Source organism: Staurois parvus, unplaced genomic scaffold (genome assembly GCF_062004578.1).
Source record: "Staurois parvus isolate SC_StPar_1 unplaced genomic scaffold, SC_StPar_1.0 ptg000883l, whole genome shotgun sequence".
In the NCBI taxonomy this organism is placed as follows: domain Eukaryota; kingdom Metazoa; phylum Chordata; class Amphibia; order Anura; family Ranidae; genus Staurois; species Staurois parvus.
Window position 1 is genome coordinate 269,013 of NW_028318679.1, and position 72,089 is coordinate 341,101.

Consider the following 72,089-nt stretch of genomic DNA (forward strand, 5'->3'; position numbering starts at 1 on the left):
ATGGAGATATTGAGACACAGTTGGTCACATTGTAAATGGCCACTGTTTAGCCTTTTACTATGATGTGATCAGCTGTAAATATCCATGTTTGGCCTTTTACTGTGATGTGATCAGGTGTGTCCAATCACAGCTGCTCACAATGTAAACACACCAATCAGCAGTACTTTCCTCACACTGAGTACTGCCAATTATTGGCAAATGTGAAGGAGACATTTACACTGGCATTGTCAGCACTGATTATCAATCAGTGCCACCTACCAGTGCCCAACAGTACAGCCTCACCCACACACATCAGTGAAGGCGTAAATTTACCTGTTAGTTCCCATTATAAAATTTTGCAAAGAAAAGCTTTTCAAATATTTCAGTCTTGTCCAGCAAAAATAAAACCCAGAGGTGATTAAATACCACAAAGTAAGGTCTATTTGTGTGACAAAATGCTAAAAATTGCATATAGGTACAGTGTTGCCTGACTGCGCAATTGCCAAAGTGCCACAGCGCTGAAAGCTAAAAAATTGGACTGGGCAGGAAGGGGGTAAAAGTGCACAGTAGGCAATTAGTTAAACCTAAGGTTACTGCATGAGGCTTAATTATTGATGCATGATATACAGGCGTACGTTTGATGATTTATGTGGCGTAAGCGGTAGTCAAGTAGTGGTTGCACTGATCAATTAGGTTTGGTTTATACCCCTTCTATTGGGTTATACCTTTACATTAGCTTAACTGCTTCCCGACCACCCTATAGCAGATATACGCCTACAGGGCAGCACGGGTGCACAAAATCATATATACATATGCGATTCTGCATTTCCAGGTAGGGGGTGCACACCGTTCGCAGCCACAGCTGTCAAGCACCAGGTCCCAGCCCGTGATTACTCGCCAGCACCCAGTGATTGTTGCGCATCTTCTACAGGGAGAACTGTGCACAGCCATGCAAAGCAGTGCTTAGTGTAAAGCGCACACACACACAGACAAGTAAAACACACACGTAAAACACACAGCAGTTAACCCTTTAATTGTCCCTCATGTTAATCCCTTCCTGGAATTCTGCCCTCTACAGAACCAATCGGAAACAGCCCTGGAACCAGTGCTATTATAGCCCTAATGGTGCAAAACCTGGCACCTGCAGCTGGGAGAGGAGTGAGCAGCAGACAAAAAGGAATTTCCTTTCAATCTGTGGCTATGTTCCTCCATCTAGTTGCCTGGCAGAAACAGGCCAGGGCCCCATTGTCAGAAGACGAAAAAAACCATGGTCCACAAACCAGCCAAGGCAACCACTCCACCCTGAAAATGGAAGAGGGCAAACCCACATGCTGAAGGAGGAATAGTACATGAGCTGAGCAGGCTCCAAGACCAGGAGAGCCTGTACCATTCACAAGAGCTTTGAGGGACTAGGATCCCCTCAAACCCTGCATACACAATGTAGCCCTTTCCTGGTCCTGGGGAGTGGAAGAGAGGAAACTCCTCCTACCCATAAGATCCTCAAGGATCTTGGCCAGGTAGGCAATAAGAGGCCACTAACACTGCAAGAGTACACAGCAAGGGCCTTCTTTGATGTTTAGTCCAAAGACCAACACAGAAGCCAGAAAACCCACCAAGGCACCACAGATGAGACAGATGCTGCTCTGTTGTTCCTAGGCCCTCAAATAAGGATGCTGCACACCTGCACTGGAGGTCCTGGACCAGATGGTCTGTCAATTCCACAATACCTGGACAGACCTAGATCTCAGGCAAAGTCAATTCAGCAACAATAAACTGAATGGGCAACCAGTTTGCCTTCTTTTGCCATGAAGGAAGGAGACTCCTCCACTGATATCTGAAGGGTATAACTCTGAATAGATTCTATCTGAAGGAGATATTTGGTCTGATAGGTTTTTTTCTCAGTTGGTTAGGGAGGTTGTTTGTAGAGTAAATTGTAAGTTTATGAGATATGCATAAAAGGTGGATATACTTTTGCCTGGGTATTGAGGTTTGGTGAAGAATATGAAGGCTTTAATTGGTATAATGGTATGGGGTAAGAGGTTTGTAGACAGTGAGCAATTCTTAGGTATGTAAAGTTTTCAGTAGTAGGGAGATTATATTTGGGTTGGAGAATTCGGAAAGGGCAAATAGATTGATATAGAGGTCTGTTATATTAGTTATCCCTGGTTTTGTCCATTGCAATAAGTCTAGCGAGGGAATGAGGTGTATATTGGTTGGAGTAGGTATATGTTTGACTTCTTTAAATTTAGTGGAAAGGAGGTCCCGCCAAGCTTGTAGGGAGGCTTGAATGCAGGAGTGTTTTAGTTGGGGTTCTATTCGTTTTGTCAGAGTCATCAGGATTATATTTTGGGGCTTAAGTGGCTGAAAAGGGAGGGTTTCCATTATTTTTTCTTTCAATGGGTTCCACCAGAAATATATAATTGGTCTAAAAGAGTGGCTGTGTAATATGACGAGGTGTGAGAGTCCTGCTCCTCCTTTAGCTGTAGGGCGTATTAAGAGGTTGGTGGTACATCTTGGTTTTTTCGAGTTCCATAGGAACTTTGTGAGGATTGTTTGTAGGCTAGAAAAGAATGAATTAGGGATTGGTATGGGGAGTGTGCAGAATATGTATAAGATTTTGGTTAAGATGTACATTTTCAGAGTTGCCACTCAGCCAAGTTTGGAGAGTTCTGAAGTGCGTAAAATGTTTAGTTCTTAGGGGATAGTTTCAAGCAAAATTTTATGATTTGCTGTATATAGTTGGTCTGTCGGTGCGAGACTGATTCCTAATGCTTTTCCTGCGTATAAAGATGGGAATAAGGAGGGGCTCTTGGTACTTTCTAGGTTGTGTAGGAGGGAGATAATTCTTCTTGTAGCATCAGGTGCTTGGCGACCTGGGATGAAACTTGCTTGGTCTGAATGAATAAGGGTGGGGAGGTAGGGGAGAATTCTTCAGAATATTATTTTCATGTATAGTTATGTCGGTATTGAGTAACAAAGTTGGCCTGTAGTTTTGGACAAGTTTGGGGTCTTTGCCAGGTTGGTATAGTCATTAAGGATTGCAACATGTCTGGGGGCAGCGTGATTGAAGGGTTTGGTGATAAGTCTGTGGAAAGGGGTTTATAGTATTAGTGTATCCATAGTTTCCTGGTGATATGGTAATTGGGAGTGTTTTAATGGTCATTTCTATTTCTTTGGGTGATATTGAGGTAGAAATGGTGTCAAGTTGGTCTGAGGATAGTTGAGGGAGATTGGGCGTTTGGAGAAATTGTTGTATGGAGGTGGTTGTTGGTTGAATGGTGTCAGGGTTGTTTTTAAGGTTATATAGTTTTTGGTAATATTCTGCGAAGGCGTTAGCTATGTCTTGTGGATTTGTGTTTCAATTTCAAGATAGCCAATTTTCCAAGCTGCTTGCCAAGACTTAGACTGGGAGGGAATATTGGCATCAATGAACACAGAAATGGGAATATATTTTGCAGCGTGTTCACATAAGTCTTTTTGAAGAACTCCCATGGACAACAAGTTTAAAAGGCTAAAAATCAAACCTATGTGGTTTAAGACCAAAGTTAAAAAAAAATATATAGATAAGAAAAAGCTTTTATTAAACATAAAAATGAAGGAACGCTATCATCTTTTAAACATTACAAAGAACAGAATAAGCAAAAAGGAAATAAAGGCCGAAAAAATTAAAAACAAATCCAGATTGCAAAAGATAGCAGGACCAACCCCCCAAAAAAACCTTCAAATATATTAATAGTAAAAAGGTTCAGTCCGAGCCTGTAGGCCCTTTACAAAATTATCTAGAGTGGGTGACTGGGGACAAAGGCAAATTAATTAAATACATTCTTCAGTTTTCTGTATACAAAAAGGAGTATGGGGGAGCTCTTGTCCATAATGGGCATGGTACTGACAGCTCCAGATGATCCACATTACCTCACAATTGATATGATCCAAAAATATTTAGACAGAATAAAGGTGAATAAAAGCACCTAGACTGGATGGCATACACCCACGGGTCCTTAAAGAATTGAGCTCTGTCATTTCAAAGCCATGGTTTCTAATTTTTGGTGACTCAATGACTGGCATAGTGCCTCTGGACTGGCGAAAGGCCAATGTGGTGACTATTTTAAAAAAAAGGGTCAAAATCTTTACCAAGTAATTATAGACCTGTTAGTTTAACTTCTATAGTTGGGAAGATACTGGAGAGTTTAATAAAAGACCACATAGATTAATTTGTGCTGGAAAAAAATATTTTCAGCAACAACCAGCATGGATTTATGAATGATAGAAGTTGTCAAACAAATCTGATTTCTTGTTATGAGGGGGTAAGCAAAACCTTGGACAGGAGGGGTGGCGGTGGTATACTTTGATTTTGCAAAAGAGTTTGACAGTTCCCCACACGTGGCTAATGTGTAGGGTAAAGTCTACAGGCTTGGAAAAATCCATACGTTAAATGGATAGAAAAACTAGCTAAAAGATTGTATTCAACAATTGTTAATGATTCATACGCTGAACCTTGGGGTACACCACTGACAACCCTAGACCATTCAGTGTTGGGACCCTTACTTTTTAAGGTATTTACAAATATAGGGTCTGGGATCAAAAATCCCATTTCAGTCTTTGCAGATGATACCAAGCTGTGCAGTGGAATAACGTCCTTACAGGATGTCTTCAACTTACAAGCCGACCTCAATGCACTGTTTAATTGGGCAATTATGTGGCAAATGAAGTTTAATGTTGATAAATGTAAGGTTATGCACTTGGGGGCTGATAAATGTAAGGTTATGCACTTGGGGGCTAAGAATATGCATGCATCATACATACTAGGGGGAGTACAACTGGGGGAATCAATGTGGAGAAGGATCTGGGAGTTCTGGTAGATCACAAGCTTAATGGCATGCAATGCCAAGCTGCGGTTTCTAAAGCAAGCAAAATCCTCTTGTATTAAAAAGGTACAAAATCCAGAGAGATACCATTTTACCTCTGTACAAATAATTAGTAAAACCTCAGCTGGAATATGCAGTTCAGTTTTGGGCACCAATTCACAAAAAACATTGCAGAACTGGAGAAAGTACAGAGAAGGGCAGCCAAACTGATACGAGGCATGGAGGAGATCAGCTAGGAGGAAAGATTAGAGGAACTGAATTTATTCTCTCGAGAAGAGAAGATTAAGGGGGGATATGATCAACATGTATAAATACATCAGTGATTCATATAGTGAACTCTGTAGAGCTATTCACCCTGAGGTCAGTGGACAAGGGGGCACTCTTTACATCTGGAGGAAAAGAAATTTAATCTCCAAACATGGAAAGCTTTGAAAATGTGGAATAGACTCCCTCAAGAGTTGGTGCTGTCCAGCTCAGTGGATTGCTTTAAAAAAAAAAAAAAAAAAGGCCTGGATTCTCTTAAACAGAAAATAACTTGATACAAACATTCATAGGTAAAGTTGATCCAGGGAATATCCAGTTGCCTCTCGGGGGATCAGGAAGTAATTTTTTTCCCCTGCAGGAGCAAATTGGACCGTGCTTTGCTTGGGATTTTTGCCTTCCTCTGGATCAACTGTGGGTATAGGATGTCTTTTTTCAGCCAACCATTAAAAAAAAGTTAAGTCCATCCAGTTCAGACATGTAACCATGTAACTTCCCAAATCAAGGAGGGGGTGGGAAGGCATTATTATCTAACATTTTGCCTGCATTTAGCACACATTTCACCACTTGTGGTTACCATATTAAAGTGTTATTAACCCAGGACCCTGCATTCACTATATCTGGTCTCCCACAGTGCACAAATGCAATTTTAGTAAATATAAACTGCTAAATACCTTTACTCAGCAGTTAGAGCAGGGACATCTATCAGTGTCCAGCCAAGCACTAGTTAAATCTTGTAGGAGTTCTGCTTTGAGGATGCAGAACCGCTGACCTCTGGACAGCGCTGATCACATGAACTCCAAAGAAAAAAAAGCTCTATCAGTACACACTTAACTGAGCATGCGCAGAGTGTGCACACACAATGTGTTTTACCAGGAGATAAGAGGGGAGCACTGGAAGGGGAGGATCAGAAGTCAGGATCAAACCACATTTTTACACAATGCAGAGGATTAACACTGTTCCACAGTGAGTATAACAAGCATGCTATACAGTATATACAGTGATTTTACACAAGGCCCCCAAAAGAAGTAAAAAATACAGATTTATTTAAACATGTATGCTTGAACTTCAGATCTGCCAGAACAGCTCATCATACTTTTCACAAATGTTTGTGTACAAAATATGCAGTTTCAGGCATTTGACATTCTTGGCAACAGACCAATGCATTCTCTTCTACTTACAAAAAAAAAAAAAAAAATTTATATAAAACAAGATGTGACACTAAAGAGAACAGCAAGAGAAACAGGCAGGTTATTTATCTTTAAGCGACTGTCTCCACTTCCAGAGATCTAGTATTATCTGAAAAAAAAAAAAAAAAAAAATTGAACACTACACGAAGAAACATCAGTTTTCTTACACATTAAATAATTCATATACCTTTAGTTTACAGTGACCAAAGGTACAGTAAATCTTTAATGCTAGTACAGCCATGTGAACTAGCAGCCAATGGAAATATTCTGCTTGCAGTTACCACTTAACAATTCTAATTGCAGCACTACAAGCCACAAAAGGTTAATTATTTTGTTTAGCTAAAAAAAAAAAAAAAAATCTTATCCCCATCCATCCACTGTTACACTATACACATTTTATAATGTTAGAAAACACTGAATAAGGAATGCTGTCCGATCTGGAGAAACTACCCATTACCAGTGGAGAGTGACTACTAGGACTGCGTTGCGGGAAAACTGGCACTGCTGACAATGAGCCCCCTTTGATATGCATAGATTTAAAAAGGTTAACCCTATTCACACATGTAGCACACAATCATATCTTACCTTCTGGTTATCCATTCTGAAACAGTTCTTTACATAGTTTGTAAACTTTGCTTCAATTTTTGGAAGCACACCACCCTGAAAAGAGATTACACTAATGATTTGAATCTTTATAAACTATACACTGCAGAATGCACAAAATAAAGTCACAGCAACCAACTTTCATTTCTTGTTTGAAGTTTTATTTTGAGACTAGTGTGCGTTCATAGGTACACAAAGACCAGCAGGGTATAAGGCGCTACAAACTACTCAGACAAAAATTCTGTTGCAAGTCCCATGCAGTAGAAGTCAGGAAAAACCACCACACAAAACATGCTAAAGTGAAGGAAAATCTGAAAGATGCCGGGGGGAAAAAAAAAAAAAAAAAAAAAAAACTGTATAAATCCTCCCCCTCACCAAAAGTACTGCTGGTTGTAACTAGTTACTTGGAGGTTTAAGGAGACCAATTGCTGAATGTGAAATTGAATTCGACAAGGTGCTCTTGCTGGGCCTAGCTGTAACCAATTCAAGATCCTTATTGGAGCCAGAGATTAGTGGAGGGCAGAGGGTTATTTGGGTAGGGGTTGCTACATAGGCACTGTAAGTTCTGCTGGACAAGTTTTATGTTAAGATTTTGAACCTGTGGAGTAGCAAAACATACATACTGCTTGGACACTAGTGGGAAAAAAAAAAAAAAAAAGTCATCCAAGCACTGGTGGTTAAAGCCATTAGAGGATGCTGGCACCTTCATTTAATTTTATTGCCTAGTGTCTTCCAGTAAGTCACACAGGGCAAGTAAAAAAAAAGTAGTCCAGGTTCAGAACATGTTGCAGTTGCAGGGCCAGGGTACCAATATACTGTGCAAGGCCACCTCTGGTAAGTGAAATATTGGAGACAAAATGGTGGTTGCAGCTGCATAGAATGCAGACTAACTTTACATCTTCGCCTGGCGCAGTGAATCCATCAGCCACTTAAGGTGGCTATAGATGGATCAAATCTCAGCCGGTTCAGCAAGAGCCAGCCGAGATTCGATTTGTGTTGACAAGTTGACTGTACCCATGTGGATCCATCAATTAACTTTAGTACAACCAGCATGTTGGGTTTTTAGCATGCAATTGCTAGCAGTAATAGTGTTCTAGCAGAGACCTCTCCCTCAACCCCCCACCGGGAAACCACACTAGCTCTGCAGGAAGGATTCCTCCCTCTCCCCATCTGATGGTGAATACACCATTTTAATGTAGAATTCACCTCACCACTTTGTAGAAGTGGTGGGGACACCTAGACAAAAAAAAAAAAAAAAAAAACGCACACATCCATAAAATGAGCAAGCCTGCCATCAGATTAGCTTGCTTACATTCAAGCGCCCTACCATAATACTTTTGGCACTGCAGTAAAACTATTGGTAATGGCATGCTTGCTTCTATGCTTAAAATAAGAGCAATTTGCTGAAGATAATGTACGGTTTAAATAACCTTACCTTGTCTAAAGTCACCTGCATTTTTGCCTTAATCTCATCAAACGTAAAGGGTGTTTTTGGAGTTTTTGGGGTCTGTTGCTTTGCCTCTTGTTTCCCTTTCTGTTCAGGTGTCTGTTAGATATACAAATACAGGATAAATTACACGATATATACGAGCAGTACACCCAACCTCTTGGTTAATTCTATGCTTTAAGTATTCTGTCAGAGTAGAATGAGGATCAAAGCAAGATTTTGTAGGCAGTATAAAATTTTCTTGACTTCCACTGGGGCAACAGGTCATGCTCTGTCCTGGGGGGTTGACTTTAGTCCCACTGTAAGCAGCAGCACACACTTTCCCATCATGCCACAATAGCGCAATTCAGTAACATAAGTTAAATAGTCGAACCCTGCAAAATCACTGTTCAGAGTTCGTGTCCTCAGTCGTTCACAGACACTTCCTCTAGCAGATCGGCCCAGCATTCCTGCACCATAACAGTTAACCGCGTGTAGCCATCTCTAGTGTATTATGTTGTTCTTCTGAAAGCACTAGGATGCTGCCGAAACGCCCTGCACCTGCTAAGGCTTCTGTCAATGAACCTGAGTGCCAGAAGTTTAAGACACTCCAGGAGAAGGTTGAACTACTGGATTTGCTCCGCAACTAAAAAGTTATGCTGCAGTAGTGCGCCATTATGGCATAGAGTACCGTATGCTACATGAAGAATGAGGCCACGATCAGGAGTACCGTATCAGTAAGTTTCTGTGATAGTGCCAAAAAGTTTATGTAAGAAATAAAAATATCAGGATGGAATCTGCCTTTGCATTGTGGATCACCGACTGCAGGAAGATCACCTTGGACGGTAACATCCGTGAGAAAGCACAGAAATTGTACCAGCAGTTCGCTACAGGAGACAATGCAGAAGGTACAGAAGAACTGCAACCAGGACCATCAACAGCACAGGAGCCTGAAGATTTTTAAGCCAGTAAGGGATGGTTTGATAGTTTTCAGAAACTATTCAATTTGAAGTGTTTCTCTACATGGAGAAGCAGCATCTGCCAACAAAAGCCACAGAGAAGTACCCTGAGACCTTCAGGCACATCAGCCTGAACAAGTTTTCAAAATGGATGAGACTGGCTTGAGATGCTGTCCAGAACTTATATCATGAAGGATGAAGCCGAAGCTCCATAGTTTAAGGCATTCTGGCAGCTGCACTGCCACCCAATTGCTACCAGATTCAGTTAGATGCCACAGAAGTGGGGCGCACGTGGAGTCAGGAAAAGTCTATCCTTTTCTGGGCGGCGTTTTGTTTAATAATCTCTGCTGAAAAAAGTCTTGGGGTGAACTGGCAGGCATATTCTCTGCAGATCTCTGGACCCAGGTAAAGGGTCTCATCAGAAGTGTTCTGGGACATGTGTGCATAAGTTACATAGCAAGTCTGGCTGAAAAAGACAAGTCCATCCCAGTTAAACCATAAAAAAAAAAAAAAAAAAAAAAAGGAAGAAATTAAAATCCTATACCCAGTTAATCCAGAGGAAGGCACAAATGCCAGCAAATCATTGGGGTATACCAGTTGTGGATATGCTAGTTTCTCAGAAGAAACTGGATTTCAGGGCATGTTACTGGATTGCAGATGGTGTTGCTCTGTTCTCAATATGCCTTTATCTGCGCCTTCACTAAATTTTTCATCTAGTTCTTTATTCCCATTTGAGTGTGGTACACAGACCATGTTTGTTAGCCAACAGCTTGTAGTCTCTACTTCATCTTTTATTTCAGAGATCAACCAACCTACTTTTCTGTTGCTAGCTTTGTTATCGAACTGTCAAAACCCAGGTTCATTTCAGATTCTGTAATCCAGATTTAAATTGCCTTCATGTAAGATTCATCGAACGTGGAAGACTTGTTCTCACTGGTGTGAGTCCTTGAGGGTTTCCCCGCACACCTATTTGGTGCTAAAGGCCAAAGGTTGTTCTACCCATAACTGGAGGAAAGAACATGGCCCACCAAAGGTCAAATATCTGCATAGTGCTCCCCCATTGGGCTGGTTGACCTGTGTTTTTCTGTACCCACCCAATATTTTGACGCCCCTTGGTTGCTTAATTCCTTAGACATAGGAAAATAGGATGATTTTCATACTCGCCATAAAATTCAGTCTGTTGAACACTGCTCACTCCCTTCAAATAACATTCATTTTGGACTGCTTGCTACAGCTGAGTGGGTGAGGTATTATAGACACATGGAAGCTGACCTTTGGTTTATGAACCCAGTGTCCATTTCTCTTATATGCTACAGTATAACCCCAAGTTACTTAACCTCCTCCGCGGTATGATTCTTTCCGATTTTTTGTGCTGAAAGCGGTACCAATTTTTTTGCATGGAAATATGTAGTTTTTTATTGTAGGCTGTAATTTTTAGGAATAACTCACTGAAATCTGTACGAACAAGAGTCTAGTAAACATTCCGGATATGAGAAAACTTGAAACACGAAATCATAAATTATAATTTAATAATCATAAAAAATATAAATTTAATTCAATATAATCAAACCAAAAACACTGAAATTTGAAAACAGAGGCAAATTCGCACATCGCTGAGCAAAGTCGCAAAATCGTTTTCAGTGTCTGACGAATTTCCCCACGAATTATTATCACTCAATTCTGCAAGTGGTTCTGATTTACGATCGCTGTTCTAAAACAGCTTTTGACGTAAAGGGATGCTTTTTGGACGCCATGGACTTTTCTAAGTTTCCAGGCAGAAAGAACAGTCAAAATGCAGGCAGGGCACAGGACAAAGCAGTAGGGACAAAATATAATGTGAAATGCATTGAAACAGCAATGACAGCAAAAATGAATTTTAAAAGATACAAATTTCCCGCCAATTCCGGCAAATACGTCCCGATGTCACAGGGACCGGAACACGGATACCGGCATCGGCTGGAGGAGATGGCCAGGGACGCTGCAGGGGACACATCGTGGGCGCGAAGGACAAGGTAAGTGCTGCAGGGACCCCCTGAGCAACGCCGCATGGTAAGCCCGAGTGTAGCTCGGGGTTACCGCTCTTGGCACTCAAATTTTACCCCGAGCTACACTCGGGAAAACCGCTAAGGAGGTTAAGCCATGTTTTTCAAGGAATGCACCAAAAAAAAAAAAATTTAAAGGAATATTGTAGCCAATACTCACTTTAGCAGGTTTAGGAGGTGTGGACGGTTCAGATAGCTTTCCGTTGTGGTTGGATTTCTGGGCAGATTTAGGTTTTGCAGCTTGAGTAGGCTGAAGGAAGAAATAAACTGGTTAAGCAGAAATATGCAGAATGTTGTTATCACCTGCAAAAAATTGTTAAATAAAAATAAAAAAAAGTGGAATAACCATGACACCAGACAACCATCTTAAAAAACCGCATGCATCACCATCAATAGCCTCCAAAAGTTGGACTAAAAGTTCTTGGGTGTAATGTATGCAATCCATTCCCACAGAGGGGGGTATTCAGAGGAATGCCTATATTAAGAATTTAATTCAGTGGTAATGACTTAAACTGCTCTAATTCTGAAGGGCTCCTTTTGACCATTTGCCGCCTGGCCTATAGCCGTTTGGCGGCCGCAAAAATGCATTACCTTTCCGGGGTGTACGCCATTTGGCGTCCTCCCGCACATGCGCGGTTGCAGAGCCGCGATCTGTCACCGGCCGTGTACCTCGGACACTGCCGATGACAGATCTGAGTACGGGCCCCTGTTGCCGGTACCATGTGACCTGCTGTGACCAATCACAGCAGGTCACATGACAGTTGTATACAATGGATGGCTTCATTCATGCCATCCATTGTATACTGTCTAGCTGTGAATGGTCACATGCATATGTCATGTGATTAGCTGTGGCCAAATCACCGCTAAGCACGAAAAAAAAATAACCCTGAATGAATCGATGTCATTCAAGTAAATGCTTGCTTATAGCCAAGTAATTCTTTGCTATAAGCAAATTGTGTAAAAAAAAAAAAAAAATACTGATCACTTCCTTAAAGTAGTACAATGTTACTAAGGTAACAGTGTACTACTTTGGTCATAGTAAAATATGAAAAAAAAAAAAAAAAAAAAAAAAAAAAACTTTAAAAAAAATATTTTTTTTTTTTCCCCCATACGGTCACCAGTCAGTGTCCCTGTTCACCGCCATGCCAGTTATATGATGCTGTACTGCACTGGTGACAGTATGTAAAAAAAAGTGAAAATATTTTTTATTTAATTTTCCGAAAAATTGACAAAAAATACAACTGCAAAAAACTCGCCATGCCTCTTATGAAGTACGTCGGACTGTCTACTTTACAAAAAGGGGTCATTTAGGGGATATCTGTACTGTTCTGACATTCTTGGACCTCAAGAAATTAGATTGGCTGTCAGTACTTCAGGATTGATCAATTTTCAGATCTATACCATAGTTTGTGAACTCTAACTTTCCTACAAACTGAAAATAACCCAAATTAGGATGTATTATTTAAAGACATGAAGCAGAATACATCTTGGCCTAAATTTATGATTTATTTGTAAACTTTTATAGCAAAGAAACATGTTTTTCAAAATGTGGTATTTTTTGTTAATTTAGCAAAAAATAAAAACCCCGGCAGTGATTAAATACCACCAAAAGAAAGCTCTAATTGTGTGAAGAAAATTATAAAATTTTAGTTTGGGTACAATGTTGTATGACCGCGCAATTGTCATTCAAAGTGTGAGCGCTGAAACCAGAAAAATGGCCTGGGCAGGAAGGTGTAAAATTGCCCGGTATTGAATTGGTTAATATACACAGACTTTAATAACGGGTCTTTGAAGACACTGCAAGAGGAATGTTCAATGTATGACAGCAATTAGGAGTGGAGGAGAGTATGTGGACAATCAGTGTAAGAGCCTGGGTGACAAAGGGGAGCGTGCGCAACCAGAGGCAAGCAGAGATGCAGCAGTCAAATGTAAAGTCTTGTGTGCTGGTATTTAATTTTGCTTAGGAGGGGCCCCACCCTCCCACTACCATCCCCCAGGCTCGGCTGTTCTACCGGGGAACCCAGAACATATGTACATCTATCCATCCCCTTATCTGATGTTCATCCTTTTGATAGCAATAAATTTGAATCAAAAATTAAATCTGCGCTGGGTTAAAAAAAAAAATATATACTAGCAGCCGCTATATCATTGCGATTAAAAAAAAAAAACAAAACCACAACTGTCTCCTCTGTGTGATGTGGGGCAAAGACCATCACACAGAAGAGACAGTCATCACCCAATTCCCTTGCTCCATGTGACCGATCTACCGCAACCTCCTCTGTAAGATGCTACTTGCTGTGGCTGCACTCCTGCCTCCATCAGGTACAAAGCAAGGAAGAGCCCCTCTGAGACACTGGCAGTGGAGGTGCACTGGCTTATCCTATATTGCGAATAGTGGAAGGAGCATATCACTTAAGTGATTTTGACCATTTATAATCTTCTGGTCCAACAGATGTGGCAAGTGGTCTCCGGCATTGGTGATTGACGATGATGGAGCTTTTCAAGCACAAAGCGTGCACTAACAGATGAGTTACGTACATTTTTCTTGCACAAATTATTCCTTGTGAAGCGATTAAAACTACATACATGTGGGACTTTACTGCTCATTCATTAATTATACCAGACTGTTTATGGACTTTTCACAATTGATTCGCTTGTTTATAAAAAGGTATATGGTTGAGTTTTTATTTTTTTTACAATAAACGATTAAAAAGCACCCTGTGCAAATTTAACCACAGTTCACACACAAGGTATTGCTGCGAAAATCTGAGTGAACAATAATTCTAGATCCTGAGAGCACATATACAGTTGTGTTCAAAATAATAGTGTCTTGAAAAAAGTAAATAAAGCTCAAAATCTTTCTAATAGCTTTTATTTCCATACACACAAATGCATTGGGAACACTAAACATTCTAGTCCAAATCAAAACAAGAAAACTATATCAAATTTGTGTTCCTCTAATATTCAATTTTTTTCAATATATTTAGACTGTTCAAAAAAATAGTGTTTGTATTCTTTACAAACTCAAACATTCACTAAATAAACTGAAAAATGTTTGAAGATTTTGCTTTCCTTTGAATCACTTAATATTTAGTTGTATAAGCACTGTTTCTGAGAACTGCTGTACATCTGTGTTGCATGGAGTCAACCAACTTCTGGCACTTGTGAACAGATTCCAGCCCAGGATGATTGGACTACATTCCACAGTTCTCCATTTCTTGGTTTTGCCTCAAACTGCATTTTTGATGTCACCCCACAAGTTTACTATTGGATTAAGATCCGGGGATTGGGCTGGCCACTCCATAATGTCAATCTTGTTGCATGTTTACTGGTGTGTTTGGGGTCGTTGTCTTGTTGGAACACCCATTTCAAGGGCATTTCCTCTTCAGCATAAGGCAACATGACCTCAAGTATTCTGATGTATTCAAACTGATCCATGATCCCTGGTATGCGATAAATAGGCCCAACACCGTAGTATGAGAAACATCCCCATATCATGATGCTTGCGCAACCATGCTTCACAGTGTACTGTGGCTTGAATTCAGTGTTTGAGGGTTGTCTGACAAACTGTCTCCGGCCACTAGACCCAAAAAGAACAATCTTACTTTCATCAGTCCACAAAATGTTGCGCCATTTCTCTTTAGGCCAGTCAATGTGCTCTTTGGCAAATTGTAACCTCTTCAGCACATCTTTAGCAGTGGGACTTTGCGGGGGCTTCTTGCAGATAGCTTGGCTTCACATAGGCATCTAATTGTCCTTGCCATTTTGGCTATTATAGAATAGCCATTCGAATTGTAGTTTGCTTTCTTCCATGTCTTTCAGGTTTTGGTTGCCATTTTAAAGCATTTGCAATCATTTTAGCTGAGCAGCCTATCATTTTCTGCACTTCTTTATATGTTTTCCCTTCTCCAATCAACTTTTTAATCAAGGTACACTGTTCTTCTGAACAATGTCTGGAACGACCCATTTTCCTCAGAATTTCAGAGAAATGCACTAACCAGCATGTACAAAATTTTCTGCCTTCCTTAAATAAAGGCAATAATTGCCACCTGTTTTTCAAATAAAAAATGACCTCACTAATAGAACTCCACACTGCTATTATTTTGAACATGCCCCTTTCAATTAGTGATTCAATTACACAGAATCAGCAGCATGCATGTCATGATTGTTGGATTTCTATTACTCTACTACACCTGCTAGTAAATTATTTGCCATGTAGAAATATCATTTCTACCAAAAACAGTGATTGCTCAGGTTAGTGATGTCAGATTGCTATTTTGAACACAACTGTACCTCTCAACTGGTAGCCTGTAACAGCTTTTAAAGTGTCGCCTATGGAAAAATGTTCAGTTTGAGCTATAAACTGGTTTCCTTAACCACTTGTGCATACCTGTGAAATGGTGACAAACTTTTAGGCTGGGTTCACACTGATGCGGTGCAGAATTTGCAGCGTTTTCTGCGAATTCCACACCGCATCAGAATCGCACCCAGTTCACGCAAACTGTTGCGGGTGTGTATGTAAAGTTAACAAAAACACCCCAAAAATCAGTCTACAAAACGAGATGTGATGTACAGAATCTGATCACATAGGTGTGAATACCCATGCGATCGATTCTATTGCAGAACAAAGAGGGTCCTGCACCTTTTTAGAGCGGGTGCAATTTGAGCCATACAAAAAATGTATGGCTTGAATCGCACACAAATTGCATGCGATTTGCCCAGGAATGTGGTGCGGTTTTTGTGTGAATCACATGCGATATACCACACCGCATATATGTGATATGAACCCAGCTGCAAGTTTAATCCAGCCATAAAATTGGTTTTGGATAGCACATAACGTTGGTTGAATATTTACTACCGTCTGGGGCTCAGTTAAAGAGACCTCCCCTCTCACTGTCATGACAAGCTTTTCAAACAGGATGGAAGGTCAAATCTACAACAGCATCATTATTTTAGTAGAGTAAGGTGACACTAAGAACTTATCTGCATTTCCATCTGTCCCTATTGTAGATTCTCATTTCCTGTGAAACTTGGGGGTTTTCTTACCCTTGTGAACATTTTGCTGATGCAAAAACCTACTGGCCAAAAGCTTGCATCTGCTGAACATTGGATGGTCACCTGGACAAACTGAGAAAATAACCTATCTGTAAGGCTGCCACCTGGTGTTTTGTTCAGAGGTTTGGTGCCAAAAAGCTTAGGAAATACCTACAAATCTGGTGGCGTATGCCCGCAAGAGGCTTTACTTAAGAATGCAAGATCTTGCAAGTTACTAACAGTCTTTGAAGTAGGATGTTCCTTGCAAGGTAATGAGAGAACAGGATTTTTTGTTTCTGATGAAAGTGCTTTATATACATTAAATGACTGACTGCATCCACATAATTAAGAGAATTCCTTTGGGTGTTTAGGAGGATGGCAGAACAATGAACACGGACAACACCAAAACAACTTTTGGAAGGATGGTCTTGGGTATAAGACAACAACTTTACATTTGTGAAGTATGAGAAAATACTAGGAAGGGGTCACTAGTTCAGAATTCAGGCATGTAAAGCCAGGAGGCCTTTGGGGGAGGGGAAGAAAAAAAAAAAAAAAAAAAAAAAAGAAGAAGATTGGTTAAGACCTCCACCTGCTCTTTAAATAGGTGCCGAGACCCATGTTCTCTTCAAGACCTGCTTGCATGAAAGCCAGAATGCAAGGCACAGTCTCTGGCATTGAACTGCTTTCACACCAGGAAAAATAAAACTGGCCATACATGGATTGAAATTCAACCGGTACAGCAGGAAGGATTCCCCTATTCCCCTAGGATGTGTGGATGGGGGAGTCAGTTTTTTTCATTGAATCAGATTTTTTTTTTTTATAACCACTGACAGATGTATTAACAGCTTAAGGTTTCCTGGTGATAATTGATCTTTTTGAAGTGGCTTCTTTCAAGGTAGTAAAACTCAGAAACCCCACTATCCTTTGGTTTCAACAGCCATGCCATTAAAGCCAGAGACAGAGACTGAAGCGGCATGGAATAGCAGACCTTGAGATAGCAGATCTGGACTGTTAGGAAGGGGCTGTCCAAAGTCATGTCTGTGTACCATATTCTTCTGGGTCAATGTGAGCCAACTGGATTACCCCTTTCCTCTTCTGCTCTACAATGTGGAGCTCAATAGGCAGAACCTGCAATGGAGTAAAGGCATTTTCGAAAGGAGCGGCAAAGTGCATGTTTTCTGTACAGGTTACCACACAGTCGCAGGTGTGAATGCGGCCTAAAGGGTAACGGAAACGTGACGCACATTGTCATGAATTTTTAAAATTCATAGCAAACCTTGCTGTTTCTTGTGGGTTGCCATACGTTCAGAAATGTGCAGATGCGAACAAATGGTAATGCAATCACAATGTGCATATTCCAAATGAATGTTAAAGCGTGCGCTCTCTATGCAGGTTCCTGCATGTTCAGGAACACAGATGAGAACGCAGCTTCAAGGGAATGGGCTGCCCTATACACAATGCATGTTTTCACATAAAAATGCAAAACATGAGTGGGAACATGCATGAATGTGATGCGCAAGGGAGGACGTTTTTAGGCTAGAATGACCAGAAGTAGCAGCAAAGTTGCTGCAATTAAGCCAAATGTATGACTTGCTGGAGATTTTACAAGAAAGTCTAAGGGAGCCATGCAGCACAAAAATCACCTTAAAGTAGTTCAGGTAGTATTTTTTTGTCAATTGCACCAAGATAGCACCTATTAAAATCTGTGTTTTCACTTGACCTGTGATTTTACATGTCACCAGAATGTTATAAGTCACTGGAGAGAAAAAAAAAAAAAAAAAGTGTGAACCAGGGCTCAGGGATGGCAGACTCTGCAGGGGGCAGAATTCCCAGCTTTCAGTTTCAGGCATCTCAGAGTTGAATGCCAAGCCCACCTAAAAAAAAAAAAAAAAAAAAAAAAAAAAAAAAAAGATTTTAAATTTGAGAGCAGTTTAGGGGGAGAACCCTCATACGCTGTCAGAGGAAGGGGGCTCTGGGGGTGGGAAGCAGGCAATTAGGAATGTTACACCCTAAATGTGTAGAGTTCCCAAATTTAAACCTAGCCTTTAAAGGAGTTCACTTAAATTTTTTTATTTTTTTATTTATTTATTTTTTAAGTGCATTTTTTATTAGCAGCATGTAAATCATTGCACCCATGTTCAGCAGATCCAGTTCAATGCATGACTCCATCAGACTGTCAGTGTAAGCTGTCTGCTTCTACCTTGTACAGGCAGCCAACCAATTACCTATAACAGTCACCGGTGCTCTTGTAATTGAAAACTACATGCCGTCAGCCGCAAAGGCTGACCTTATCCTTCACCACTGCATGCAGCACTAAAACAGGTACTGGGGTGTGAGCTGGAGGCACCCAGTAAAGAGTGACCGTTTTAGCCTTATCTAGAAGATCATAACGTGTTGCACTGCTAGGTAATGTGCATCATAATACATGCTCACAAGACCAGCTGCTTGAAGTGAAACTTTAGTTAAATTAAAAGCAGGAATTTTAATGCAGATAGGACATACTTGGTCTCTTCTGCATTAAAATTACTTAACTCTCCATCTGCCCCTGTACAGTGAGCCACGCAATGTGGAATCTGACTGAACTCCTGTGCATGCACCGGGTGAAGTCATTGCCTGCCCAGCCAGCAGTTGAGACCTGAAAGCCGGTTGCCCGAAAAGGTCAGTGGCTGTATAGTTCCACTTTAACCTCTTGCCGACCGCGCATAGCCGAATGACGGCTTCATCGCGGCCGGCCAGTTCTGAGTGGACGTCCTATGACGTCCTCCCAGAACGCGCTCTCCTGCGCGCCCCCACCGGCGATCTCCGTGATCGCTGTGTCCTACGGACACAGCTGATCACGTGATGTGGTGAAAGGCCGATCCCACCGGCCTTTTACCACGTGATCAGCGGTGTCCAATGACACGCTGATCACAGGGAAATGCAAGTGCCGGTTCTCGGCTGCACTTTCCTCACGCTGTCAGATCGTGAGGAAAGTACTGCCGAGAACCGGCAGTTGTCAGAGCGGGGATCGGCACCGATCATCAGTGCCCTGATGATCGGTGCCCAGCAGTGCGTTCACTAGCGCCGCCCACCTGTGCCGCCCACCCGTGCCGCCTCATCAACGCAAATCAGTGAAGGAGAAAAAATACCTGTTTGAAAAATTTTATAAAAGAAACAAATAAACTTTTTTTTTCAAATTTTTTGCACTTTTTTTAATTTATAGCGCAAAAAGTAAAGCGCCCAGTGGCGATTAAATACCACCAAAAGAAAGCTCTATTTGTGAGAAAAAAAAATGATCAAAATTTCATATGGGTACAATGTTGCATGACTGCGCAATTGTCAATCAAAGTGCGGCAGCGCTGAAAGCTGAAAATTGGCCTGGTAAGGAAGGGGGTATAAGTGCCTGGTAGGCAAGTGGTTAAGTAGCAAGAGTAGAATCAGGCAGCTAAAGGGTACCAAGTAACTATGCAGGCTGCAGGAACAACCCAGAGTTTTACGCATCTTACAACCAGGTGCAGAATGACAGAGCTTCCTCGGTGCTGAATGGCAGAAAAAAGTAGCCAAGACACCCCACATAGCGCATGGTGTTAGCATGCAATCTTTCAGCCTTAACTCCTTTCACAGTTAGGCACTGTTGACCACTGTTAAAATTCTTGCTTTCTGTCAGTCTAACAAGGTAGCTTCCATTCTTGGCCCACACTGTCTACTCCGTCTTCAGACTGGGTCAATACAGACATGCCATGGCTCTGGACCTGGAAAGCATGCTGTGGCTAATCTTACCAGTTCCAGGGTCTGGACAGCACCAGCATTTGAAATAAAAAAAAAAAAAAAAAAAAAAAAAAGTACGGTATCCACACTGCTCAGTGATAGCGCAAATGATTAAATGAAAAAAGCAAAACTGACTGCAGCCAGCACTGACATGCGTTCTGACACCAACAGTAATATTCTGGAAAGAGCAGCACAATATAATCAAAATTCATAACAGACATGCATTAATGTGCAAATCAAACTTCAGTGCAATATGATCTGTTTAACGTGAAATACGACTTCATGTGAAAACAAAAAGGACGCGTTTACATTGTGGCATTTCTGGGTAGAAGGATTTGATAAACGTTAAGTGCATATATAAACGTGAAAATATATGTACAAAAGTCCAATTCAGTTTGTTATACTACAAAAGGTCCTCAGTGTCCCAAAAACAGTCTTCAGTGATGGCTCAAGATAAATCATGTACATCCAGTGTAATTCACCACTGATTACACTTTCTGCTCACCAACCACATATATACAAGCAACTTGCTCTTAACTGTGCCGCAATAGCAGCTCTCCAGATGTGCTCAGGAACCATCAGCGCCAGGGATCTCCACACTCCCAAAAGCCCACAATTTGTTTGCCAGTGTCCAATCTTCCTGTAGGCAGCAGTATATCCTAATGCAGGCCATACATGGGTCGAATTACGAAGTCTAGAAAATTGGAACACGTGTGTTTGCAATAAGATGGTGCTTCCATTGATTTCGAAATTCAACCAAGCTGTTAATTTCACTTCATATTGCTACAGAAAAGAATTACCAAGAATTTTCTTTTCTTTCCAGGTCACAGCTCATGCACATTTCTTTTTCAATTACATTTCTCACACGATTCTTCCATCATTGATTATAAATTCGTTCGTTTTCAAAAAATACCCAATAATCGCTCAAAAATCAGCTATTGATGTGGCCCACTAATGGTGCGGAATTTGAATGAAAATTCTAGAAAAGATTTTTGAAAGAAAATTCTTTCAGAATTTGACCCATGTATTGCCGACTTAACAGAAAATGTGCTGCAGTAAAGAGTTTCATTATCTACAGGTGAGAAAAATTCTGTCTTTGTAGAAGATAGGTTCTTCAGTCATTAACCCACAAACCACCAAGCAAACCCAGGTCAGTCACAATCTTCTGGGCTACATGCAGTTAGTTTTTTTAGAGACACTTTGCCCATTCATCTGTAGATAATGTGAAGCCTGTCTGCACCCCTCCAATCCCTTTTGCTCCTGCCTTTGTAATGTGAGAGCACTAGAGAATGGCCCAAGGACTCAAGTACTGCCAACACAGGTGTTCACACCCAAAAGCACTAGGTATTTTGTGCAGGCCAATGTAAAGAGGGTAGCAGGGTGGGGTGGGGGTTAAATACTGAAAAGGTGATCAGTGGTTTGGGAGATTTGGCAAACTGAATGGACAAAGTCAAAAATGTTACACTTTCCACATTGCACCGGACTGCCAAGTGTTTAAATGGATACCTTTTTCACAGGCGTTAATTCTTCCTCTTCATCATCGTCATCATCCTCCTCATCATCATCATCTTCATCCCTTCAAACAATACAGGCAACATTTTTGAATGATCAAAGTGAAGGAAAAAACAAACAAAAAAAATGTATCCCCTGCATTACAATATCCAGCACCGATTTATTAACCTGCAAGCAAGTGAGCTCAGTTCAGGACTTTGAAGCTGACATAAAGAACACTCCTAGATCGGTACGTGTATTGCCATGTGGTTTCTAGCACCAATATTATACAAACTAAAGCCCGTCTGCATTCAAAATATTTTGGATAGTGGGGAACTTTATTCACCCACTTTTTTGTAGATTTCATTTCCTGCCACTCTTGGATAGGTGACAGCTACAGAACATTAATTCACCCATTACTGTTTCTATAGATTTTAATCCCTTCTTGTTTGTTTTATGTAGGGCGAGAGAATATCAAATAATCATATGACGTCCTCCCAGAATGAGAAAACCTCATTGCGCCCGTCATTTCCTTATAGGCGGTTAACAAACTGAACATCATAAAGCACAATGGCTAAATGGTTAGCACTTCCGCCTGGCAGTACTAGGGTCGTTGGTTCAAAGCCCAGCGACGGCACCACCTGCCTGGAGTTTGTATGTTCTCCCTGTGCCTGCATGGGTTTCCTCCGGGTACTCTCGTTTCCTCCCACACTCCAAAGACATGCTGTTAGGTTAATTGGCTTATGTCTAAATTGGCCCTAATATGTGCATGCATGAATGCAAGTTAGGGACCTTAGATTGTATGCCCCTTGAGGGTTAGGGACTGATGTGAATGTACAATATAAATGTGTAAAGCGCTGCGTAAATTGACGGCACTATACAAGTACCTGAAATAAAAAAAATTATAAAATTGCTGAAAGTATTAAGGCGGATTCCTTCTTGATTTAAACGGTTGACTGAACTATGTTGTGTACATTGAAGGGTCAAGGAACCTGCAAGACTGAATGTTTGAGTTTACCTACCAGCAGCAAAAAAAAAAAAAAAGAAGAAATTTTATTTAGGACTGCATAGACTATAGTACTTTGTTGAACTGTATAACCTAAAACAAAAGGAGATGCCGTAATGCCCTGATTCTTCAATGTGTGACTGCAACAACCACATGGACTCAGTCAATGTAATCCAACCAGATGTACTTGTAAGTTTCTGGTCTTTTGCCAAGCCTACCCACATGTGTCGCCGCCAGACAATTCGCATGGAAACCCATCAGTTTCTGAATTCAACACATCTTTGGGCCTAACCCTCAACATGGGCATTACAAACATGGGCATTACAAAAAAAAGAATGACCTGCTTTCATATTGGTCCACAGAACTGATTCATCATGTACCCATGTTCTCTACTGTTACATATATGCCCAGCATGGACCAGCAACGTACTGGTAAGTCATGGGACTGAGTGGTTATACCGGGATGATGCCTGCAGGCATTCTGGTATTTTTCAGCTGGCAGTTGGCTCTCATGGAAAAAACAACCCTAGCGTCTTATTAGCTGCTGGATCACATTTACTAGCAGCAGGAAGGGACTCCCCCATCCCCACCACCTGCCAAGGTTTTCTTGGGCTCTGTCCCACACGGGAACCCAAAAAATGCAGCCGGCAGTTCTGGTATCTGACAATAGAGCTAATCGGAGACTGGAATGCCTCCAAACATCTCTATGGTCTAAATTAAGACCGCAAGCTATGAGCATTTAATTATTCTCGTTTCGCCAGATATAAACCGCACCATTTTAAAATTGGGAAAGCATCTGATCACACCGATCTGTGTGTGATCAGATGCTTTAAGGGCAAGAGAGATCTAGAGTCTAAGACACCAGATTTTCCAGAAGAGTACCTGTCACTGCCTACTGCTATCACAGGGGATATTTTTACATTCCCTGATTTAAAAAAAAAAAAAAAAAAAAAAAAAAAAAACCCCCCACAGTAAAAATAAAAAATTCACCCCCATGCTCACGCACAAAGGCAAACTGCATCAGTAATCCCATGGCGGTATGTAAACAGATTGCATCAAGCATGTGAGGTATGACTGAACATCAGATCGAGGGCAGTAATTCTAGCACTAGACCTCCTGAGTAAATCTAAAGTGGTTACCTGTAAAAGACTTAAAGCATCTCCTAAAGATATTACAAATTTACGCAATTTGTTGCCATAGCACCAATGTGTGCAATTTTAAAGCATGTCATGTTTGGTATCCATTTACTCGGCGTAACATTTTATACTTTAATTGGGCAATATATTGTGTTTTTGTGCATTGAAATTCTTTAAAAAGGTGTATTTTTTCTATACAAGTGTACTGAAAAATTGCTGCGCAAATACTGTGAAAAAATGTCAACACCCACCATTTTATTTTCTTGGGCCTCTGCTTCAAAAATGTAAATATATATAAAAATGTTTGGGAGTTCAAAGTAATTTTCTAGCAAAAAAATGTTTTAGGTAAACTGTCAAAAAAGGCCATGTCTTCAAGTGGTTAGAAAAGTCTTTAACGACATAGTCGTGCGCTGGAGCGATTGAGGCATAAAACCAAATCTCAACAAGCATTCACCCTATATAAATCTGCTCTCTTAACATACAAGTCCTCCCTTCATGCTGCTAAACAAGCCTACTTTGTCACTCTTCTTAATACCTGGTCATCCAGTCCTAATCTCTTCTCTACTTTTAACTCTACTTTCTCCACCCCCACCCAGTACTTCACTCACTGCTCAAGAGATTGCAAATCATTTCAAAAACAAGATTGACAATTCGTAGGGGCATAGTCACTGCACAGGCATCCATCCCACTTAGCATACCTTATACTAAACCTCCCTTAACACTTTCCTCTTTTGACCTTGCCACTACCGAAGAGGTCACTAAGGTTCTCAGAAGCCTGTCTCACTACCTGTCCCTTGGATCCTGTACCCTTAACTACTACGGTCATCCTCTTCCATCCTATGCTCCCTCACATTTTCAATCTTTCCCTCTCTACTGGTGCCTTGCCCTCCCCTCTAAAGCATGCGCACATCACTCCCATACATAAAAAGCCCTCCCTGGACCCCACCAACCTGAACTTAAGACCCATCTCCCTGCTGCCATTTACCTCGAAACTCCTAGAACGCTTCGTCTACAATCACCTGAGCTCCCACCTCACCGACAACCTTCTTGACTCTTTACAGTCTGGCTTTCGCTCACTACACTTCACTGAAACTGCCCTACTAAAACTCACCAGTTATCTACTAACTGCTAAAACCAACGACCACTACTCCGTACTCTTACTACTTGACCTCTCTACGGCTTTTGATACGGTTGACCATCCCCTCTTCAAAAAACTCCACTCTTGGCCTCAGACTCTGCTCTCTCCTGCTATCTATCGCAGCGCTCCTTTGTTACCTATAACGCTGCCTCCTCTTCACTCCCTCTTTCTGTAGGGGTCCCTCAAGGTTCTGTCCTTGGACCCCTTCTCTTCATCTACACCTCCTCCCTTGGTCACTTGATAAACTCCCATGGCTTTAAGTACCATCTCTATGCTGATGACACAAAAATCTATCTTTCTACCCCTCCCCTCACATCACTAACCTACTAAGTGACATATCGGCATGGATATCACTCCACTTCCTCAAACTCAAGCTTCCAAAACTGAGCTCTTAGTATTCCCCCCAGCCTGTGCCCCCTCCCTTGACTTCTCCATCACAATCATTAGTCCCTCCCCTCATGCCAGGGTACTAGGTGTAATCCTGGACTCCCATCTGTCCTTTCAGCCCCAAAACCAATCACTGTCCACATCTTGCAGACTTCACCTCTGCAACATCTCCAAGATACGCCCGTTCCTAACCTCGGAAACTACTAAGCAACTTATCCACTCCCTTGTTATATCTTGCCTTGACTATTGTAACTCCCTCCTCATTGGCCTACCTCCTCGCAGGCTATCCCCTCTTCAGTCTATCATGAATGCTGCCAGAATCATCCACCTTACTAACTGTCTATCTGCCACCCCTTTCAGCCAATCCCTCCACTGGCTTCCCGTTGCCCAATGGATAAAACTCAACACTAACAACTTAGCCATTTATAACTCTGCCCCAAATTACATCACCGATCTGGTTTCTAAATATCACCCAAACCGTACTCTCCGCTCCTCACAAGACCTCCTACTCTCCCTAGTCTCCTCCTCCCATGCTAGTCTCCAGGACTTCTCCAGAGCTTCCCCCATCCTCTGGAACTCTCTACCCCAATTTATCAGACTATCGCCTACTCTGCTCACTTTTAGGCGATCTCTGAAAACCTCAGGGAAGCCTATCCTGCCCTCAGCTAATACTGGAATCTTCTACTCCTCCAACCAGTCCATCCCCCACAGTTACTACCTTTTGTACCACTAGTCCCTCCCTCCTAGATTGTAAGCTCTAAGGAGCAGGGCCCTCAAATCCCTCTTGTATTGAACGGTATTTCTGCTGTATTGTCTCCCGTTCTAGTGTAAAGCACTGAGCAAACTACGCTATATAAATCCTGTATATTATTTTTATTATTGTTTATTTCTTGCATAAGCTTCAAATTTTCACCCTGAAAGGCCAGGATAGTGAAAGCATGTTCACCCTGAAATGACAAGGTATTTGAAAAGAGGCATGGTGAGTATTTTGCAGATCTCATTTGTTGCCACAGGTGTTTGGAAAATGAACATAAGAAAATGTATTTTCTTTATGCTTTCAAAATCCTGTGACAAAATTGTCGTGAAAAATGCTCACCATGCCTCGTATCAAATTCCTTGGGGTGTCTACTTTCCAAAAAGGGGTCATTTGGAGGGGCGTTTGTACTAGCTTGGCATTTTAGGGCCTCAAATGGACAGGTAATAAGGAAGGGATATGAGGAAATATGCCCTTTGAAAGCCTGGAGGTGGTCAGTGGATTTTGAGGGCATGTACGTGGCTAGGCTGCCAAAAAGTCTCAAATGTGGTACCCCAAGTAGAATGTTCTTTGGGGTGTTATTCCACATTTATGTGTATAAAAAAAAAAAAATTGTCATTTACCACAAATTAGTGGAAGAAAAAAAAAAAAGTAATTTGGGGGGTTTGTACTGCCCTGGAATTTTAGCACCTCAAGAAAGGCAGTCAGAAATTAAGAGACATTTTAGGTGGTACAGGGATGAAAAATACTCCTAAATACGTTGAACCCCATCTAGCTCCAGCCATCTGTCCCCAACATCCAAAGTGGGAACTTACACAGTATCTCTCAGCTCTGAAAGGCAGGGGGCAGTGAGTCTGAAGTTACAATCAGCGAGGAGAGCTCTAAGAGCTTATTAGAGGGAAGGGATACACCCTCACAGCAACATAGCTGAAGCAATCACAGGCTGTGCCCTCCCCTGTCAAAATGGTTCTCATGCTTATAGCAGGGGAACATGAAGGGGACAGAAATTACACTTAGTGCTCTGGATTGAGACAAGTACACACTAGAGGGATACGCTTTGTTCATATTTTAGGTCCGAGGCAGGGGCAGACTGACAACTCATGGGGCCCCCGGGCAATAGGGAATCATGGGGCCCGTGTCCTTGCCCAAACTCAAAAAAGCCTATTAAAAAAAAGGTACCAGGGGCATCTCATGGGGCCCCCTACTGACCCCGGGCCCTCGGGCAGTGCCCGAGTTTCCAAATGGTCAGTCCGCCCCTGGTCCGAGGTTTACAACAACTTTAAGGCAAACTCTCCATTCCTCAATAGTAAAAAGGAGCTAAGTGTCCTTTCATTCATTCATGCTTTCCCAGCCCCCACGAAGTCAGAATACAAGGGTATGGGCAGATGAGGATGATTCCAGCATGTGTTGAAATCAAATTTCAAATTAAGTTTTAGTCTCCAGTCCATTTTAGTTGACTAAAAGCTAATGGGTTTAAACTAATGCATTTCTGTAGGATTTCCAAACTCATACTCCTGGAGTAAAGGTCACATGTTATAGTATTAAGGTTTGAAAATGCATGACAAATTTAGCCATTATGATATATAACCAGTTAAAATGTCAAGTCAAGTTTCAATTCAGTCTTTAAAAATATGCCATTTTAGTGTTGATGAAAATATTTTAGTTGTCTAAAATGTCACTAACGAAAGCAACACTACTTTGGCAAAATTAACACTGGCATTCAGTACTATATCCAAGCAATCCATTACCAGGTTTCATGCATAAGGCACATATCCATAGCAACTTGAAAGTTAATTTGCATAAGGGAAAAAAAAAATAAAATAAGACTTGCTTGAAGATTCCGTATCTTGGACAAAAAGGGATTCCTAGACTGGAAAGCCAATGAATCTTGCCTGACAGAAGACAGCAACAGCACCTTACAGTCAAAGCATGAAACTAGAACTAAAAAGTAGTTGTAAAAGCCCAAGCATTTTTTACCTTAAAGCATTCTATGCATTGAGGTGAAAAACTGCAGCAGCCCTCACAAAAAAGAAAAAAAAAAAAATTATTAAATATGCAGAAGGGGTCCCCAAATCCCTCCTCTGCACTTAAAAGCATTAAAAAATACCAAGATCTGCGTCTGAATGCTTTTATTTGAAAAATGGCACGGTTTACTTTTTACTTCTGAGTAAACCGGAAGTGATGTCAGGTCAGTTTCCAGTTTACTGTAACGGAGAGCCGTTCAAAGCCAATCACAGGGTGGCTGGGGGGGGGTTAATGCGTTGGGATTACAAAAAATGTACTGGGCGCATGCCGGTATAACCAAACGTCCAGCAGTACGTTGCTGGATGGAAAGTGGTTAAAAGGCATTTGATCCACTTTTGGCACACCATCTACACCTGCCCTGTCTTTGTACCAGTCTCACAACTTACCAGTTGCTCCACTGAGGATAAACCTAGATTTCCATTATCTTCTGTCTTATCCAAACAGTTTAATTCTGACTTGTAGCCAAACAGGAATACCTATGATAGGGAAGTGAAATGTGCTTAATCAACTCACTCTTCATCATCATCCTCCTCCTCGTCAAAATCCTCTTCATCTGCTATTTTTGCTTTTTTCTGTGGAACCTTTGATGTAGAAGCAGCTGCAGCCCTTTTTGCATTTTTTACTATGGCAGCATTTTCTTCTTCCTCCTCCTCCTCTTCATCCTCATCCGATGACTCCAATCCTTCTTCCAAGGCTGTCAGTGGAACAGGATTTGGATAATTGAACAAGGCAAGTTAATCTAACACTACAATAGTGTATTTTGCTTTTGAAGTATTACCAAACTGATTATCTGCCCTACTTTGTACAAGTAAGGCACACAAATACTCACATATGTAAACTGTACTTTAAAAAGGAGGTTTGTACCTTTATTTTGCCTTTCTTCTGGGTCACGCAATTGCTATTACCAAAGCAGCATTGTCCAGGTCAGGGGCAGTGCTAATTGCAGAGCATCAAGTCCTATGACATCACATTAGCTTTTGCACTACCTCCTGATGTATACCATTCAAAGGAGAGGACACAGTCAGTCGAACATTTCATCCACTTTGGGAACAAAGCATGTGCCTGACTAACAGTTCACTCTGCTCTGCAAGGTTTGAAAAAGGATGCAAAATAGCTACACGGTACGAAACTGTGGTTTAGCTCCACCAGTGAAAACCGTTCCCTCCTGACCTAGTAAGTAAGCCATGTATTGTAATTAACACCTTGCTTCACTAAATGGGGAGCATCCACACTGTCGTGGCAACACTGCAGAGGCTATGAGCATGAGCCTGCAGATCACCAGGAAGAAGGAAGCCCCAGGAACTGCAGGATCACCAATTCCCAATATAGGACGTAATAAAAACAAAGGGTGCAGAGATATAAAAGTTGTAATTAGGAAGATTTAAAATTTTCTTGGGGCTTGGAATCATTACTATATACAATTAAGCCCACTTGGTACTTTTAACCCATTTTCACTGGGCAAGAGGTGTGATTTCTCAAAATTGCCTCTGGGTTCCCAACATACATTCAGAAGAGTGGCAAATGTTTTAACATTTTTTAAACAAGTTCCCCAAGCTTGAGTTTGTTTTAGACAATGTAAATCTAGTCATAAGGAGATTGTTTAGGCTTGATAAATTAAAAGTTTTAGGTACTCCCACCAAGGTTTATAGGACCAATGCCCCTTACTGTGTGAAAAGTAGCTCAAGTACCAGTTTGATTGGGCAAAGAAAAAAAAACTGCTTTTAATGTACACTTACCTAGGTGGATGCAGCATTAATCCGATGCTGTATCTGGCCCCCTGCCCCCCCATCGCGCCCCCCCCCCCCCTCGAAGAGCGAGAAATCAGTGATCACATGACCAAGTTCTCACAGCTGCTTTGATCAGAGAGCGGTCACCGCTGTCTGCTCTGCATGCATTCCATGGAGCACTGGGCTGTGGAGTGGGAGGGAGCGGCTTGCCAAGAGGCTGAGCCAGATTCCGATGCAGACTCTGGGGTGGATCCCAATCCCGATTTTTAAGTCAGATCTTTCCCCAGCCTGGACCGGGCTGAGCGACTTCAGCCTGCTGTCAGATGACAGGTCACAGGGGTGCAAAACTAACTGCACTCCTATGATCCACAGAAGTACTTTAAGTTAGAGGGGTCTGAGCGCGCAAATGTGAACAGGCAGCGTTTAAAAAGCATGTGATTTTGGTTGTAGCTTGGAATGTGAAGATCCAAAAAGCTCAAAATGTGTGAATCTGGGATTATCTGGGTATCTGCAAAGCAATTACTTATATCCCATAATGTGTGCTGCCACTTACACAGCAGAGCACCTCCATGGTTACTTAAGTCATCCACTTTACATGGGAGCTGCAACATTAAGGCATTGAGGTTTTCAACATTTAGTATGGGGTTTGCGTTTTGAAATATTTTGCAATACAGACAAAAAGTACCAGCAAACACATGCACACTTGGGAAGGTACTAAAGATTTTAGGTTCAGGACAATACGCCAAAGGATTTTATTCTATTCAAACCTGCTCATAGTGCAAAAACCCAACAGATCACATCCTCTACAGCAGCCAGAATGACCAGTGCCTGGGACAAGAGATTGTTCAGAGCAAATGACAGTCCTTCAGAATATTGATTGTTTAAAAGGGGATAGAGTTTTGAACTCCATTTTGTACCACTCTAAAAGTAATTGAAAGGGAAAGTGGTAACAGACATCTCCCCAATTTTAGGGGATAGGATGTACCTTTAATGTTTACAGGGATTTGACTGAGGAAGTATTAGGAGAGTGCAAGTTGCAAGTGACTGATGTGAGATTGGCAATGCTGCTTTTTTTTAGCACAGGAAGGAAGAACTTGCCTGTAAACCATGTAGCATCAGCACAGATACTTCCTGTACCATTCACAGAACAAAATATCAAAATGGGCTGAGCACTGCTCTGCCATTCAATGGAAGCTGTATTTTTTATGAATACAAGGCTTCCACTAAGGAAGAGAGTTGGTAAAATGGCATCACAATCCCCAACCACAGCCAGAGAAAGCCATGTGTATTTAAAACGTGAATGAAACTTGTAGCATGGCTTTAAAGAATCACTGCTATATACAATCAACCATAAAACCATGGAACCAATCTCAGTTCTTATCCATTATCAGGTGGAAAGATCAGCCTTTTTCAGCCAGTGTGGCCGGGCACCCTGGGGTGCCTCCAGGTTTCTTCAGAGGTGCTTTGGCAAAATGCAAATTGTATACAAGCTAGCGGGTGGATAAAGCGTGCCTTTTCACTACACAAAGCCACAGTTTTTCATTGTGCAATATTACAAATGTCCCCTGTGTGACTGGCCCTTAATGCGGTAGTAAACTTTTTTGGAAGTTTCCCCCTGCAAAGAAATAGAATGTGCTAGTATGTATTGTATACTAGCACATTATGTGAAACTTTCCTGAAAACAAGCGCACTGTCACCGCTCACGGGACTTCCATCTTCACACATTCTATCCGGGTTCCCGTGCTTCAGCTGCTTGAATGGCTGAGCTGCCGATGTCACTCCTGCACAGGAGTTTCGGCCACGGCACACAGCTTTGAAGAAATCGCACATGTATGCCAATGTCACTGGCTGCAGCTCTGTAGAATCTCCTAAACTGTGCAAGTTAGAAGATATTTATATTTTTACCTACAGGTAAGCTTTATTATAAGCTTACCTGTAGGTAAAAATATAAACAAGAGTTTACTACCAAATTATCCCCAATCTGATCAACCAAGCTGTAGCACTTTCCAGTCTATAGCATGGTCAGGAAGAAGTTAGACAGTTTACATTAAGACTGGTGGAACAACCAATTTAGCATTACTTACCAATAAGATGCTGCCCACTCACATATACAGGACCAGAACCCGCCTTAAGTCTTAAAGTCACTGGAGGTGTAATTTCAAAGCCGCCAAGAGATACCTAGAACAAAAAGATTTACACAAATTATAACACACACGGAACAGAAACCTCACTCACCAACATTCACCTGATTAGGAGCATTGACCGCATTAGAGCTTTGGGAAACCTATTTAAGAGGCTGTGATCACCCACATAGAATATTGCTATACAAATCGGATCTACAAAAGGCTCATTCTAGCAGGTTTTGCCTAACAAGCCATGCAGTTGATGAGCACCCAAGTACGCAAACCTCACGCAGAGATCACTGGCTAAGGAATGCCGAAAGTCAATGCATAGTCTCCAAGACCGTACAGTCAAGAGCAGAGCTCTCATTCAGCATAGACACCAGGCCACCCATTCCAGAGTACGCACAGAACTCTAACCTGAGGACAATGTTAAGCACACAGTCCCTCAGACTTAAAGAAGGTTACTCTAACATTTCATATTCCCCACTTGTCTGTTGTACCGTGTACTTAAACCAGTTCTCTTTGTATTGCTTGTGTGAAATACCTGGTGATTTTGCCAGTCCTCTTGCTTCGCCATTAAAACTGACCACACTAAGAAAGGGAGCATATCCATCCCATTGTGGTCAGTTTCATGGCTGTGTTGGAAGAAAAGTCTACCCATCTTCAAAATGCTTGGAATTGTGCTGACATTGCCCCTGCATAGCCATTCACTGGGAAGATCAGTGTACTGCTGTTTGTCCACTTCACCTTTCTAATCCCCTTTCACAGCATAGAACAGATTTTTCTTTCCTTAATGTTTTGCCTTCCATTACAATTTTAAAGTGAATAAACGGTTTCCAGAAACCCAAAAATTGTAGCTATTGATAATTAACAGCCACATGGGGGGCGTGAGATATTAAAAAAGTGGCTATGCAAACAATGTTCCTCCCCGTTTGATTATTTTTGATAACTATATTAGGATAAGGACACTGATTAAAAAGTGTTCCTTCAATTTTTTTGAGCAGAGTATAGCATCAAGTCAATTAAACTCCTAGGATATTGATCTGGTCAGTTAAGTAGAAGAGGGGGTTGTTAATCGGTTTCAGCTGCTTTGGGGTTAATTAAATTAACGGGTGAACAAGATGGGCAACAATGAGACTATCCCCAAAACAGGAATGGTTTTACAGGTGAGGCCACTGACATTTTTTCCCCCACCCATCTTTTCTGACTGAGTCACTAGTTTTGCATTTAGCTAGGGTCAGTGTCACTACTGGTAGCATGAGAAGATACCTGGACCCTACAAAGGTTGCTCAGGCAGTCCAACTCCTCTAGGATGGCACATCAATGCATGCCATTGCCAGGTTTGCTGTGTTTCCTAGCATAGTCAAGAGCATGGAGGAGATTCCAGGAGGCAGGTACTCTGTACCGCCGTAGGTCCTTAACCCATCAGGACAGCAATCTACTCCTTTGTGAAAGAAACAGGATGAGCACTGCCAGAGCCCTACAAAATGACCTCCAGCAGGCCACTGGCCTCAATGTCTGACCAAACAGACTTCATGAGGGTGGCCAGAGGGCCAGACATTCCCTAGCGGGCCATGTGCTCACTGCCCAGCACCATAGAGCTCCCCATTGAGATTTGATGTGTTCTCAAAGTGTTCCTTTAATTGTTTTGAGCAGTGTATTTCTCTAGACAATAGGATTTATTTTATACATTTAATATTGTTTTGTGTAAACTGTAAAATGTAGCCCATACAGGAAGTACTGTATTTTATTGTACTCCATTTCATTTGACTTTTTTGCAATACGGCGCTGCATTAAATTAACTGACAATTGCACAGTCATGCAACGTACATAAATTGCAAATTAAAAAAATCCCAATACATTTAAATTGGTTAATGTGAAAGTTACAGCGTCTACATATGGCGACATTTTACACACACACTAGATTGTAAGTTCCAAGGAGCAGGGCCCTCCTTTTCCTCTTATATTGTTGCTGTATTCTCTCCTGCTATATTGTAAAGTGCTGAGCAAACTGTTGGCGCTATATAAATCCTGTATAACAATACACACACACCCTTTGTCTCCCGCTCCCTTAACCTACTAGCAATTACAGAAACCTGGCTTCAAGCAGCAGATTCTGCTTCTCCCGCAGCACTTTCCTATGGAGGTCTTCTCTGGACCCACTCACCCAGACCCAGTGGTCGGAAAGGTGGTGGGAGTTGGTTTGCTCCTATCCCCTCTGAGCACCTTTCAAGTCCTCCCTAACCCTCCCTCTCTATCCTTCTCTTCTTTCGAGACTCACTGCATTCGGCTGTTTTCTCCCATCTGAGGATTGCAGTGATCTATCGGCCTCCTGGACCGGTATCCAGCTTTAATGATTTCTCCGCCTGGCTACCCTACTTCCTCTCCTCTGAATTACCCACCATCATCCTTCGGAGATTTTACCATCCCTATTAATGTCAACAATCCAACTACATCAACTCAACTTCACTTCATCTTTTGCATTAGCACAATGTATACAGTCCTCCACTTACTGATGGGAATAGACCCCCTTTCCTCTCTCTGATCACAATCTCATCACCTTCAGTGTCCTCATCTTCAAACACCTGTCCCTCAAAGCAGCAATTACCCGCAGAAACCTTCACAACTTGAACCCTGCTCCTTTCCACTCTGCAACTGACCAACTCTGACAGAATCTCTCCCCTATCATGCTCTGGTCACTCCTGTCTCCAACAGTTTGCTTTCATCCACATTAGACTCACTTGCTCCTCTAACAAGCAGCATCAGGCCCCGACCGTTACAACCTTGGCAGACTGACACCAGAAATCTTAGACAGTTGTGCGTTTAAGGCGTAAAACCAAATCTCAACAAGCATTCACCCTATATAAATCTGCTCTCTTAACATAGAAGTCCTCCCTTCATGCTGCCAAACAAGCCTACTTTGTCACTCTTCTTAATACCTGGTCATCCAGTCCTCGTCATCTCTTCTCTATTTTTAAATCTACTTTCTCCTCCAACCAGTACCTCACTCACTGCTCACGAGATTGCAAATCATTTCAAAAACAAGATTGACACAATTCGTAGGGGCATCGCCACTGCACAGACATCCATCCCACTTAGCATACCTTATACTAAACCTCCCTCAACACTTCCCTCTTTTGACCTTGCTACTACCGAAGAGGTCACTAAGGTTTTCTCAGAAGCCCGTCTCACCACCTGCCCCCTGGATCCTGTCCCCTAACTACTACGGTCAACTTCTTCCATCCGATTCTCCCTCACTCACATCTTCAATCTTTCCCTTTCTACTGGTGCCTTCCCCTCCCGTCTAAAGCATGCACACAACACTCCCATACGTAAAAAGCCCTCCCTGGACCCCACCAACCTGGACAACTTAAGACCCATCTCCCTGCTGCCATTTACCTCTCAACTCCTAGAACGCTTAGTCTACAACCGCCTGAGCTCCTACCTCACTGACAACAACCTTCTTGACCCTCTAGTCTGGCTTTCGCTCGCTACACTTCACTGAAACTGCCCTAATAAAACTCACTAATGATCTACTAACAGCTAAAACCAATGGCCACTACTCCGTACTCTTACTTCTTGACCTCTCTGCGGCTTTTGATATGGTTGACCATCCCCTCAAAAAACTCCACTCTTGGCCTCAGATTCTGCTCTCTCCTGGTTCTCCTCCTACCTATCGCAGTGCTCCTTCAGCGTTACCTATAACGCTGCCTCCTCTTCACACCCTCTTTCCATAGGGGTCCCTCAAGGTTCTGTCCTTGGACCCCTTCTTTTCATCTACACCTCCTCCCTTGGTCACTTGATAAACTCCCATGGCTTTAAGTACCAGCTCTATGCTGATGACACACAAATCTATCTTTCTACCCCTCACCTCTTCAGTCTCCTCTCACATTACTATCCTATTAAGTGACATATCGGCATGGATGTCAATCTACTTCCTCAAACTCAATCTTTCCAAAACTGAGCTCTTAATATTCCCCCCAGCCCGTGCCCCCTCCCCTGACTTCCTCATCAAGATCAACCACACAATCATCAGTCCCTTCCCTCAAGCCAGGGTACTAGGTGTAATCCTAGACTCCCATCTGTCCTTTCAGTCCCAAATCCATTCACTGTCCAAATCTTGTAGACTTCACCTCCGTAATATCTCCAAGATACGCCAGTTCCTAACCTTGGAAATCAATAAGCAACTTATTCACTCCCTTGTTATATCTCGCCTTGACTATTGTAACTCGCTCCTCATTGGCCTACCTAATCGCAGGCTATCCCCTCTTCAGACTATCATGAATGCTGCTGACAGACTCATCCACCTTACTAACCGTTCTGTATCTGCCACCCCTCTCTGCCAATTCCTCCACTGGCTTCCTGTTGCCCAACGGATAAAATTCAAAACATTAACAATAATGTAAAGCCATTTATAACTCTGCCTTAAATTACATCACCAATCTTGTCTCTAAATATCACCCAAACCATACTCTCCACTCCTCGCAAGACCTACTCTCTAGCTCCCTTGTCTCCTCCCATGCTAGTCTCCAGAGCTTCCCCCTGTAGCAAGTGTGCACACAGAGATGGACACGGTTCAACCATTTTGCTCCAAACCCTCCATCTTGTAGATCCTTCTCCCCCTCTTGGATCATCTCCCCTCCCTCTGTTCATTTACAGTGACATGTGGCCAGAATGATGAAGTGTCACAGGCAGGTCTGAGCACAGCAGGAAGCTCCAAGCTATAAAACATCTGAGCTGGGTGCCAGGTTGTCCAAGAAACTGAGCAATCTGGCCCCTCGTAAAAAAGGATAACCCAAGCCTTCTCCTCAGTTCAAAGACATTCCAGGGCAGTCAAAGATACCACTTTTAAAATACATTTTCCCCCCTATGTCACATATCTTGGAATATGAGAGACTTGCATAAAAACCAGGTATATCTTCAGATTGCTCACGATCAAATAGTATTTTGTGTCACACTCCCTGGCTGGAATATATAGGAAAGCAGAAAATTACATCTCTTGAACCGTTCAAGTACGTATTTCATATCTAACCGTTCCTCAGATGCATCTGCATATTAATCTACCCATGAATGGAATGGTTCTTGTGCCTAGGAAGAGTTATGAGCCAAAATATGAGCTATGAGAGATTTTGTTTCTAGTTTGGGTCTCCGCCCAGACACCCCTCCCCAAATGAGGCATTGGTCCTGGGCTCCAGAGACACCCCCTGCTGGGGGACTACAAAATAGGCTGTCAGGCCTAAATGGAAGTTGATGAATTCTCCCTTTTAACATCGGAAGCAACTTGGAAGATGCCCTTTTGCTCTGAAACTTTAGCTGCTTAACCCAAGGCTGACTGGCAAGTACTTTAACCCTTTAACCTCCTGTTACCTCTTTGCTGTGCTATTGTTCTCTGTATATATAGATATAGGTTACATCTTTATGTAAATATTTTTATTGCACCCTTTTGACCTTTTAGTAATAAATCTTTCTGAAAGTGTTGAACTGTTTCTATAGCTCGTTAATGCAACTTACGAATTCCTGCCGCTGAACAGAGCTACTATGTGTTTAACCCTCTGTATAACCTGTCTGCGGTGACAGTGGTGTACAGACTATTATCTAACCATCATAGTGTTATTGCCAAGTTTCCTTTATTTCTCAATCCAAAATAGAGGTGGTGGCAGTGTGAAGGGTTAATTGCGTAATTAACCTGACCCAGTAATAATCACGCTCAGGCATTTTGATTTGTGGTCCAGTGAGCTGAGCAGGGCATTGTTACGCACGTGACATCACGGTTGTAGATTGGCTAGTCCTTCGGTCACGAGTTTGGCGAGGTGGTCAGGAGTCAGACGCCGCGAAAGTCACACCCCCATCCTCTGGAACGCTACCCCAATTTATCAGACTATTGCCTACTCTGCTCACTTTTAGGCGATCTCTGAAAAAAACTATCTATTCAGGGAAGCTTATCCTGCCCTCCGCTAATAATGGAATCTTCTACTCTTTCAATCAGTCCATCCCCACAGTTACTACCTTTTGTACCACTAGCCCCTTCCTCCTAGATTGTAAGCTAGATTGCAGGACCCTCCTATCCCTCTTGTATTGAATTGTATTGTTGCTGTATTGTCTCCCGTCATATTGTAAAGCACTGAGCAAACTGTTGGCGCTATATAAATCCTGTATAATTATATATACACATAAACAATTTTTTTTTACACTAGTAATGGTGGCGATCAGCGACTTAAAGCAGGACTTTCGACATATGGGGGGGGGGGGGGGGTCGGCTACTGAATGTCACTGACACCAACACTGATCAGTGCTAATAAAAAGCATTGACACTGTACTGACACTGGTCAGGAAGGGGTTAACATCTGGGGCAAAGGGTTAACTGTTTTACCAAGTGTGCTGTACAAAGCAATACAAAGAAGCCTGTTCCTGCTGACAGGAGAGAGATCTGTATTGTTTACATACAGACCTCTCCCCTATTAGCGCCGCTGATGATCACAGAGTCCCGGACAAGAATCGGCTGCCAGGACCCAGTGATTGACATCCCAGAGGAGCCAATGGCAGAGCAGTAGGGAGCCCCCTACCTGGAAATACAAAATCAATACACAATTTCGCACAGCACTGCCACCCTGTAGCAGTACTTCTGCTATAGTGTTGTCGAGAAGCGGTTAATTCATACTCGAATTTTTTCACTTTTCCTGTCATTAATCTAATTTTCTGTAACATGTATAGGAAATGTTTTTTAGTTCGGATCTAAAACAAAATGACAGCCGTTTGTATTTTCAACCACGGCAAAATGGTGCCTTAACTGGAGGAGATGCCATTTAGTTCCTGGGGCAGCTTCCTGCTGGTGGTTTGGGACCAGAAGTGGTGTAGGTCTGTTCTGTTTATGGGCTACACAAGTATGGCTGTTGTACACAGAGGCTCCCGATGATGCATGGTCACGCGAAACAGCGCTGAGCAGAGCGGACTTGCTAGCGGTCCTGCCACCAATCCTTGCTGGACTGGCAGCCTTCATGTAAAATATACCAAGCGGCATCTGAATGAGTTTATGTGAATGTTTTTTACGTGTATGTACATTTCAGATCATCAATACAGCACTATGAGCACCTTTTTGCATTTGGCGATTCCTTTGGATTTGAATGTTGATGCTGACAACCATGGGTGAAGTGCAGCCTTCATTTTTGAGAGATACCCTGCAGGATAATCCATAAGGCATATATTTGCTGTTCTATCCATTAGACAGCATTGGATGGCAGAAAGCCTGCAATATCTTTATATGGTGAAGGATAAACAGTGGGCATGGGGAGAACTGGAATAAGACACATTGAAGTGTACACTTCATTTAGCGCTGTTATTTTTTGTATATACAGTATGCTCTGACAGTTTGCTGTATATCTATGCACATTGCAATCAGCTAATTTTTTTTTGGACCGCTGACTCAAATTGTCTCACAAATTGCCTACTGCTCTGTTTTTCTGCGTAGATGCCCTAAAACAAGTCATGAGGCAATCTCCAGTATGGCTACCCAAAAAGGTCCCCCACATGTACACCTTTCCAAGATGTATACTTGGTAAGGCATTTGACCAATTTATCAAAAAGGTCACAGGTGGGAAGGTTGTTTTTTTAAACTACACAGCGGAATGTCTCAAAACCACCTTCAGCAGCCTCTAGTTCCACAAAAGATCTCAGCCATCATCTTCCAGATCAAGGGAAATCTGCTCTTCATCTCAATGTCCTCAATCTCATATACCAAAGACAGGATTGTGAAAGTGGACATCCTAGCCTGCAGATTCAAACTACCTCTGTTGCCAGAACCAGGGACACCCTAGCCTCAGATGCTTTGATAAATCAAATTTAATAATCCACGTTCAGGATAATTTACACCTTCATTCCAGTAGGAATCCTACCTCATCAGCTCAAGGTAGACCGATATAGGACTGATTCCCTTTGCACTAAAGTGGCCTAGAAGAATGTAGTACAAAAACCATTAAGACTTCCATCAGACAACCGTGGGCTTTTCTAAAGAGGTCAGATCTGCCATCTCAAGGTTCTCTATCTGATCAGGCTTCTCAGTTTCTGGCTTTAACCAACATGGCCATCAGAGTTAAAGGTAGAAGGGTTTCAGAGTCTGATTTTTACCTTGCTAAAGTCAAGAAGAGCCTCTTCAAGACATTATTGCACCTTGAAATGTTTGCCAGGTGTAAAAAACACAGAACTTAATTTTAAGAGAACCTGAAATTGGCATCAAGTACTTAAGTTTAGGGCTCCTCCCCCCCAGGGCCTCTGGGGTCACTCCTTTGGAGGGCCAAAAAAAAAAAAAAAAAAAAAAAAAAAAAAAAAAAAAACCACACAAGGTCTCCTCATAAGGGGTTTGTTCATCTTTACTAAAGACTGCCTATACCAGGAACAGAGTGCCTGTGGATAAAATTGTGGAGCTTTAACTAAATCTATAGGTGAAGGCCATTTACTTACCTCCCAGAGCCTGACTGAAAAAAAAACTGCTAGAGGCAACACCGTCCCCCCCACACCCCCTTTTCCAGTCTTGTTGCTTGGATCTTGCAAAGACACTCCTGGCCATTACTGCTCGCCTCCATCACAGGAGCAAGCTTTGTATCAACCACCTCACATGTACTCTCTCCCCCAGTAACAGTAGCTTTAAGAGCTCACTCCTGAAATGGTGGGGGTAGACATAACAGCTGGGACCATCTTTGCAATAATGTAGGACAAAGAAAAATGCCAACTCAATTTTTCAGTCAGGCTTTGGGAAGGTATGAAAATGGCCTGCACCTAAAAGCAATAGCATCCATCTATGGCCAAAGCTGCAAAGTTTTGTTTATATATACACAGGCACCCCTTACCTGCATAGGCAGTTTTTTGGTAGAGGTATGCCAACCTTTAAGCCCACACCCTGTGCTTCCTGGTGATCTCAATTTTGTGCTCATTGCCCTGCAGAAACCACCCTTTGCATCTACCAGTTATATCCCCCTAGAGGTGCTCATCTTTTACTTCATATTAAAAAAAAAAAAAAACACAAGCAGAGCTGTGTAAATACTATACCGTTGGTTGTACAGATGGTTTCAAGGATGCAAGTACAATCTTTATTGGTTTTGCTTGATAGTTCATTCCTTCAGCTTCAACAATATGCAGCTCATCTTTAGCACCAGCACCCAAAGTAACCTGGAAAAGTGAAAATCATTTATACCATGAATCTGCACAATATCCAATTTAAGGACCTTACAAATAAAAAAAAAAAAAAAAAAAAAAAAAAAAAAAAACTTATAGCAAAAAGGGGATACTGGGCTTGTTGGGGGTTTTTGTGTACAAAAGGCATAAAAAAAAACAAGTCAAATATGCATTCAGGTGCTCCCAGAAAACTGCATTTGGGCACCTTTGAAGATATCGCATCTGTTCAGGGTTTTGTTTTTTTTTATTATTAGACTAGAATAAAAAGCCACCTACAGGAGAAAGACACTACAGTATACCACCTCCCTGCTCAGGAATTTTGATGTACCTGTAAATTCTGTATCTTGGAGTAAAAGACATGAATAGATTATTAGATCACAGGTTATATGCCGTTACTTTCAGGTAGCTGGGCACTGAAAATCTTTGCTGGGTCTGCCCCTGGTGTCTCGATAAAATCCCACCCACTTAGTGAGGCTCCAGTTTTGTTAGCAAGCAATAAAGAGATCAAAGAGGAGGTACAACAAATTTCTTCTCACTGTACAATTCTGTATTTTGGCGCACAGTACAGGTCAATGGAATAGATTCATATTCCACAGGACGTCCATGCAATACTCAAGAGACAGGCAACACAGCTAACCAGTAACAGGCCCACAGAAAAAAGGTCAGACCAACAGTAGAAGCAACTAGCAGCAACAGAAGCCTCATATAAAACACCCAGCCAGGTGGAAACTGAGTGAGGGAACCTACCTGTAAGGAATTAGAAGGGGGGGAGGTCCCAAGGGAGACAGAATTAACACTTGACCCCTAAGAGATGGATACCGAAATGCTGTGAAAGAAAGCACACTTACAATACAGTGGCCGAGCTGTCAAATACAGCTCTCAGCCTTTCCTAATGATTGGGGTGCCAGTTCTCAAACCACATAACCACTGACATCCAATCAAAGTGGTCACGTGATCAGCTATCCTTCCCATCCAACAAGGCATGAAGACCTCAGTAAAGAGACAAAAAGGTCTTCATGAGAAGTCAAAGCTGTATTAAACTCAAAAATGTTATACTGCAGCTTACCAATCAGATGTGGTGGCTTAGTTTTAAGATAGGCCCCCTCCCGTTTTCATCTAGTGTCCTGCCAGTAACACCTCCATTAGGGTGACTACACACTGGATGAAGGAGCAACAGACCTTTGGACAGCAGAATTGGCTGTTGAGTGGGGTGCAAGGGGGGAATGTAGTGGGTGGTTGGATGATTGTTCGATGCAGCAGATTTAAATATACTAACTGAAGCTAAACTCCAGCTAAAGTTGGTATGTTAGAATAAATGAGGAGTGGTTGTAACAGTGCAAACACTGCAGAAAGTCCTGGGAAATAATAGTATGGGGTGATGGTGGTTGTGGCTGTTGTATGAAGAGCGTAGGAATCCGTGTGGCACTGAGGGCAAGGCTTCCAAATAAGCTGTAGCAGGCTCTGTAGGTAAGAGAAGGAGAGAAGCTCCTCTAAGTGCAATAAACCTCTTTATTAAAGTATCTGTAGAAACACATGTGTAAAGTAATGAGCATAAACACCGTAGTTAACAATAGTTAACAGTGGGGTGGTAACCAGGGTGAAGAGCAGTCATCTCTGTGGTGTGGGGAGGTCCGCTTTCGGCTGGAACAGTGTGGTGGCTGGAGGGGAACAGCGGTGAGGCCGGCTGGCGTGCACGTCCTCCCTCAGAGCCAGATGGAACGCATGCTGGAGCGCAGCGGTGGCGTGGCTGTGGCGTCAGATCCCAAGGTGCACTGCGACGCGTTTCAGAGCATGCGTGGAAGGCGGAAGTACGCTCCTTTTTCAAGTAGGGGGAGGTGGAAGGACAAGGACGAATATATAGGGAGCGCAAGTCTAATTAATCAATTAACCAATGATTAGCCATTATTGCTAGGCGAATAGTGGAAAGTCATGGATGTTCTAAAATGTCAGAATGGAAAAGGAGAGGAAAAATGAAAAGTAAGAGATGTAATAAAATTGTGTAAAGATGAAAAAATGGTAATAGGTAATGGGGTTAAGAATAAATATAAAACCAAAAATAAAAAAAAAGTAAAAAAAATAAAAAGTAAAAATACAAATACATTGGAAAATGAGAATTGCACAGTTAAAAATATGAAAAAAGAAAAAAGCTATGTGGAAAAATGTTGATGGGATAAAAAGGTACAGAATTAAAAACCCAAAGCAAATTTATATATATATATATATATATATATATATATATATATATATATATATATAATAAAATTGGAAATCAATTAATTAAATTTACAAAAATGAGATTAGTAGATGTAGAGGAAACAAAATATATATTTTTTTTAGTGTGGGGTAGGCGGTTCACCTTGCAGCACTGGTACATCAAATATGTAACAGTGGTAAAGGTGACAAACATATTGGTAACAGTACATGCAAATGATATGAAAAATAAAATTAAAATTTAAAATTAAATAAAAATTCCTTCAATCATTTTAAGTTAATTTTATGTATTTAAGGAATTTTATTAATTTAATTTTTATTTTATTTTTCATATCATTTGCATGTACTATTACCAATATGTTTGTCACCTTTACCATGTTAATATCCATTGGTAGTCTACCCACTACTAACATGCATAAATGCTACTATTATGAAGCTCCTGCAGAGCCATAACCATATCTCACCTTTTGCAATTACGCTGTATTACAACCAAGTATCTGTTCACTACTGTTACATATTTGACGTGCCAGTGCTGCAAGGTGAACTGCCTACCCCACACAAAAAAATTTAAAAAAATGTCCCCTCTACATCTACTCATCTCATTTTTGTAAATTTAATTAATTTCTAATCTTTGGATTTTTTAATTCTGTACTTTTTTATCCCCATCAACATTTTTCCACATAGCTTCCTTTCTTTTTTTGTATTTTAAACTGTTCAATTCTCATTTTCCAATGTATTTGTATTTTTACTTATTTTTATTTAATTTTCTTTCTTATTTTTGTTTAATTATTCATTTTTAATTTTTTTTATTTTTATTTTTATTTTTGGTTTTATATTTATTCTTAACCCCATTACCTATTACCATTTTTTCATCTTTACACAATTTTATTACATCTCGTATTTTTCATTTTTCCTCTCTTTTCCATTCTGACATTTTTGAACATCCATGACTTTCCACTATTCACCTTGCAATAATGGCTAATCATTGGTTAAATGAATTAGACTCGAGCTCCCTATATATTCATCCTTGTCCTTCCACCTCCCCCGCTTGAAAAAGGAGCACACTTCTGCCTTCCACAGCTAGCGCATGCTCCGAAACGCGTCGCAATGCACCTTGGGATCCGATGTCATCACGGCTGCGCTCCAGTGTGCGTTCCATCTGGCTCTGAGGGAGGACGTGCACACCGGCCGGCCTCACTGCTGTTCCCCTCCAGCCACCACGCTGTTCCAGCCGAAAGCTGACCTCCCCACACCAGAGAGATGACTGCTCTTCACCCTGGTTACCACCCCACTGTTAACTATTGTTAACTACGGTGTTTATGCTCATTACTTTACACATGTGTTTCTACAGATACTTTAATAAAGAGGTTTATTGCACTTAGAGGCGCTTCTCTCCTCTTAAAGTTGGTATGTTATTTAAAACCTTTATCTCAAAAGGGAAAAAAGTTGGTATAAGAGCAGATCACTTTAAGCACCACTGTTCGTGTTAAATGGTATCAATTCTTAGCTGCTACATCAGCAAGACAGCTTGTTCTGTTGAAAAGACTTACTAGCAGGATCACCAGGTGAAAAGTCCAGCTTAAACTAGTGTAGCTTACCAATTTGTGGATGTGCTAACTACAATACAGTAAAAGGTTTACTTTAACTGCTTCCTTACAGGGCACTTTTACCCCCTTCCTGCCCAGGCCATTTTTCAGGTTTCAGCGCTCTCACTTTGAATGACAATTGCGCTGTTATACAACATTGTACGCAAACTAAAATTATATAATTTTAGTCACACAACTAGAGCTTTCTTTTGGTGGTATTAAATCACCGCTGGGGTTTTTATTTTTTGCTAAATTAAAAAAAAAAAAAGACTGAAAAGTTTGAAAAAACACATTTTTCTTTGTTATAAAAGTTTGCAAATAATTGTTCTTCATAAATTTAGGCCAAGATGTATTCTGCTACATGTCTTTGGTGAAAATAACCCAAATTAGGATGTATTTTTTAGTTTGTAGGAAAGTTAAAGTTCACAAACTATGGGATATATCTGAATATTGATCAATCCTGAAGTACTGACAGCCAATCTAATTTCTTGAGGGCCAAGAATGTCAGAACAGTACAGATATCCCCCAAATGACCCCTTTTCGCAAAGTAGACAGTCTGACCTACTTCATAACAGGCATGGCGAGTTTTGACGTATTTGTCAATTTTTCAAAAAATGAAAAAATTACCTTTTTTTACATACTGTCACCAGTGCAGTACAGTGTACTCATAACTGGCATAGCAGTCATCAGGGACAGCGACTGGTGACAGTATGAAAAAATTATAATATTTTTAATTACATTTAAGATTTTTTCATATTTCATTATGACCAAAGTAGTAAATTGTGTGTAAAAAAAAAAATACTGATCACCTCTCCAAAGTAGTACAATGTTAATTCAGTAATTCAGTGTTTTTGTGCTTAGCTGTGATTTGCCCAGCTTGTGCATGTGATCGCTGTGACCATTCACAGCTAGACACTAGTACACAATGGATGGCATGAATGAAGCCATCCATTGTATACAACTGTCATGTGACCTGCTGTGATTGGTCACAGGTCACATGGTACCAGCAACAGGGTCGGTACTCAAATCTGTCATCGGCCATGTCCGAGGTACACGGCTGGTGACAGATCGCGCCGCTGCGCCCACCCGGAGGGACGAGGGGTTTTGCAGGCCGCCATCTGGCTATAGGCCAGGCAGGAACCTGTTAAAGTGGTTGTAGAGGCCCAAGGTCTTTTTTTTTACCTTCATGCATGAAGGTAAAAACCTGTGTGCAACGGCCCCCACCCACCATACCTTACCCAAGCCCCATCCTGATAAAGTGACATGCACAAAGAGCCTCGGCTCTCCCAGGTCTCTGACTCATTGGCTGAGACAGGAGCTGTAGCCATTGGCTCCTGCTACTGTCAATCACAGCCAGTGAGCGAATTGGGAGAAAGTAGGGGTAAGGTCACACCATACTCCATGAGTGAATGGACACAGCAGCGGCTCAGGAGCACCCATAGCAACCTGCAAGAGTGAGGAGCTGGAATGCCAGCGGTGAACCCAAGAGGAGGATCAAGGCAGCACTGTGCTAAACAATTGCATTGAACAGGTTACATATGACATGCTTGTTTAAAAAAAAAAAAAAAAAAAAAGCCTTTATCACTTTAATGGGTCCAAAATAAATTACAGTTTAAGACATCATATTCTTTAAGATGTTTGCTGCAATTCCTAAAAACGTCTTACCGTTCTCAAAGACAGCTGATGATCATTTTCATCATCATCCACTTTAAATGCATATTCTTTTTTGTCAGCCTTCAGTTCACAGCCTACAAGAATCAAGATGTTGAAGTTACCATATTGCTGAACAAAATGTACATTTCACAACAAAAACTGACACGCAGACAGTACAGTCAAGGTTTTGATATGCATTTATAAAACATTGTTGAGGCTAGAATGGCAATTTGGTAGTGGGGAGGCGCAGATGAACACAAAAGTGAGGAAAGTTCTACTTTATTGTGAACATAGTAGCAAATATTCATTTTACATATTGCAGATACATAGCCAGGTTGAAAAGACAAGCTTGCCGAGTTGATTTGATCGAATAAATACACTGAAAACCTATTTAGAGAAAAAAAAAAAAAAAAGAAGAACCCTGAGACTACATTCAGTGTTTTTGAGCAGATTTGCAAATATAGGCTTTCAGGCATATTTCTTCATTTAAGAGTTTTTGCTGTGGTTAATAGAAATAGCTGCTCTAGGAGCAGAAAACACCAGAAAAAAAAAAAAAAAAAACGCTCATTCCCACTGTTCAGGCTTTTTCTATTCAAGTCTATAGGGAAACAAAATGGCCAGATCAGTGTGAAGCAACAGAACTCAAGTGTGAACAGGATGCCACTGGAACAATGGGATTTCATTTAAGCATGGAGCTGAAAAACACGTGTGAACAGGGTTTAAAGCTAGTTTATCGAGAAGGCAGAAAATCAGGTCTTGCCCACATAGGGTGTATTGAGCTGCACTGCTTGATGCAAGGACAGACCGACCAGAAGAAAACTGCATAAAGATGCAGCACAACTACATTTTTACACAACACGTGTAAACACACAGCAGTGAATCACACCAACCACACCATGCTGCTGTATATAGAGTTGAATTGTAATTTTATGGCATTTCAATAGTTAAAGGAAAAGTGAACATTACATTGTTTAGGGGCACTGCAATGCGTTGTTACAACAAACCTGCTTGGACGACATGGACCATTACACATCCCACTGGCATGAAAAGGACCTTCCAAACCACACTGGTTGCAAGCATTGTAAAAGTGCAAGTGTAATGCTGGCCATACACTATACGATCAAATTGTACATAGATTGTACAATCGTCTCAGTTTACAAAATAGAACATACAATTCCATTTGCAGCCAATCAGGAAGGCCCTTGTACTCCAGATGGTAGACAAACAGGATTAACAATTAGACTGTAGTGTATGGCCAACTTAAAAGCATAGTTCACCTAATAAAAAAAACTGCCTACACAGTTCAGGGGTGCTTGTAGATAATAAACTGCAGCTGGGATCAAAGAAAAATAACGCCCTTGCCATAGATGTAGGCCAGGACTTGACAAGTTTGCTTGGAATCTAGGAGACAGCTGAAAAAGTTAAGAGTCAGGGAGGGGGGCAGCATTACACACCTTGGGAAGCACCAGTACTGCAGCGGCTTAGTGTCCGTGGAGAGGATCTAGTGCCAGGCAGAGTAGCTGAGCCCGTGTCCGCCTGGTTGTGGGCGGCACCATACTGGAGCTGTGGTGAAGCTTGGTGGCGGCCACCACCATCACATTCAAAGCAGCCCTCTGAGCACCTTCGTCTGGGATTTGTCAAGCACTGGTGCACGCCGTTTATGTACCTCCTGAAGCCTAACAAACCCTGAGATCGCATCTGGTCTTGCCTTGTTGCTAGGATGCTGCCAGAACTCCTAGGACTTTGTTCACCTCCATCACAAGCATGATCTCTCAGACTCAAAACTCCCTCACATGTGAAGTAGCTCAGGATCAGCATGCTCATGTAATGGTAGAGGTGAACAGTTAGTCTTGTCAACAAGGCAGGACATTATGGTGCAATCTCAGACAGGACAAAGTACATACCCCTGTGACACTAATTATGAAAGGTACAGATGGATGGAAAAAAAATTAAAGAATGAAATATTGCAGCTTAAAAAGAAAAAAAAAAAAAAAAAAAATATAGATGTGCTAGCTTCCCCTGGCAAACCTGCCAATTATGCACTTCCTGTCCCAAGGTTCCTACACTCTGAAAAAGCAACCAAGCAGCATTGTCACTCTGGGGGAAGGGGAGCGTTAAATGTAATAGAAAATTTAGATACACTAAATTTGAAGAAACACGCTGTTTTATGCAGTTATACCAACAGTTTTGTTTTTGGGTTAAAGGTTTTGCATAAATAAAAGCCGATAGTTATAGGTACCTCTGTCAGTGGCAAATGGTTGGTCTCAACCCTTTAACTACTACATCTGCAGGAGAGCTTGTTCTGTTGAAAAAGACTTACTGGCAGGATCACCAGGTGAAAGGGAAAAACCCTAGAAGAAAAATGAAAGTAGCAACCATATCTAATAACTGGTAAGCTGCAAATTGTTTGCTTTTGGGTTTGAAGCGCCATTCACATCTGAGCATTCCGTGAAGGCGCATGTTCAAACACATCGTACTTGCCATTCATTGTTAACACCCTAAAACACAGCAAGAAAGCATTTAAAAAAAAAAAAATCACGCTCATGACATCCAAAAACAGCACAGCAGCTTAATTAGCACATTTGTCACACGTAGGACAGCTCACTCAAAATGAGTGTGTAGCAGAGCATCAGTGCTCAGACGATGGCACAGCCCAATACGGCTTTAGGTTAGGTTCATACCCAAGCATTCTGCAGAACCACACTACAGTCCATTTAAAGCAGAGTTCCACTCACCCTGTCAAAAAATAAGTCAGCAGCTACAAAAACTGTAGCTGCTGACTATAACAGCCACTTTTTTTTAATGAAATATGCTTAGTATCCCAAGTATAAATACAGATATAATAAGCGCTCAAAACAAAAAAAAAAAAAAAACACACAAGTCCCAAAATAATAAATTAGTCCTTCAAAAACATCAAAGTCATTCAAAATCTCAAAATCAACCTCCAGGTGAAGACAGCCTCCAAAGTAATTTCTGAAACAAAAAAAAAAAAAAAAGAAAAAAAAAAGGAAAAAACAGTGTATTATCCTTAACTTGAATTATTCATTCCATAACGCATGTGATTCACACAAAAACACTAGTGATCACTATATGGTAAAGTGAATAGATGTGTAAATACATGCCTGTGAAACAATCCAGTGATAAAAACAGTGTCCACTTCTAGAGTATGCAAAATAGATACCCTTACCAAAAAAAATATATAAACACAAGCTTAGTAATCCTCCAGGCAGAGCACTGATATACAATAAGTTCCTCCAGAGGGATCTTCACAGCCACAGTATTATACTCCTCTCCACAGTCTTCAAACGATGCCCACCATAAATGAAACCACAATAGTGTAATTCCGTAAAAACAAACAGAATATACTTTATGTGCTTACATATATCTTCATCTTTAAAACTGCCATCAAACAAGAAATCAGCCCAGCCAGACCTCCGGAAATACTCAGCAGATCCTCTCCTGTGTCTCAAATAGAGATTTCCAGGATCCAAAATGGCCTGCTCGATCACTTCCGGTTCAGCTGTGCATCTGACGTCACTTCTCTTTAACATGTTTCGTCAATTAAACTTAATCATAAAGGATAGAGACATCTAACAGGAAGGTCCTACTTATACCTCTCTCTGACACGAGCGCCGAGACCAAAGCCGCCATGTCAGAGAAGGGACTGCTGTATATACTACACTATCTCCTCAATCGCGGTACCCGCGGCAGATATACCCACTGTATATACATAAACACGGAGGATGTCACTACCACGGACATCCACATTCCTGGCTATTACATAATACTTAAAAACTTACTCATACATAAGTTACTTCTAAAACTACATAAATACCGGCTTTTACATGTAGTACGGGCATGAATTTTAAGATTAAGAAACTTATTACCTGCACCACGAAATATCTGACATTTACTGGAATGTCCTTGTGGATTCCAGTATGTGGGTAGGACATCTAGGTCATTACATATCAGATTAGGAGAACATCTAACCAATATTAAGAAAGGTAAAAGGACCACTGTCTTTCAAGACATTTTAGGGATGGTCATGACTGTGATCCTAGTAGGTTGAAATTCTGTGGGATAGATAGGATTGAGTCTCATTGGAGAGGTGGCGACAAAATGAAAGCCATCTCCCAAAATGAAACGTTTTGGATATTTGAGCTCAAAACCTTGAGACCTTATGATTTAAATGTAGACTTAGATTTGAATTCTTTTATTTCTAACTTTTAAATTTTTAGATTTATTAGATTCAGAGTAGGGATCCAGTTTAAATATATTTGGGAGAGGATTCTAGTTGATATGAGTTTAATAAGTATTTATTTAATATTACATTATATGTTATAGGTATTAGATTATTGAATATATTTATTTAATTAGATATTTTACTGGAGGGATAGGGTTTTATTTATGGCCTTTTATGGTGATCTTTTTAATTAGATTTTTTCTCATTCATATTGATTTCATTAGGGTTTATTAACATTGGAATATGGATATATTTAGTATTGTACTTATAAGGTTAAAGGTTTGATTAAATATTTAGTGTGCTATGATGGTAATATATAATTGACCTCTAGGGGGAGGGGGAGGATTATAGAATTTCATAGAAGGTATTTGTTATTATGAGGTATTGTCCTCTGGGGGGGTGCTAAGGGATTTATGTTGTTTTAGAAGTAACTTATGTATGAGTAAGTTTTTAAGTATTATGTAATAGCCAGGAATGTGGATGTCCGTGGTAGTGACATCCTCCGTGTTTATGTATATACAGCGGGTATATCTGCCGCGGGTACCGCGATTGAGGAGATACAGTGTAGTATGGCCAGCGGTCCCTTCTCTGACATGGCGGCTTTGGTCTCGGAGCTCATGTCAGAGGTATAAGTAGGACCTTCCTGTTAGACGTCTCTATCCTTTATGATTAAGTCTAATTGACGAAACATGTCAAAAGGGAAGTAACGTCAGACGCACAGCTGAACCGGAAGTGATCGAGCGGCCATTTTGGATCCTGGAAATCTATTTGAGACACAGGAGACGATCTGCTGAGGATTTCCGGAGGTCTGGCTGGGCTGATTTCTTGTTTGATGGCAATTTTAAAGATGAAGATATATGTAAGCACATAAAGTATATTCTGTTTAAGTTTATACGGAATTATACTATTGTGGTTTCATTTATGGTGGGCATCGTTTGGAGAGGAGTATAATACTGTGGCTGTGAAGATCCCTCTGGAGGAACTTATTATATATCAGTACCCTGCCTGGAGGATTACTAAGGTTGTGTTTATATATTTTTTTGGTAAGGGTATCCATTTTGCACACTCTAGAAGTGGACACGTTTTTCTTTTTATCACTAGATTGTTTCACAGGCACGTGTTTACACATTTATTCACTTTACCATATAGTGATCACGAGTGTTGTGTGAATCACACGGTATGGAATGAATAATTCAAGTTGTTAAGGATAATACACTGCCTTTTCCCTTCTTTTTTTGGTTTCAGAAATTACTGTGGAGGCTGTCTTCACCTGGAGGTTGATTTTGAGATTTTGAATGACTGATATTTTGAAGGACTAATTTATTATTTTGGGGCTTGAGTTTTGTTTTGAGCACTTATTATATCTGTATTTATACTTGGGATACTAACCATATTTCATAAGATTATCACACTTTTTGGGGTTTAAAGTGTTTATATGCATTTTGGGGAAGTTTGTGAATAAGGGAAGGGTACACCGTATTTGATTGTCATTTTGCACTAGGGGGTTTATTTGTATTTATACTTGGCCGTTAAACTTATGAAGTATGCTTAGTATCCCACTTACCTGCCCCTTGGTCCCGCGGTGTCCCCCCTGCAACCCATTTCACCAGCTGTCCTGTATTCCAGGAGGCCAGCATCTTCAGTGTGGGCACCCGCTGAGACAGCTTGCAGATTCACAGCCAGGTACCCACTGGGAATGCGCGAGTAGCGCTGCTCTTCACCAATGGTCCTGTAGTCTTCTAGGACCTGACACGGGTCCCAAAAGACTACAGGGAGGGAGGAAAAACACCTTCTGCTTCTGGTCGCCTAGGCAATTGGACCGAAAGTGGGAATGGGTGCCTGTCAAATTCGGGTACCTGCTCCCCCAAAGGTGCCAATCCTTAATGGGGAGCAGTCCTTAAAGCAGAACTTCCCCTTTTGGGTAGAGCTCCACTTTAGCATGATTTCCTATGGGTGAAGTTCACAATGAAATTTTTGGAAAAAGGTCAGGGACATTTTTTTAGATGCAAAATGGTGCGTTTTAGTTCAACAGACTTCAATGGAAATACTTGTAGTGCGTTTGATGCGTTAACCACTTCACAGCCACCCTATAGCAGTTTTACTGCTACAAGGCGGCTGCTCTATGCAAAAACGTAAATATACATCATTTTGCATTTCCAGGTAGGGGGCGTGCGCCGCCCTACCCATGTGGTCATTGGCTCCTGAAGATGTCAATCACTAGGTCCTGGCTAGTGATTCAGAGCAGGGATTCTGTGATTGGTGGAGTAGCTGACAATGGAGAAATGTGAGTGTAAACACAGATGCTGCTTTCTATTCTTCGGCAAAGTAGGAAGAAAAACCCACATGCACACATCCCCTACTAAAAAATACACATTAATAACCCTGCCCAGTGTCATTACTACAGTGTCAGTGCTTATTAGCACTGCTCACTGTACTGGTATCACTGGAGAGGTCAGGGGCAGTTCTCAACCAGTGTCATAATGCCTGCTACAGTCCCTGTAGACTGCAGCCATTACCAGTGTAATAAATATCTATCTAAAAATAGACACCATTTGTAAAAGCTATAATTTTCACAAACCAATATAGAATTATTGGGATATTTTCTCTTAACCAGACAAATTTGTGTTTCTTTTTTTAAACAAAAAAATAAAAATACCCAGTGATAATCAAATACCACCAAAAGAAAGCTGTGGGGGGGAATAGATACATTTAATTTCTGTTGTACAACCACACAATTGTCAAAGTAGCTCAGTGCCGTATAGCAAAAAATGGGCTGGTCATGAAGGGTAAATCTTCTAGAGGGCAAGTGGTTAATACACTCAGGAACAAGTTCACCAAAAAAAAACAGTTACAATGCAACAAAAATGCATGTGCAAAAACATCAAACGCAACAGTGGTGTGGAAATATTTGTAAAAACTTGTCCAGGGACTAAATCGGTGCCCCAATCTACTTGTCCAGATAAAAGAAAATATAAATTGTAAACAAAACCATTTAAAAATCGCTGATTTTAGAAATGCATGGGGCTTTTAAAAACAAAAAGGGGCTTTATGGCGACAAACTGTTAATATTTTTAACATTGCGCAGTTTATCTCCTCCTCCCTGCATCTCTCCAGCACTGCACCCAGGGACTAGCAGGGAGGGGAGAGACCTCGCAGTGTGATGAGCACCGATTGGCTGCTCCTTAGGAAAGGGTGGGTCAGAGCTTATCCTTTATCCCTTCTGCTGCCAGAGCTGTTTTTGCATTTTTTTGCACAAATGTAAAAAAACCTTTTAGGACTGAAGATTACATAAAACCCCCTAACATTATATATTTTATGAAAGCAGAGACCCTAGAAAATAAAATAGTGATAGTTCCACTATGCATGATATTACAACATTTCAGTAAAAAAATACTAGTTAATTTAAGACAAAAAAAAAAAAAGTAATAAATTACCCTATTTTTGTAAAATATAAAAGATGAGGTTTCACCGAGTAAATAGATATCAAACTTGTCAAACCTTAAATTTGTGCATGCTCGCGGAAATGGTGATGAACTTCAATACCCTATATTTTCTATAGGTTGACACTTTTAAAGCTCCTTATGGGTTATCAGTTTAGTGTTACGAAGGAGATCTTGCGTAGAATTATTGCTTTCATTCTGGTGTGCGCAGCAATGTGATGCGTATCGCAATCAACGGTTTCATGCATAGGCGCCCCAGCGTGTGCTTTAACGTTTGTACTTGTGTGTATGTGGGGGTGGGCCTCTTTTTGGAAGGGGGGATGGTATGTGCTTGGGTGTAACTAATTTTTTGTAATAAAATTGAAAAAAGTTTGGGTTTTTTTCACCACATAGGGGAGAAAGTCCCCTATGTGATGATTTTTTGGTGACATGTTCTCTTTGAGGCATCCAGGGTCTAAAAGGAGGGTAGGAAGAGAGGCTGGCACTTTGTGGAAGCAATCGGGTGGCAGGGATGCCACCTGAATTAGTGGTGCATTGAAATTAAAATTCGGGTGCCAAAACAAAAAATTAAAAGTGCACTTGGCCGAAAACCGAAATGCGCAGTTTTTAAAAATTAATATATATTTTTTGGGAAAAAATAATTTGATTAAAAAAATATATATTCCAATTGTTTTTATGTAAGAGGATGTTACGGTGAGTAAAAAGATACCCAATATATCACGCTTTAAAATTGCGTGGAATGGCGTGAAATTGTAGTACTTAATCTCCTTGGGTGATGCTTTAAAAATTTCTACAGGTTAGCAGTGTAAAGTTACGGAGGAGGTCTAGTGCGAGAATTATTGCTCTTGCTCCGACATTAGTGGCGATACCTCACATGTATGGTTTTAACACCATTTACATATGTGGGCCTGGCCTACTTAATGTGTTCACCACTATGTGCGAGCACAGGGGGATGGGGGCATTTTGCACTGTTCCTTTTAAAAAAATTGTAATCACTTTTATTATCACAGGAAATGCATGCATCCCTTGTGATATAATTAGTGACCGGTCCGCTTTATGGAGAGATATGGGGTCAATAAGACCCCCACATCTCTCCTCTGCAATGTAAAGCATTGGATCAAAAAAAGCATTGATCTAGTGCTTTAAAAAAAAAAAAAAAAATGGCCGGAACTGGAAGTGACATTGCTCCGGTTCTCCAAGGGCATAGAGATGTGTGGCAGTCATCTTTCCTTCTCTCATCTCCATGCCCAACGTAGGATCGATGGTTTCTCGGGCAAGACTGAACTACCAAGCAGCGGGCAATGGCGAGGGGTGGGCGGTTTTGAGGGGCAGGGTTTTTCCGGCACCTGTATCGGTGCTTTTTTTTTTTATTTCGGTCACCGAAATTTCGGTGCATCCCTACCCTGAATGCTTCCACCTGACAGGTGAGCCCGCTGCTTGCCCATAGCAGGGCTAAAGGTAGAAAGAAAAAAAAAAAGGCACAACTACCTGCCCAATAGGAATCGAACATCCCTGTGCAAACTGCATAGGTATGGACCTAGCCTTAAAGCTGATCTATAAGCAAAATCTTTTCATTTTGGAGTAATGGGACCCCCGCCAGAACTTTTTTTTCTCCATCTGTAGCCCATTGGGGAGATATCCCATCACTTCCTGTCCCATAGCCAAACAGGAAGTGAAAGGAAAAACCTGCAAATTATAGTAAACTGCAGCTTGAGAAATTTTTTTAAAAGAAAACCCTTGGAAGGCAATGTCCTAGTGTGCTAGCATGCATTGCATTTTGCAAGACTTGCCTTAAAAACGAAGCCCTCCAAAAGGTGCGGTGTCCCTGCTGCAGAGGCTTCCATCCTCACCAGGTCTTCCTTTTGGGTTCGCGAGTAGCAGCCATCTGACTGGCAGAGCCGCAATGACATCACTCCCACGCATGCGAGCAGGAGTCCCAGCAGATGGCACTGGTATGCCATTCCTTCAGAGCGCTTGCGCAGATGACAGAGCAAATATCTCCTAAATAGTGCATGTTAAGAAGATATTCACGTTACCTATAGGTAAGCTTTATTACAAGCTTACCTGTAGGTAAAGATACAAAAGTGGGTTTACTTCCAGGGAATTCCTTGGGGACCCCCAGGTCACCAGAACTAGTGTTTCCATTGGAAAAGGTCTCCTCTTACTTTTCTGGAGAGAACCCACAATTTGGGGTTTCCTTTACTTTCGATAATGGAAAACAGGACAAAGGGGGTGACTCTCCCTAATGGGGGCACAGACCGCAATAAAAACCAGACATGGGTTCTAATACATCTCCACTCCAAAAATGAGTGTTTTGCCTTTAGTTATGCTTCAATGCCTCGTTCACACCATACATGCAGAAAAACTGGCGTGCAGATCTCACTTGCAGAGACATCAGTTTTCATGCATGCTACAATGAGCTTTAGGGCTGGTTCAAACAATAGAAATGTGGCGTGAATGAGACCTAAAGCATAGGCTAACTTCCCGTTAACAATTTATACAGTTTAAAGTGGAAGTAAACCTTCAATAAGGCTTACCTGAAGGTACTGTAGTTGTGCACCAAAATGAAAATTCTGGTGCTGAAACCAAAAATTCAGAATGCACTTGGCTGAAAACCAAAAGTTTAAAATATATTTTTTTGGAAAAAAAACACTAAAATAATTATATATATACCCCATTTTGTAAAATATGAAGGATGTTATGCTGAGTAAATTGATACCTATGTCATGCTTTAAAATTGTGCACGCTTGTAGAATGGCGCCAGGTACTTAAAAATATCCATGGACGATTAAAAAATTTCTACAGGTTACCAGATTAAAGTTACAGAAGAGTTCTAGTGCTAGAATTACTACTCTTGCTCTGAAGTTCGTAATGCTACCTCACATGCGTGGTTTGAACATCGTTTACATATGTGGGCATGGCCTACACATGCGGTCCCCCAATGCACGAGCACTTTAAACTTAAATTTAATTTTAGGGTCCCTTTAAAAAATTTATTTTTAATCACTTTTATTCCTATCACAAGGATTGCATGCATGCCTTGATAAAAATAAGCAGTGACAGGTCCTCTTTATGGAGAGATATGGGGTCAAGAAGACCCAACATCTCTCAACAAGCTAAAGCGCTAGATCAAAAAAGCATTGATCTAGTGCTTAAAAAAATGGCCTTGTTTACAAGGCGCCAGAACCGGAAGGGACATCGCTCCAGTCCTCCCAGAGGATAGAGATGCATGGAGGCCATATTTCCTTCACTTATCTCTATGCCCAGCGCTGTGATTGTGCAATGGTTTCTCAGGTAGGGCTGCGAACTACCGAGCGCCAGCGAGCTTATTTTCAGCACCTGTATCAGGGCTTATTTTCATATCAGCCAAAAAGTTACATTCCAGCCACTGAAAATGTCGTGCATCCCTACTGTAAATATCTCCTAAACTTGCACCATTTAGGAGATATTTACTGTAGAAGTGCCAGTGATGTCACTGGCACACTGCGCTCGCAATGGACAGCATGCTGTGCTGCAGCCAAAACTCACTTCGCATATGCGCAGGAGTGATGACATTGCGGCTTGGCCAATCAGATGGCCTTAGCTCAGGAGACCAGAAAGAAGAGTAGGTGAAGATGGAAGCCCCGGGAGCAGCATTCCACTGGAGGATGTTGTTAGGTGAGCCCAGTATGCTAACTTGCTGGGAGATGTAGAGTTGTGGGGCGGTTTCCTACCACTTTAAACTACGAATTTATCCGTTTCGGTGGGAGAGAGAAAAAAACTGCTTTAAAACATTGCAGGAAATTAAACTTCCTTAAAGTTATACTTTTCTTTTGCCAGGTACCGTACCTAATGTATGCCCTGCGGCGACCAGGCCCATTTATACTGATATAGTAGTCTTCCTCACAAGCACGTGGCTAATCACACGTGGCGATGCGCAACAAAAGCTTGCTCTCCGGCCAAATCACGCCCCACTAACTACCTCACGACTACAGCGCCCACGTGCCGATCACATCGCACAAATCTTAGATAAAGAAGCCAGAAATGTCACCTCAACCGACACAGAACAAAGTCCCCTGTCCCTCAGGTCCTCCTAACACTCCGTAGAGCGGCCTCGCCAGCAGCCCGAACATGCCGCAACCACAGACAAGACATACAACACAATGAATAGCAGCAGCTAAATACCGAAAAGGAAGTTCTGGGGGCGCAGAGGTGGCAAATTATCCATATCCATGCTGTCTTCCATCTTTACACACCGCTCCCTTTCTTCCACCGCTCCGTCTTTCTGTAATGGACGGTCTACTGAGGGGGGGCGGGAGAACCGACCACTACTTAAATAGACGGCCTAGATCTCGCGAGACAAGTGCTGAGAAGAGGTCGGCGTATTAACCAATAATATAGTTTGACTGTGTCACCTGATGTGGCGGATACGTATGACGTTTGTCGTGCGCCCTACCATGCGAAAACCACGTTTTTTTAAAGCTTTCGCGTGCCAGTGATTATGGGGCAAAATGATTTTACCATGACTTCCATTTTTAAAGGCGTCTAGATGTATTGCAGATTTAACTGTACCTAATAGTATTTCTCTCCTTTTTTTAATATTCTTCTGAAACCTCTAATTATGCAAGATTCCAAATCACAGACCTAAAACTTAGAGAATTGTTGCTCCGAAAACATGCCTTAGCCAAGTTGGGGCTGACATTGTCTTTCTGATTCAGCAAGTGTGAGCTATAGAGAGGTAAACGTTTAGTATTTTAAAATAAATTTAATATACAATACAGCTGTAATGTGGAACTAAATCGATTTAACAGTTGAAAAAGTTACATTTCAGGAATGCTGTTACATTTGCTTGTGTTCTCAACTAAACTATCAAATGGCGGTGGTTCTAGTTGATCACATGTGCTGCACCATTCCAGTTGCATGTAAGGGGTAGGCAAGTGACACTCCCTCCATGTTCCCTTCCTCATTGGGCACCCAAGTGTGGGTCACATGGGAGGCCTACCGCAGGGTGGGGTCTTCTGGGCTATGCTAGGCACTTTGTTAATTCTTCCATACTTGTGCACAGCCCAGTGCCCTTTGTGGTACTGATCTGCTCCCATTGCTATGGGAGACAGACCGCACACAGAGAGAGTCTCGACAACAAATTCCTCACTGTAAGAGGCTTTCCCACCTGTCACTGGCACACGCTTCACGACAGCCTGCTTGCACTGACTGCAGATCTCCATTACCCTTGGTAACCACTTGCTGTCTTCATACCCCAATGTCTTTCACTGACCCAAGATGTAGACTAAGTACAGAATGTGCCAGTTACTTGCATTACACCTCTTTAGTAACTTCAGACCAGGCAAAGACAAAGTTTCAAACAGGTGCGGACTGACAACTCATGGGGCCCCCGGGCAATAGGGGATCATGGGGCCCCTGTGTATTTGCCCAAACTCAAAAAAGCCTATGAAAAAGGTACCAGGGGCATCTCGTGGGGCCCCCTAATGACCTCGGGCCCTCAGGCAGTGCCCGAGTTTCCAAATGGTCAGTCCACCCCTGGTTTCAAAACTTTACTGAAAACTCAGCATAACAGAACAAAGTGCACAGTCTTTTCCTAAAGTCACTAATCCCTAACTACGTTTGTGGCTGCCCCAGCATACCTGCACAGGATGAGAGTCAATGGCAGAGTCCGTAGTGGCAGATCTCTAGCACTGGTATCTTTAGAGTGGACTGCAGTTCCCAGCAATCCTCCTACATGGTGGATGTGACAACAGGCAGCCTTACTTTCCGAGGTGGAACTGCCCCCCCCCCTTCTCTCTTTTCTGTAGGCAGCTGGAGATTACTTACTGTGGATTGTCTGTGTCTTCTTTCCCATGTAGCAGACTGTGGGTCTGGGCAGAGCCTTCTCCCCTTTTATTATCAGCACAGGGAGCTCAGCAGAAAGTTCAGGAAACCAGCTTAACTGTTCCCCTCCTGTCTGGGGCAGCAGCTGTCTCAACAACCAGCATTTCAACCAGCTTACACGCAGATCACACAGAGGCTAATGCAGGCCATACATGGTTCGAATTCTGAACGATATTCATACGAAAATCAGACCTAAGAATAATCGGCCGATTTTCGCTCTGTTAGTGGGGCAATGGCATCGGCCGATTTTCGTGGTTCCTCCCCATTTCATTTATCCGGCATACTGGAAAATTCGTGAAAAACGACCGATTTTCAAAATCATTGGTGGCACCATTGGATTACAGAACGAATGATGTTTCAATTTTCGGATGAAAAATCGTTCAGAATTTGAACCGTGTATGGCGTGCATTAGTTGGCAGCATCCTTAGCTGAAAAGGATAGGAGGGTTTATTTCTGTTTTATGTGTACAATAAAATTATGTGCTCACTTATTAAGGCATTCATCCCCAAAACTAGTTAAATGGTAAAAAAAAAAAAATTCTGTGGTTTATTTTTAAAAATGATCTTTAATTTTGACGTTGCTTCTACCATCCTGCCTATGTGGCAAGGTGTCCAATTCTTGGATGCCCACCACCCCATGAATCCACAAATGAGCACTTGGCTGAGAACATGATTTGCCTGACCACATATGCATAGTTGGCTCATTTGTCTATTACTGAGCTTAGCCCCTGCTGCAAAGGACAGTGGACTGTACATGCATGGTTAGACAAGCTGATGATGAGGGGAGACCCATGGTAGAAGCAGAATAAAAAGTAAGAACCAGTTTTAAAAATGGAGGACAGCATTTTATTGTCCTCTTGAAGTAGAACTAAAGGCAACACTTATTGCTTCCATTTTGCATAGAGCAAAGGAGGGTTAAAACCCTGGTCAGTTTTTGCCATATGTCTCATTTGGGAGATTTCCCTCCATGTATTGTTCTATTGCCAAAACAGGAAGTTTTGGCAAGGGAGGGTCATAACGTTGGTCAGTTTTGTTTTTGCCATCCATGTCCCATTGGGGATATTTCACTTTACCTTCTTTCCTACTGGCAAAAGAGGAGATTGGAGGCAATCCCACCACAGCGAGGGAATCAGTGGTTGTTACCAGGGTCACCAGGACTAGTGTCCCCATTGGAAGATTCCCTCCTATTCTGGTGACAATCCAAAATCTGGTACCTTCTTGCACTTTCACATTTGCTTTCAGTGATATAGGTAAACAAGCAATACAAAACTGACTAGTGTTCTAATCTCTATCCACGCTATCCAAAAAAAAAAAGACATCCAAAAGGAGGCCAACAGATGCATCTGAGACACAGTAAACAAAAAATGCTAACAAGCCAACATAACAATAGTGCCCATTATGGGGGTGTCTGCAGCTCAAAGAGCTGCTTGAAAGACCTTGTGGCCAAAGCTTGCATCAGCTGAGGCCTAAACATCACCTGGTAAAAAATTGAAAATGTATGAATAGAAGACCAGGTGGTAGCTTTGGAAATCTGAGACACAGATGCCTGGTGCTGAAAGGCCCAAGAAGCACTTACTCATCTTACAGCTGCAGGCATCATCCTGGTATCATTTTTTTCAGCCGGCGATCGGCTTTCATTTAAAAGCAATCCTAGTGGCTAATTAGTTGCAAGATTGCTTTTACAAGCAGTGGGAGATGATATCCCCCCTCCCCCGCTGCCTTCCACGGCCTTCTCGGGCAGTCCCGTACCATCAGGGGAACCTGAGAATGCAGCCAGTGTTTCTGCCAGCTGACCATAGAGCTGGTTGGAGACCAGAATGGTGCCAATCATCTCTATAGTCTAAGAATTCGGAAGCTACGAGCATTTCATCACTTCAGTTTCGCAGGATATAAACAGCGCCATTTGTAAATTGGGAAAGCATATGATCACACCGATTTTGGTTTGATTAGATAATGTAAGGGCAGAGGAGATATCTAGAGTCTGATAGACCCCAGATTTCTCAAAAAAGAATATATGACAATGCCCATTGAAGTTATAGGGGTTATTTGCATTCCCTGTTATAGCATTAAAAGTGATCAAAAAAAAAATTGAAAGGTACAATGTAAAAATAATAAAAAAAAAAAATTGCCCCTCCTATTCGAGCACACCTGTGTGCACAAGCCTTGACCCTGTGCCGTTATGTAAACAGCAGTTTCACCATGCATGTGAGGTATTGCCGTGAACATCAGATCAAGGGCAGTAATTCTAACACTAGACCTCCTCTGTAAATCTAAAATGGTAGCTTTTAAAGCGCTGCCTATGGATATTAAAAATGTATGCAGTTTGTCGCCATTGCACGGGGCATGCGCAGTTTTAAAGCATGTCATGTTTGGTATCTATTTACTCGGCATACCATTATCTTTTATATTTTACCAAACAATTGGCCAATATATTGTGTTTTTGTGCATTAAAAGTAAATAAAGTGTATTTTTTTTTTAATTTGCTTTTGAAAAATCACTGCGCGAGTACTATGCACCATAAAAAATTGTAGTACCAATCATTTTATTCACTAGGGTGTCTGCTTTAAAAAAATATAGAATGTTTGGGGGTTTAAATTAAGTTCCTAGCAAAAAATACTGATTTTTTTCATGTGAACAAAAAAGGCTTGGTCTTCAGGTGGTTAGAAGAGTGAATGATGTGTGGCATAAACTTCTAATGCTGGGCATAAAACGCCCCCACCCCCCAAAACGACCGCTTTTTGGAAAGTAGTCACCCCAAACTATTTGCTGAGAGGCATGTTGAATCAATAGAAGAATTTATTTTTTTACCACAAGTGTTTGGAAAATGACAAAAAAAAATACATTTTTTTTTTTTACACAAAATTGTCACTTAAATGATTTACTGCTCACACATGCCATGGGTATATGTGGAATTACTCCCCAAAATACATTTTTCTACTTCTCCCGAGTATGGGGGTACCACATTTGACAGACATTTTGGCATTCTAGCCAAGTACATAAGATATTTTTTTATGAGCAAAATGAGAAAATTTTGTTTTTTTCAAAAAAAACATTTTTCAAACATTTTTTCTGGTTATAGTGCCAAAAGTAAAAAGTGCACAGGTGATCAAATACCACCAAAAGAATGCTCTATTTGTGTTAAAAAAAAGGACATAAATTTCATTTATGTACCGTATTGCATGACCGCGCAATTGTCTGTTAAACTAGCGCAGCACTGTATAGCAAAAAAATGGCGTAAATTGCAGTATCTATACCATAGTTTGTAGATGCTATAACTTTCACACAAAGCAATCAATATACACTTATTGGGATTTTTTTTACCAAAACCATGGAACAGAATACATTTTGGCCTAAATTTATAACTAATTTTGAGTTTACTATATATTTTTTATAGCTGAAAGTAAAAAATATCGTTTTTCTTCAAAATATTTGGTCTTTTTTTGTTTTTAGCGTGAAAAATAAAAAGCGCACAGGTGATCAAATACCACCAAAAGAAAGCTCTATTTGTGTGAACAAAAGGACGTAAATTTCGTTTGGGTGCAGCATTGCATGACCTCACAATTATCAGTTGAATTAGTGCAGCGCCGAGTAGCAAAAAGAGGCCTGGTCATTAAGGGGGGTAAATGCTCAGGAGCTCAAGTGGTTAACTAATTATTTGCCAGTATGGGCTTTCTTACAATTACACCCCAAAACAACGTTCTTTAACTCCTCCCAAGTATTGGGATATCACCCGTGTGAGACCCTTTTGCTGCCTAGATGAATAGAAGGGCTCAAAATCCAAGAAGCACTTTCAGGCTTTCAAAGGGCATACCTTGTGAATCTAAAATCCTGACTACCTTGAGGTTCTGAAGAGCCAGGACATCAGAAACACTCAAAAAAACATTTTGCAAATTAGAGTCCCCAACATAATTAATTAGAGGCAGGGTGAGTCTTTTGACGATCACATTTTTTTTTTCACAAGTTTTTTGAAAATGAAAAAATATGATATTTCTCAAACACAGCATGGGCATAATTGGAATTACACCACAAACTACATTATGATGCTCCTCCCGAGTATGGGGATACCTGATATGTGTGAGTTTTTGCAGCCTGGATGCATAAAGGGGCACAAAACCAAAGGAGCACTTTCAACTTTTCAAGAGACAAAAATTATGCATCTAGTTTACTGAATATCGATCACATGGCCCTAAAGGTTATTATAGGTCAAGGAACGGAACTGACCAGGAATTGTGAATTTAGACTAGTGGTGAGATACAATCAGGAATCATATAATAATGCCAGATCTGAGCTGGAGGTGATAGGAAATGAGACACATTAACTTCATCAGTAAAAAAAATATTTAAATAAAAAGCGTGGGGTGGTGATACATAGATTTGCAGATGGAACAGGTGATGACAGGGAGGGTAGGGGGTCAAGTTGTATAAGGAGAGAGGTTTAAGGGTTTGTTCACACTTGACTTTATTTCTAACTCTTGCCAAACAGTCCTATAGTGTTTGACAGGTGTTTGAGAAGCGTTTTTAACGCTCCTCAAATGTTCCCCAAACGCTCTATATGCAGTTTTGAGGCATGTGATAAGCATTTGCCAAGCATTAAAACTGCACAACAAATGCCTGTAATGAAGTTAAATGGTATTAACGCTCCGAAAACGCCTCGCAACCACACCGCAAACGTCTGCCAGGCATTTGAGGAGTGGCATCGTAGACTTGAATGGGAGGCTTCAACTCCTCCTGACTCGACATGAGGCGCCAGTTTTAGCGTGACGCAATGCTAATGCTTCAGTGTGAACAGCACTGCGTGCTACCATGTGCAGAATTTTCATAGTCATTTGAGAAGCGTAAAAACGCTTCCCAAACTCCTCTCTGACAGCTGCTGACAAAGCTAGTGTGAACGTAGCCTTAGAGAAGATAAAAATGTTGTAATGAAATATAAACAAAAGGAAAATTTAAAGTTTCAAACTTGATTGATCAAGGGGCACACCAATAGGACGTGTTGGTACATGAAATCCATTGGGTGGATCCCTATTGCTGACGCCATGCCGCCGCCATCGAGGAGCGTCTGCCATCTTGGTACTCACTTTGCTATTATTTTTTTACTCCACGTGGATATTTTAAATTGTTACTCGTGACCATTATAATAAAGTACTACACTATTAAGCACCTTTCTGGCTCCTGTGGCTGAGCTAATTCCTCCCCAGGACAAGTAAAATAAAGTGCAGCGCTAATAATTAGTCATAAGGATAAATATATGAATAAATAAATAAATCATGAACATAAGTGGTAAGTATTAGATAGTTCATCCAATGAAGGAATAAAGTTCAAATAGCACTGGTGGGTGATCTCTTTAACAGCAGATTATCTATCCTTAAGGGGACCTCTGGACCTAGCAGATTTCCAGACTGCCCCAGGCTTGATGACCATAACGTAGAAGGAAGCTCAGCATCCGCCCAATCTTAGAGTTCCTTGGTGGTTATATATTTATATGCACATTACCTATGAGCTGTCGGTGAGTGCACATTTTTTCCATTAGTTCTAGTCACAAGTATATTTGGAAATCTGTTGAAGAGATCACCCACCAGTGCTATTTGAACTTTATTCCTTCATTGGATGAACTATCTAATACTTACTCACCTATATTTATCCTTATGACAAATTATTAGCACTGCACTTTATTTTACTTATTGTTATTCGGAGGTTACTGTGGTTACCTTGAGTGTTACAGCTGCTATTTTTAGAGCGCTTACTACAGTCAGGTCCATAAATATTGGGACATCGACACAATTCTAACATTTTTGGCTCTATACACCACCACAATGGATTTGAAATGAAACGAACAAGATGTGCTTTAACTGCAGACTATCAGCTTTAATTTGAGGGTATTTACATCCAAATCAGGTAAACGGTGTAGGAATTACAACAGTTTGCATATGTGCCTCCCACTTGTTAAGGGACCAAAAGTAATAGGGCAGAATAATAATCATAAATCAAACTTTCACTTTTTATTAATTGGTTGCAAATCCTTTGCAGTCAATTACAGCCTGAAGTCTGGAATGCATAGACATCACCAGACGCTGGGTTTCATCCCTGGTGATGCTTTGCCAGGCCTCTACTGCAACTGTCTTCAGTTCCTGCTTGTTCTTGGGGCATTTTCCCTTCAGTTTTGTCTTCAGCAAGTGAAATGCATGCTCAATCGGATTCAGGTCAGGTGATTGACTTGGCCATTGCATAACATTCCACTTCTTTCCCTTAAAAAACTCTTTGGTTGCTTTTGCAGCATGCTTTGGGTCATTGTCCATCTGCACTGTGAAGCGGCGTCCAATGAGTTCTGAAGCAATTGGCTGAATATGAGCAGATAATATTGCCCGAAACACTTCAGAATTCATCCTGCTGCTTTTGTCAGCAGTCACATCATGTCTAGGCAGGAGCTGGGAAACGGACAGGCAGGCCTAATAACAATGTAACGCACAGGCTGACGACAACCACCACCCACAGACCGAAGTCCCTCAGGGCGCGGAGTCTAAGTCCCAGGCTGCCCTTCACCAGGGCCCCTGATGGTGGGGATGGACTTGACACAGCCAGGAACCAGGTCGCAGCACCCGAGGCACCCCAGCTGCGGTAATGGCCGCCGCCAATGGCGTGTAGCTAGTGGTAAAGACAATAGAGTAGTGGGGCAGGCCGGGTCAACAACAACGAGACAAAACGGTACAGGACAGCAGACGAGAATCACAGGTCACGAGCCGGGTTCAGCAACGGAGGGTCAGATCAAAGGAGAACACAAAGAATGGTCAGGTCACAAGCCGAGTCAGATTTCAGGAGAGTCACGAGAGTCAGAACAGAGTAACAGCAACACAAAGACACAAGTGCAAAGAGCATGTGCGGAACACAGGCTTATATGTCATCAGCCACACCCCTCTGGGGGATGGACTTCAGAGACCTGAAGGCATAAAAGATTCCCACCATGCTCTGCAGAAATCCAAGATGGATGCCAGCACCTGGAGTAACATAACCTCTGGTAAAAAGGTAGGACCTTGACAGTACCTCCTCCTCAAGGGACCCTCCCCCTCCATGGCTCAACAAAAGGTTTCTGAGGAAAGCGGGTATGAAAAGCGCGGAGGAGGGCAGGAGTATGGACATCCGCGGAAGGAACCCAGGAACGTTCCTCGGGACCATAACCACGCCAATGGACCAGGAACTGAAACCGACCGCGCACCAAATGAGAGTCCAGGATCCAGCTCACCTCATACTCCTCATGACCGTCAACCCGGATGGGACGGGGCCGAGGCAGAGAGGTAGTGAAGCGATTGCAGACCAGAGGTTTCAACAGGGATACATGGAAGGTATTGGAGATCCGCATCCCAGGAGGAAGGGCTAGGGCATAGGCCACCGGATTAACCTTGCGGAGAATGCGAAAAGGGCCAACAAAACGGGGGGGCTAGTTTGGGTGTGGGCACCCGAAGATTGAGGTTGCTAGTAGACAACCACACCCGATCGCCGACCTGATATGAAGGGGCGGGCAGCCATCTGCCATCAGCCTGGTACTTCTGGCGCTGAGCTGAGTCCCTCAAGGCCCTCTGGATCTGCCCCCATGAGGAACGCAGAGCAGCAAGATGGTTCTCCACAGCCGGAATGTCCTGGGGTGAGAACCTCTCAGGTAATACTGCGGGTTGGAACCCATAGTTGGCCATGAAGGGAGACATCCCGGAGGAGGAGTTGACCGCCGAGTTCCTGGCAAACTCTGCCCAAGGCAGGAGATCGGCCCAATCGTCCTGATGGTCCGAGATGTAACAACGAAGGAATTGCTCTAGGGCCTGATTGGAACGCTCTGCAGCCCCATTGGACTGCGGCTGGTAGGCTGAAGAAAAGGAGAGCCTAATACCCAACTGGGAACAGAAGGCGTGCCAGAATCTGGACACGAACTGACTCCCACGGTCCGAGACAATCACCTTGGGCAACCCATGCAGGCGAAAAATCTCCCTGGAAAAGACTGTGGCCAATTCTTACGCTGTTGGTAATTTCTTGAGTGGAATGCAATGGCACATTTTGGAAAAACGATCGACGACCATGAGAATGACTGTATGACCCCGAGACACCGGGAGCTCTACAATAAAGTCCATACCCAGGTGTGACCAAGGACGCTCCCCATTGGGAATGGGTTGCAGGAGACCCAATGGGAGATGCCGTGGAGATTTATTCTGGGCGCAGATCGAACATGCCGCTACATACGAAGCAATGTCGGCACGGAGAGTTGGCCAACAGAATAAGTGAGAGACAACCCAGAACAACTGGTTCCTCCCCGGATGCCCGGCCGTTTTGGAGTTATGGTATGTACGCAGCAGGCGGGTGCGCAATTCCTCAGGTACGAAGCATCTACCCTCCGGTCTCTCGGGAGGAGCGTCAGTTTGAGCTGCCAAGATCTGCTCCCCAAGAGGAAAAGTCAGACTGGTGCGAATGGCAGCCAGGATCCGATCCGGAGGTATAACCGAGGTTGGCTCAGAGTCCTCCCTGGACAACTCCGAGTATTGCCGTGATAACGCATCAGCCCTGACATTCTTGGAACCAGGCAAATAGGACACCACATAGTTGAAGCGTGACAAGAACAAGGCCCATCTGGCCTGACGAGGCGACAACCTCTTAGCCTCCGAGAGATATGTGAGGTTCTTGTGGTCAGTGAGAACTAGGACCGGAACCACAGAACCCTCAAGCAGATGCCTCCAATCCTTGAGAGCCAGAATAATGGCCAACAACTCCCTGTCTCCAATCTGGTAGTTGCACTCTGTGGAGGAAAGCTTCTTGGAGTAGAACCCACAAGGCAGTAGGGGTCCCTCGGGTGACTGACGCTGAGACAAGAGGGCTCCCACTCCCGTCTCAGATGCATCAACCTCGAGGACAAAAGGCAACCCAGGATTGGGATGAGACAGAATCGGGGCCGAAACGAAGGTGGACTTCAGGGCCTCGAAGGCTGAGATGGCCTCGGGTGGCCACTCATGAGGGTTACTCCCCTTTTTGGTTAAATCAGAGAGAGGTTTCGCCAACATGGAGAAGTTCCTGATGAACTTCCGATAGTAGTTGGCAAAACCCAGAAAGCGCTGAATGGGCCGAAGACCATTGGGACGAGGCCACTGCAGAACCGCTGCAACCTTCTGAGGGTCCATGGAGAATCCCTCCGCGGAGATGATGTAGCCCAAAAAGGCAACTTGGGATCGATGAAACTCGCACTTCTCGAGCTTACAAAAGAGTTCGTTCTCCCGTAATCGTTGCAGCACCCGCTTGACATCCTGGATATGGAACTCCATGGAGGTAGAGTAAACCAGGATGTCATCCAGGTAAACCACCACGCACTGCTGCAACAAGTCACTAAGGACATCATTTATGAATTCCTGAAAAACTGCAGGCGCGTTACACAACCCGAAGGGCATCACCAGGTATTCATAGTGCCCGTTTCTGGTGTTAAACGCGGTCTTCCACTCATCCCCCTGTTTGATCCGTACGAGGTTGTACGCCGCCCTGAGGTCGAGTTTGGTAAAGACTGTTGCTCCTTTAAGGCGGTCGAACAACTCAGAAATCAAAGGAATTGTGTAGGCATTCTTGATGGTGATCCGATTGAGACCCCTATAATCAATGCAAGGCCTCAATTCCCCACCCTTCTTCTTTACGAAAAAAAAAACCTGCTCCTGCTGGAGAGGTAGACTTACGAATGTGCCCCCGAGAAAGCGTATCCGTAACGTACTCCTCCATGGCCTTATTCTCCGCAACCGAGAGAGGATACACCCTGCCACGCGGAGGAGTGGCACCGGGTTGCAAGGATATGGCGCAGTCGTAAGGACGATGCGGAGGTAAGGCACCAGCGCGTACCTTATCAAAGACGTCCAGGTACTCCCCATAGTTGGTGGGCAAAGCAGAGTCCGAGGAAGCACACAACACCTTAACCGGCCCCCGGATGCAGCCGGCCCCACACTGTGGAGACCATGAGAGGATCTCGGCTGTTCGCCAATTGAAGGTTGGATTGTGCCTCTGGAGCCAAGGATACCCCAAAACCACCGAATAGTGTGGGGAAGAAATCACCTGAAAACAGGCCAACTCCCTGTGAATGGCCCCAATAGCTACCTCAATTGGCAGAGTCTCGTGGGTAACCTGCGGCGGTTGCAGGGGCCTGCCATCTATTGCTTCGAGAACCAATGGGGTAGCACGAGCCTGCAGGGGAATGGAGTGCTGCGCAGCAAACGAGCTGTCCAAGAACAACCCGCCTCCAGACAAGCTATCCCCAGGAGGTGTGGGAGGAGAGGTAGGAAGGGGTGGGACAGAAAACGCAGGTGCCAGTCGATTGGAAGGCCTCCGCAGGCGTTCCTTGAGTGAAGGCCTCTCCCTGAGCCTGGTGTCAATCAGGATCAGGAAAGAGATGAACTCCTCCAACTCCGCAGGCAGTTCCTTAGCTGCAATCTCGTCCTTCAATGCGTCAGAAAGACCATGGGAAAACGCAGCCACCAGAGCCTCATTGTTCCAACCCACCTCTGCCGCCAGGGTACGAAACTCTATGGCGTACTCGGCCACGGTCCGTGGACCCTGATGCATGGTCATGAGCAGCTTGGCCGTCGAGGCGGAACGAGCCGGTACGTCGAATACCCTGCGGAAGGCATCGGCAAACCCGGAAAAATTTTGAATCACCGGGTCGTTCCTCTCCCATAAGGGATTAGCCCAGGCCAAGGCCTTGTCTGAGAGCAGTGATATTAGGAACCCTACCTTTGACCTCTCAGACGGAAAGGCATAGGGTATTAGCTCAAAATAAATGCCCACCTGGTTGAGGAACCCGCGACACTGACTCGGCACACCCCCAAAGCGCTGTGGAAGAGGGGCAGAGCCAGTCATACCTCTGGGTGCCGCCAATGATGCAGCAGCCGAGGTGGTGGGCGCAACAAGCGGAGTCGCAGCAGGAGCGACCACCGGAGTGACTACCGGCCTAATAGCACCACGAGCAATGTGCGCAGTGCGTGCAAGCAGAGTTTGCAACGCCTGAGCGAACTGATCCAACAGGTGATCCTGTTGATCGAGTCTGGCGACTAACGTTGGGAGCGAAGGCATACCTGCACCGTCAGGATTCATGGCACTTGTGTAATGTCTAGACAGGAGCTGGGAAACGGACAGGCAGGCCTAATACCAATGTAACGCACAGGCTGACAACAACCACCACCCACAGACCGAAGTCCCTCAGGGCGCGGAGTCTAAGTCCCAGGCTGCCCTTCACCAGGGCCCCTGATGGTGGGGATGGACTTGACGCAGCCAGGAACCAGGTCGCGGCCCCCGAGGCACCCCAGCTGTGGCCGCCGCCAATGGCGTGTAGCTAGTGGTAAAGACAATAGAGTAGTCGGGCAGGCCGGGTCAACAACAACGAGACAAAACGGTACAGGACAGCAGATGAGAATCACAGGTCACGAGCCGGGTTCAGCAACGGAGGGTCAGATCAAAGGAGAACACAAAGAATGGTCAGGTCACAAGCCGAGTCAGATTTCAGGAGAGTCACGAGAGTCAGAACAGAGTAACAGCAACACAAAAACACAAGACACAAGTGCAAAGAGCATGTGCGGAACACAGGCTTATATGTCATCAGCCACACCCCTCTGGGGGGTGGACCTCAGAGACCTGAAGGCATAAAAGATTCCCACCATGCTCTGCAGAAATCCAAGATGGATGCCAGCACCTGGAGTAACATAACCTCTGGTAAAAAGGTAGGACCTTGACACATCATCAATAAATACAAGAGAACCAGTTCCATTGGCAGCCATACATGCCCACGCCATGACACTACCACCACCATGCTTCACTGATGAGGTGGTATGCTTAGGATCATGAGCAGTTCCTTTCCTTCTCCATACTCTTCTCTTCCCATCACTCTGGTACAAGTTGATCTTGGTCTCATCTGTCCATAGGATGTTGTTCCAGAACTGTGAAGGCTTTTTTAGATGTCGTTTGACAAACTCTATTCTGGCCTTCCTGTTTTTGAGGCTCACCAATGGTTTACATCTTGTGGCGAACCCTCTGTATTCAC

General features: G+C 42.4%; 1 protein-coding gene across 2 annotated transcripts; it reads right to left on the reverse strand.

Annotated features, from left to right (window-relative positions):
• Nucleotides 1-6,130: 6,130 nt before the first annotated feature.
• NPM1 (nucleophosmin 1) lies at nt 6,131-58,512 on the reverse strand. 2 transcript variants are annotated; one of them, XM_089656047.1, is made up of 10 exons: nt 58,354-58,511; nt 46,520-46,602; nt 40,932-41,051; nt 31,854-31,947; nt 28,556-28,736; nt 21,613-21,682; nt 11,486-11,575; nt 8,334-8,444; nt 6,881-6,955; nt 6,131-6,404 (listed from the first exon to the last, which is right to left on the reverse strand). In XM_089656047.1, the coding sequence occupies exons 1-10, from the start codon at nt 58,412-58,414 to the stop codon at nt 6,357-6,359; spliced, it is 933 nt and encodes a 310-aa protein (XP_089512173.1). In that variant the 5' UTR covers nt 58,415-58,511; the 3' UTR covers nt 6,131-6,356. The 2 variants fall into 2 exon arrangements, with proteins under 2 accessions (XP_089512173.1, XP_089512174.1); XM_089656048.1 differs by lacking the exon at nt 8,334-8,444 and having other exon boundaries at nt 58,354-58,512.
• Between the last annotated feature and the right edge of the window lie 13,577 nt (nt 58,513-72,089).

What these genes read in the sequence shown, in the direction of transcription:
- NPM1 (XM_089656047.1), bottom strand. Translation starts at nt 58,414, where the DNA reads ATGGAAGACAGCATGGATATGGATAATTTGCCACCTCTGCGCCCCCAG. An exon ending in CCCCCAGAACTTCCTTTTCG is followed by an intron (nt 46,603 to 58,353) that starts GTATTTAGCTGC and finishes TGATTCTTGTAG; the next exon opens with GCTGTGAACTGAAGGCTGAC. An exon ending in CACCTCCTAAACCTGCTAAA is followed by an intron (nt 8,445 to 11,485) that starts GTGAGTATTGGC and finishes TATATCTAACAG; the next exon opens with ACACCTGAACAGAAAGGGAA.